This window comes from Petaurus breviceps, unplaced genomic scaffold, assembly GCF_028583685.1.
Source record: "Petaurus breviceps papuanus isolate PSGF00001 unplaced genomic scaffold, PetGlider_PUasm1.0 90804, whole genome shotgun sequence".
NCBI classification, from domain to species: Eukaryota; Metazoa; Chordata; class Mammalia; order Diprotodontia; family Petauridae; genus Petaurus; species Petaurus breviceps.
This window is the reverse complement of record NW_027187348.1, coordinates 12,556,018-12,628,106: the sequence shown is the minus strand read 5'-3', so window position 1 is coordinate 12,628,106 and position 72,089 is coordinate 12,556,018. Positions and strand designations below refer to the sequence as shown.

At 37.5% G+C, this 72,089-nt stretch overlaps 1 protein-coding gene and 1 pseudogene across 1 annotated transcript; one reads left to right on the top strand and one right to left on the bottom strand.

Moving 5' to 3' along the window:
- Positions 1-25,291: 25,291 nt before the first annotated feature.
- STK17B (serine/threonine kinase 17b) lies at positions 25,292-63,139 on the bottom strand. Its single transcript, XM_069070168.1, has 8 exons — positions 62,854-63,139; positions 48,293-48,453; positions 42,336-42,548; positions 35,233-35,377; positions 31,857-31,983; positions 30,796-30,844; positions 30,127-30,306; positions 25,292-29,088 (listed from the first exon to the last, which is right to left on the bottom strand). Exons 2-8 carry the CDS (start codon positions 48,412-48,414, stop codon positions 28,806-28,808), a joined length of 1,119 nt encoding a protein of 372 aa, XP_068926269.1. The 5' UTR covers positions 48,415-48,453; positions 62,854-63,139; the 3' UTR covers positions 25,292-28,805.
- Positions 48,988-62,566, top strand: LOC138147653 (uncharacterized; annotated as a pseudogene).
- Positions 63,140-72,089: the final 8,950 nt, after the last annotated feature.

The window sequence follows — 72,089 nt, the reverse complement described above, 5'->3', positions numbered from 1 at the left end:
ATTTGTGACTTCTGCAAGATCTCCCCCCCAAATTCCCATTTAATTTCTTACACTGACCTGCAATATATCAAAACCATGATGGGGAAAGTCATGATGTGGAAGATATAACTGTAAAATGTAAATTCTTAGGGGGTTTCATTTTGACTTTTTTTTATCACCAACATTATTTATCACCATAATGCCTGATATATATAGGTGAAGCTTAATAAATCCTTATTGATTGGTTGATGGTAAAGGATATAGGTGATGAAGAATGTCTGCCTTTATCACAGTCTTGGGATAATTAATGCTGATTCTAGTGAAGTAAATACTGACTAAATACCTGTGATGTACAAGTCATGGTGCTTAATGGGGTTTGAGTTATCCAGCATCCTCCATGCTGTCTTCCTCCTTTCTCCCCTTTCTCATATATATCAAGCCATATCCTTTGCATTCTATGAATTCTTTTTTTAGTAGTATGACACTACAGTCTTGTGCGCCAGTACACAGGCCATCCTTATAGAATTATAAGATATTTTTGACAATGCTAACCATGTTTTCATGAGACCAAAATCTTTTTAGTTGGTATGGGTAAGGTCTCTGGTTAACCATCATGCCTTCTCCACCTCTGTCTTTAAGAAAATTGTAAAAGACTCCTGAGTGAGACTTCTTCTCCAATCTATCAATCATCCTTGGCCTTGCATAATCATGGTGAATTCTTTCTGGTAGCTTAATTCTATTCCTTCAACTCTAAACCTTATCAATGTGAGATCTCCAGACCACTTTGTCTATCAGTCATTTCTATGAATCCTGACCTGGCAATTTCTTGGATAGAAGCTGCACCACCATTGTTTCCCTCTCCTAACATTTCCCTTTGCTCCATTCCAGGCATTAGATGTTTTGAGTGAAAGAAAAGTGTTTGTGTGTGTGTGTGTGTGTGTGTGTGTGTGTGTGTGTGGCTGTGCAGTATGACCCCATGTTTAGAGGCTTAGAGAAAAAAGAATGACTTTTTTGTTTTGTGTACATTGCACATGTAATAATTCAATCAAATAGACTTTTACCAAGTGCTTATTATGTGCAAGGCATTTGGTGATGTCAAAAGACTAATGTAAAAGCAAAAATGAAACAAGAGAAAATTTGAAACTCAAGGAATTGTGGAACTGAATCTTGTAAACTAAAAGTAAACAAACGAATTAATAAAGACCAAAAAATTTTAAGAAAAGCTTTAAAAGTACATTGATGACAGTATTTTAATTCAGCCCTTGGAATAATGCTTTTTATTTTATGTGCTTCCTGTAGTACTTAAAAAAATTGGATAGAATGGTATGATTCTGTTACTTGAAGGCATTTCTGCTTTTAGATCCAATATCAAAATTCCTAAACTTATCTAGGATTCATTCTCCTTGAAGTAGCTCATTAGTGGACATTTAGGAGAGTTCTAGCATACAAAATAAATTATTCAGACATTAGGCAGTCATTTTCCATCATTTCAAAGAATGGGAAAGATTTGATGGACATGTCAAATAAAAATTTTCTTGGCAGTATAATTTTCCTGGCTGCAAAGTACCATTTTTTTTTGCATCAAATTTCTTTAAACAAGTTTAAGATGATTGTATGGCCTCAGGGGATATATCTTGAGGCTTCCTGTCAGGTTCTGGATGGCTGACTCATAAATGTCTGCATCTTTAAGATCACAGTTGAGGCTAGAGTTCCTGAGGAAAAACAAAAGAAATTACCTTAGCTTATTCTTTCCAGGATAATCTATTTCACAGACTCAGTCCAAGTTACATTGTGAACTTGTCCTAATCAGGGAATCAAATAGAGGGTCTTTTATTTCAAAGCTCAGATTGTAAATTTTTTAATATCAGCATTGTATAGATTTCACTTTGTTGGACATTTTGCTTTCTAAAATTTCTAGTAATGTCTGTACCCTTTAAGCCAATTTGAAGGTAACTGGTTATTTTTAAATTTAGTCATTCACTTTAAGAGTCCCCAATTTTCATTTGATCACACCTCTTTTGCTAAGTTTCCTTAGTATAAGTCATTCATCTAAGGCCAGCCTTATACATAAGTACAGTAGGTAACCTGTTTAAGTGGCATGATTTCCAGTGTGCTGGGCTAAGGCTTCTTTGACCCACCAATACCTCTCCTGTCCTATTGAAATTCAAATTTCGCTACTACAGTTTCAATCATAGGATGGAGAGATTTGGAGTTAGAGGGGACCTTAGGAGCCAAGTCCAACTTCTTATTTAAGTGAATTGCTCAGGATCACACAGTTGGTAAGTTTCTAAGTAGGGATTTAAGTAGCTACCTAATGAAAGCTTGTTATATTGAATTTAATTGATTTTACATTCTTGTCAAGTGTTAGCCCAGCAACTATATATGTGTAACAACCCCTGGCAAGGGAGTGACTGATCACAAAATCCCTGTTATTTGCAATTTTTCCTAGTTTGAAAAGAGCAAATTAACAAGAGAGAGCACAGAGGAAGAGGGCAGGCACAGAGGTTTTTCACCTACATGGTAGCTACAGGAGAAGAGGTACTCTTCAGGAGAATGAGAAGGGAGAGCAGAACAACTGAGGCAGCAGCCAGTAAGCACCTTCCACTTCTGCAGTTCCCTTTCTCATGACTGAGAGAAGATCTCTATCTGAAAGGACAAGCTGAGAGTTCTGTGTGACTCTGTATTTTAGTATGGGGGCTTGCTCACGTGTCGAGAGACAATTGTATTTGCCCCACCTAGCTCACAGCCTTACTGCTAATTGTGCTTTTTTCTAAAATGCATTTTTGATAAAGAATACATTATCTAGATTAAACATTATTTTGCATAAACACTTGTGGGCAACCATGTCATTATGCTGCTACATATTCCTTTGTTTGCAGAATGAGGATTCAATGGGAGTCACACAGGAGAGAGGGGTCTTTCCTAGCACAAGGCTGGGAGCTCACCCCCCAGCCCATCATTATCACTGCACCAACATCTTGCACCTGAGCAGACTCCTTTTAACTGGTTTTCTGGATACCATGACTTTCTTCAATTCCCAGCTAAAATCCCACCTTCTATAAAAAGCCTTTTCTAGTGCCTTTCCTTGTTGATTATCTCTGATTTATCTTGTATGTCTGTGTATATCTTGTTTGTACCTCGTTGTTTGCATATTGTTTTCACCTTTAGATCCTGGGCAGGGGACTGCCTTTTGCCTTTCCTTTTCTATGACAAAATATTTCCTGTGCTTAGTAGAGGTCCTAGTAAATAGAAAACCCTTAATAAAAGTTGACTGACTGAACAACTCTAGAGGTCACTTAGGAACTCTTTTTTAAGAGATGCATAATAAGATATCTCCCCTTTTACTGTAAAATCATAAAGATTCTGAACAATGTAACAATAGAGAAAAAAATATTGCTTGACCACTCTCTGATTATAAATAGGAAGCATAGGATAAAATAGGAAGATGTAAGCTTGCCAGAATTGTTGGACATTGTCATGGAGGATGTTCAAGGCAGTCAAAACCCATGAAGAACTATTTATAAATATAAGAGTCCTCCAGATGCTCCCATTTAGACATGATATCATGACAATTACATCAAGCCCATGAACATTGTAGAGACTCATAAAAAGTTGCTATATCTACTGCACCATGTGTTTTAAAAGTTAGGCATGACTATTTGAACTGAAAAAAATCAGGTGGATTGTAGGGTAACTCAAAGTCAAATGGAGAATTGTCACTTGCCATATCCATCATATTTGCATAGGACACCTAGAGGCTGCTGTTGGCTAAAGGAAAATTATGTCTTAGAGTCACACAATTTTGTAGGGTTTCTTTTGGAGACCTTTTCACCTCCCAAATAGGTTTTAAAGATATAGAATCCCCATAAGGGACTTAGCAGAAATCGGAGGGAATTTCCAACTCAAAGTCATATGTTTGTCTGGGACAACAGCCTAAGTCACAGGGAGTTCAAATGACAGGATAAATGTCTGTGAGTTCTAATTAGCTTGTTAACAATTTTGTGTTCCAATGAAGTTTAGCTCCTGGAAGATAAGATTCAGAAAATGACAAATCATTCTTTTTTTTTTCTTTTTGGAAGGCAGTTGGGGTTAAGTGACTTGCCCAAAGTCACACAGCTAGTGAGTCAAGTGTCTGAGGCTGGATTTGAACTCAGGTCCTCCTGACTCCAGGGCTGGTACTCTTCCCTGCACCACCTAACCCCCCCCCCAAATCATTCTTCTTAATGGAGAGGAAAAATATCCTTCTGCAGTTTAGGGACAGGGTATTTGAAGGGCCTGCCTTCCTTTTTAAAAGAGCTGAGGGTTAATCAATGAGATCTAAGCTGAAGATGAGTGTCTACTTAAAAGAAAGAGGTAGTATCCAGCTGAAGCCCAATAAGTGACTGTAGAATACACTAAATGGGGGCAGCTAGGTGGTGCAGTGAGTAGAGTGCTGGCCCTGGAGTCAGGAGGACCTGAGTTCGGATCTGTCCTCAGATGCTTAACACACACAAACAAAAAACCTAGCCATTGTGACCTTGGGCAAGTTACTTAAACCCAATTGCCCTCCAAAAAGCAAAAACAAAATAAGAATATATTAAATGGAGAGACATATTGCAGCAGAGGTGCAGCAAAATACCCAGTAAGAAGTATTAGAGATACAATGTGACATTTAAGAGCAGTACAATAACCAGCTGATGATGTCAGTGGGCCAATAGCATTGGAAGCAAGAGTTATCCCTGAACCTGCATGCGCTAGCCACCCTCATTCCCTATGTGGTTGCTACTCACATATAATCCCTACACATCTCCACTTTTTCTACTGATGGTATGTGTGTTTGTGGGACAATGTACCCCAGGTTTATGCAGGAAATATTCTATTGTTTCTTTTCTTACTCTGATGTTTTATTAAATATCTTTGTATTAAATTAATTGTGTCTTCTGGCTGAATGAAAACAAGTAAAAACATCAGTGATGCGGCAGGTGTGGGAGGTGCTTATGAGCTGTTTTAAAGAGATGGGAATTCACAAATTACCCTAGATTTAGGAATGTTTTTCTGAGGGGCCTATATATGAGAAGAGGACCCCAGTTATTTGCTATAGGATAAAGAATGCCTATTATATGATCATGATCTATAGTTAGATGGGCAGCCATTCAGTGTCTATATTCTTATCTGTATATGTGTGCATACAATACACACATGTGTAATTATTAGTATTATGAGTATCCCAAAATTCTTAGCAGTCTTATTAGAACTTAAGTTATTAGAAGGTATTAACTTAAGTTATTGGCAGTATTAAGTTTGTTAGAACTTATTACATGGTGTCCCATAATAGCTTAAAACCAAATTAAGACTTTTGGGATACTCTATGTATTGTATGTGATTTCTACTATACATTTAAATGTGCATATGTATTTGTATTCTCCATGTATGTGTATATGTATTGTATGTGTGTATGTATGTATGTATACATTGCATATAATATAGAGAAAATGCCTGGCACATAGTAGGTACTTAAGAAATGTTTATTGATTGAATATATGTATGTGTACATATGCATGTGTGTGAATATATGTATACACATATATAGATATACACACACACAATCTAATTGCTGAATGGGAGGAGAAAAAAATGGGCTGTGTTGACTTCAGGACTTCTAATGACCCCAAATTTATCCTGAAACAAAGGACCATAAAAGAGAAAATATCCATGTTCTTCCCATGATGCTATGTAGTTTATAGGACAAGGTATACAACAATCTTTTTTTTTTTTGCTTTTTGGAGGGCAATTGTGGTTAAGAGACTTGCCCAAGGTCACACGGCTAGTTTTGTGTGTGTGTGAAGTGTCTGAGGCCACATTTGAACTCAGGTCCTCCTGACTCCAAGGCCGGTGCTCTATTCACTGTGCCACCTAGCCGCCCCTATACAACAATCTTTAAAAAATTAAAGTTACAAGTTGCCCATGGAGCAAGGGAGAGAGTGTAATTAAACTGTAATAAGTGAACAAGGAAGAATTCTGAAGGAGAAACTGTGTAGTAGATTAACCAAAAAAGGATAACTGAACAGGGAGATGAGATTTCCATGTGCTACAAATAATGGATAATTGATGGACAGACCTTGTGCTCCACTAGAATTTATCCAGTGTAAAAAGAAGAAGAAAAAGGCCCCCAGCAAGCCCTTAAGGGGTACACACACAAGAGGTGCACAGGCCATGAAGTCATGAGTTGGTTGCCATTGACACAGATGTCAGGAATATCTACATCAGTGAGATCACAAACTTATGGTCTTAGAGAAGTTGCTGACAAACTGACAGGTTAATGGCCTTATCCATGTTATTGTTGTTTTTCAGTTGTTTCTGACTCCTTGTTACCCATTTGGGGTTTTCTAGGCAAAGATGCTGGAATGTTTTACAAATAAGGAAACTGAGGCAAACAGAGTTAAGTGACTTGCCCAGGGGCAGCCAGGTAGCACAGCGAGTAAGAGCACCGGCTCCAGTGTTGGGATGACTTGGAGATGGAATCCCGGGCTCAGACACTTAGCACCCACCCAGAAACACCTGGCCGTGTAACCTTGAACAAGTTACTTAACCCCAATTGCTTAAAAAAAAAAGTGACTTGCCCAGAATCACACAACTAATAAATGTCCAAGGCCAGATTTGAACTCTGAACATAAGTCTTTCTCCCTCCAGGCCTGGTACTCACTTTGTCACCTAGCTTCCCACAGGCCTTATCTATAGATCTCTATTAAATAATAGAGTTCTGCTAAAGTAACCAAGTATGGTCACTTTAAACTTAATTCTGGAAATGGAGGGGAAATTTAGGCTCTCGGCTCATAAACTCTAGGTTTTTTATTTCTTAAAATAAAAACAAGTACCTTTTTAAACAGACGCAGGAAGGGCTGGAGAACATCAGAGTTTTTGTTGTAACCCATTGGTTTTAGCTTTAAAACTAAATGGTATGTTCATCTGGATAATAGGCAAACAATATTTCAGAGTTCTGAGGCGCAATGAGAACTAGGCTTCTTTCAATATGTTGGAGCAAACTCAGAAATTACAAACTGTTTTATCCTTGGGAAGCTGAGTATCAGTGTAAATTTGCCTGATATTTCCTAATTTGAAAGAAAAAATCATTAGTGATTATATCAGCATGGAGCACTCCCTGTAAAGAAACTCCCTTACCTGAGGCACATCAGCAACTCACCTCAGACTTAGGTCTTAGAGAACGAGTCAGGTAGCCAGCCAGCAGGCAACAAAGCAAGTCTTCCTGACTCCAGCACCAGCCCAGTATCCACTAACAGCACAATGCCTCTCAACTCCTATTGTTTCAAAGCACAGTTGTTCATAGCAGCATAGACCCAAAACTGGAAGAGACCTCAAGGTCATTTATTCGACCCCATCATTTTACAGTTAAGGAAACTGAAACCCCGAGAAGTTAAATACCTTACCCAAGACCACACAGGAAAAAAGGACCACAGTCTAAGTCTAGGTCCTCTGATTCCAAAGCCAGGCCTTTCTTTCCATTATATAAGGCCACCTCCTACTTGGAATAGCCCTTAGTCAATATGTTTTTTGGTTTAAAAATATCAGAAAACAAGGACATTTATATGAAGATTTTTAGAAAATAAATATGCCTTAATTAAAATTTTGATAAATAAGAATCATTTCTCCTAGTCTATTTAATTCCCTTATTATCACTCTATTTGGAATTTGTTTTAATGATCCTATTTAGATGTTTTATTCATATTTTGAGAGTAATTTCCATATTATTAGGGTAATCTATCCCACTAAAAGGCCTTATAAAGTAGCATTTTAATGAATAGGGTATGTTTATCCTTAGTTGACTTATCCATTACTGTTGCATTTGAAGTTGACTAGGGTTTTTTTAAGTTAAACTAAACTTTGGAAAAAGCTCTATGCTTCCTTTTGTCCATGTGAATGGAGTCAGGCCTAGCCTCCCACGCCTCTGAGATTTAGAATTAGGGTGTAGTTCTGGTCAGGGCTGGTCTTCAATGCTCACATAAGTCATGAAAAATTCCAAGATTACTCTATATGTTTCATAAAGTGATATGGAAAAGTAGAGAAAAATCTTAATTATTACAAAAGAAAACACATACTAGGACCTAATTAGACACAGTTCATAAGAGAATGCTTTGCTAAACCAATCAAAGATCCTGAGGAACAGAGACAGTCACACAGTCCTTTAATCTAAATAGAATCTGTGTGTAGCATTCCATCCACCCTGGTACACACTCACATACTAAAGGATACATGAGGCGTGTGCTCCCACTTCACTGCGACTCCATGTCTCAACCTTTTTTCCAATTTTGAGAAATAAAGCCACCCACATAATCACGGCTCAGGAAACTAGCCCTGCCTAGAACTACAACTTGATGCTGAGTATCTTAAGGAACTAGGGTTGGCTCCATTTTATACTCAACAGGACAAAAGGAGACTGGAGCTTTTTTTCCAAATAGTCTAATCTAGAGTAAACATACTCCAGGCACCTCAGAATATACCAGTAATGGCTAAGTCAGCTAAAGAAAAACACAAGGCTTAGCAGAATTCATTTGGTGTTAGGACCTTTCCTCATGGATTTATCCTTCATTTGAACTGGGAAATGAGACTGGTCTAACCTGCCCACATCAAATGTCATGGTTCTATGAATCCCTTTTCATGAGATTATTTAGGAATTTAATAATAATAAGTTCAGCTAACATTTAAATAGCTCTTTAAACTTCACAAAGTATAACCTATATTTATGTAGCATTTTTAGATTTACAAGGCTATTTTCCTCACATCCCCAAAGGGTAAATAGTTCAATTTTTGTTATTCTCAATTTTCAGATGAAGAAACTGAGGATCTGTGAGCTTATGTGACTTGCCTATTTCAAAGAAATTAGATCAGGCATTACTGCAAATTAGTGAGTCCAAGATAGGCATGCCATATATTAAATAGTGTTATTTGGTTACTTTAACTTTTTAAATGTACAATCAGGAAAAAGAAACTGTCCCTTAGGGAAACATTTTAAAATCTCTCTATTTCTCAGTCTTATTTAGTAAAATCATTACACTAGTTATGGTTGGCAAAGCTCGTAATTTTGATTAGTTAAACCTATGATAAGCTATACTCTGGGACAGTTGGGTGGCTCAATGGAGATATAGTATTGGACTTGGGGTCAGGAATACCTGATTTCAAATTCAACCTCAGATACTTTTTAGATGTGTGACCCTGGGCAAAGTCATTTTATTTCTCCCAGTCTGAGTTTCCTCCTCTGTAAAATAAAGATAATAATAAGGCTTCTCTTATAGAGTTGTTGTAAGGCTCAAATGAGATAATATATGTGAAGACTTTAAAGTGCTACACAAATGCTAACTATTGCTATTATTACTCCACTGCCACCATTCACCCAGCTGTCAAGCAGATTTATCTAAAGCCCAGATCTGACTATGTTGCCACCCTCCATCCCAAAGCCATTCAGTGACTATCACTTGTAGGATCAAATACAAAATCCTCTGCCTGGCATTTGAAGCTCTTCCTAGCCTGGCCCCTTACTACTTTTCAATTCTTCTTATACCTCACTCCCCTCCAAATATTCTTCAATCCAGTGATACTGGCCATCTTGTTGTTGCTGTTCTCCATTCAAGACACTTCTGCCTACTCCAGACAGTTTCACTATCTATCCCTTTGGAGGTTTCCTCTTTGTCTCTCTTGACTTCCCCGGTTTCCTTCAAGTCCTAGCTAAAGTCTCACCTTCTAGAAGAATTTATGACCGAACAGGAGATAGAGAACATTATGAAAGGCAATATGAATAACTTTGTTTACATTAAGTTAAAAGGTTTTAGCATAAACAAAGCCAATGCAACCAAGATTAGAAGGGAAGCAGAAAGCTAGAAAACAATTTTTACAGTGTTCCTGATAAAGATATTTCTAAAATATATAGAGAACTAAGTCAAATTTATAAGAATACAAGTCACTCCCCAGTTGATAAATGGTCAAAGGATATGAACAGGAAGTTTTCAGATGAAGAAATTAAAGTCTTCTATAAACATATGAAAAAATGCTGTAAATCACTATTGATTAGAGAAAAGAAAATTAAGACAACTCTGAGGTACCACCTCACACCTATCAGACTAGATAATATGACAAAAAAAGAAAATGATAAATGTTGGAGAAGATGTGGGGAGATAATCTTCAGTCCATGGCAGGAGCAAGAAGCATATATTTGGAAGGCCATTCAAACAGCATTCTCTTGATCCTGTCTTTCAGATTTTGTCAGGTTCTTATTATTCCTCCAAGTTCAGTGCAAGAATGGTTGAGTTTCCATGAAGTGGGGATAGTCCCTGTTTGGAAATAAGGTGGCGTTTTATAGGGAGACAAGAAATCTTCAGAAGGTTAATCTGATTGGTTTTCTACCTCTGATGTCATAGGTAGAAAGCTACCATTTAGCAAGTTGAATGAGAAGTGAAGTTTCTAGTCAGATAAGAATGATTCTAAAAAAGGGACTAGGAAAAAGGAGGAGGAGGAGGGGACACATTTAGAGAAGAGATAGCCTACTAAAAGAATGGATGTCCCAGAAAACCAGAAGTTGTTTGTTTCTTTTTTGCAATTAGCACAAATGTTTACAGTCATTTAAAATGTCAATGATCTAAACATAAAATCCTTGACCAAAGACCATTAATTAGAGATACATCTAGAGGAACTAAATTGTATAAATCTTGACTTTCATTTTCAACTCTAAGTGAAATTACATAGTAGAAAGAAGTCTAAATCTAAATGGCAAGACAACTCACAGATTTTCCTCAGAAATTTAAATAAAATATTTGGCAGGGAAGATTCTTATGAGTCCAAAGTCAACAAAGAACATCATTTTATGAGATATTTGGTCATTTCATATTGCCATGTTTGTGATAAGCATTTGTAAAACAACAAAACAAAATAAAACAAAAATCACTGTGATCTTTTTGCAATTAAAAAATGTTTACAAGTAGCAGTCTACTAGTAAGGTATATGTTGTAGAGAATGAGGTAGTAGGGAAATTTTATAAGAACTTGACAAGGTCATCCAAAGTAAGTCAACTCACACACACACACATTTTGAACATATTTTAGGCTACACATGTATAATCATATTAAACATATTTCCACATTAGCATTAAACATATTTCCACATTAGTCATGTTGTGAAAGAAGAATCAGAACTAAATGGAAAAACCATGAGAAAGAAAAAAAAACAAACAAAAGAGAAAATAGGATGCATTGATCAGCAGGCAAACTCCATAGTTCTTTCTCTGAATGTGGACAGCATTTTCCATCACGAGTCTTTTAGAATTGTCTTAGATCACTGTACTGCTGAGAATAGTTAAGTTTATCAGAGCTGGTCATTGTACAATGTTCCTGTTACTATATACAATGTTCTCCTGACTCTGCTCACTTCATTCAGCATCAGTTCATGTAAGTCTTTCCAGGTTTTTCTGAAATCCATCTGCTCATCATTTCTTATGAAATAATAGTATTTCATTACATTCATATACCATAAGTTGTTCAGTCATTCCCAATTGATGGACATCCCCTCAATTTCCAATTCTTTACTACCATAAAAAGAGTTGCTATAAATATTTTTGTACATGTGGGTCCTTTCCCCCTTTTTAATGATCTCTTTGGGATAGAGACCTAATAGTGCTATTGTTGGATCAAAGGATATGCAGTTTTTTAGCCCTTTGGGCATAGTTCCAGATTGCTCTCCAGAATAGTTGGATCAGTTCACAACTCCAGCAATAATGCATTAGTGTTCCAATTTCCCCACATCTTTTCCAGTATTTATCATTTTCCTGTTTTGTCATGTTAGTCAATCCAACATATATTTAAATACTGTGTCTGTTAGGTCATTGACTTAAAACAATCAAGAAGTGTTTATTAAGCATTAATTATGAACCACAAACTATTTTATGCACAGGGGATATAAATTTAATGAAACAATCCCTACTCCCAAGGAACTTCCATTCTAATGAGGGAGATAACATAAATCATTATATATAGAATAGATGTAAAGAGAATAAATACAAATATATATGAAGTAGTTAAATACAAGGTAGTTTGGGAAAGAGGATATTAACGCTTGGGGGGGGATAAGGAAAAGCTTAAAGTGGAAGGTAGTCAAAATCAAAGAATAAAAATGAGAAGATAGAGGTATTCAATTAAAGTAACTTCATCTTGACCTATCCAAACCAGATTTTGATGCCTCCAATGATGGGAGAAGGGAAAAAAAAAGGAATAAAAACTTGACACAAACTAATGTAATGGTTATGGGATTTGAAGGTCTCCCATGCCCCTTGAACTTGCTGATGTAGCAGGAAGGGGTGGGACAAGAGGAAGTGGGAGCCAAGCTAGAGTGTGTGTGGTGACTGGAAGCATGATGGCAGCAGCAGTGGCAGTGGCAGTGTGAACTTCTTTTTTTTTGAGCTAGCCAGAATTTCTGCTAAGGACTCCTGCTGAGATCTGCCAAGGACGGGAAATGCGGGTGGCCAGAGCTGCTGAGAACAAGCTGCGTGGGCACTGAGCAGTTTCCGTGTGTGAGGAGAGGAGGATCTTTGTTTGATGTAGCCTGTTCTGTTTTGAAGGCTTGAGAATGTGGGTGTTTACTACATTAACTACGTGTGCCAACTTCATAACTACTGTAATGGCTTTGACTTTCTGGTTTTGGGACTCCATTTTCTGATATTTGAATAAATGTTTTAGCTTTGTCCCATATGTAGAAAGCCTAGTATATTTTGTGATTAATAACCATATCAGCATATTTATAGTTACTGTAGGCATTGTGAATATTGCATTGTTGATACACTATGATGATTTCCAAAGGAGTTTTAGCTGATATAAATTACTCTGCACAAGAGGAAACCAAAAAGTCTAAAAACCACCTCAGTCAATAAACATTTATTATGTACCTACTATGTGCCAGGAACTGTGCTAATCCCTGGGGATACAAGGAAAGGCAAGGGACAATCTCTTCCCTCAAGGAGATCCTCATGGAACACATAAACAGTCAGGCACAAAGGAGCAAACGTGAGATAGATTAGAAGTAAATAAAAGAGGGAAGGCACTAGAACCAAGAGAGGCGGAGCAAGAATTTTATAGGCGGCAAGATTTTAGGCAGGAAGACCAGGTGACAGAGACGAGGAGGGAGAGTATCTCAGGCCTGCAGGACTTTATATCCTTGTTGAGCGAAGAGATAGGACAATCGGGGCAGCCAGGTGGCTCAGTGAGTAAGAGCACCGGCTCCAGGGTCGGGATGGCCTGGGATCGAATCCCGGGCTCAGACACTCAGCACCCACCCAGAAACACCTGGCCGTGTAACCTTGAGCAAGTTACTTAACCCCGATTGCTTAGGGGCAGCCAGGTGGCTCAGCGAGTAAGAGCACCAGCTCCAGTGTCGGGATGACCTGGAGATCGAATCCCAGGCTCAGACACTCAGCACCACACCCAGAAATAACTGGCCGTGTAACCTTGAGCAAGTTACTTAACCCCAATTGCTTAAAAAAAAAAAAAAAGAAGAGATAGGACAATCAAAATCAATAAATAAATGTTGATTAAATTAAATCCCTCCTATGTGCCAAGCACTTTATAAAGCATGAAATAAGCTCACAGTTCTGCTATAACATAATATGTATTTCCCAAAAAGCACCATGCCAAGCAAAATCCCAAAATAAGGGGAAAGTAGGGTTAGCAAACACAAGACCTAAAAACTTTGTTAGCTATACATTAAAAAAAAAGATAGGAACCTAATTAAAAATGGCAGCAGCACAGTTTTATGCATGTTAAATGGTTAAGAAATCTATAAATACTACAATAAACAGTGGCAGGGGCTGTGGCCTTGGGCTGCTAATTGCCTTGCCTGGGTTCCCATGGGACCCAGCTGGCAAAGTCTCATGCTTTGGGCTGTAGGCCATGAAGGAAGGGGGTGGGGCTAGAATGGAGGTGCAGCCCAACACTCCTGTGCCCTTAGCTCTTACTACTGCAGGATAAGATATACAATAAATATGGCACTTTACATTGACAAAGACCAAAAGTTTGCTTGTGGACACTGGAAGGTTTCTGCTTTTGAGCTAATGTGAAGTGGTGAAGTTTTGAGTTCTCTCACCATTTTCTGAGGAAGAAATTAGACATCAGCAAACTGAAAATTCACTTTATTTTAAACATGTTCCCTCATCAGTCTTATTGGAATAAATTTGTATTTTTGAAATACATATCATAGCAGAACTGAAGTTATATTGTGATGGGGGAAAAAGTGCATATATAAGCAGATACAGAATAAGTAAATACAATTAAAGTCAATGTTGCTTTAGAATTTAAACTCATTTGTAAAGCCTTATGGAGGAGGGAGATGGAAGACTATAAGCAATATCATCAAATAAAGCATGAGGAAGTGGTGGAGGGGAAAGCAAATGCAGAGCAGGTGGACCCCCTATGGAGGACTCATGGTAAGACATGACTGACAGAGTCCAGAGGACTATAGGGTGTGACTGGGATTGCCATCTGCACCATTGGTGGTAATATCCCATATATCAAGGAAATTAGAGATTTGTGAAAGTATGGAAACAAAAGAATCTTTCAAGGTGACTTGTGTCAAACATTTTTTATTCCCTATGTGACCTTTGGGCAAGTCACAATCTCCAGATTCCTCATGTAAAATGAGGCCTTTGAGGTCCTTTCTTCTAACTCTCAATCTATTACTGAAAACCAACTAAATGAAATTCTGCACTTCAAAAATATAAGTCACAAAACCTATTTCCCACCACCCCCAATCTGGAAAATATTAAAAGTCCTAATGAATATAACATGTTAAAGAAGCCATATAGTGTGTGTACACTGTCATTATGTTATAGTTATTTGGTATACATACATATGAACACATAGTATGGGAGCCTGGTAGGTTTTAGAATACCCATATGTCTTTCTTATTATCAGACCTTGGACCTTGGAAAACATGGCTTTCAACATTAGACATAAAACAGAGCCCAGATGCAATGTTGTAGGGTTCTGTACATATGCTGTGCTTGGAAAGGCGGGGTCTTGTCAGTTTAAATTAGCTCCCTTACAACTTGAGTCCTCTAAGAGTCTAAAACCATTGTAACAAGCCTCTATTTCCGTCTGGAAACGAGAAAGGTTTATTTCTAGTGTCTTCAAACTCTCACACTTAATGAATGAGATTCGTAGTTAAACAAAGTAGCCAACAACTTGTTTACTTGAAAAAAAAAATTCGAGACTAGACAATGTTCACTCTACACAGAGCAGTTTAAAAGGGTTTCTAGCTGAATGTCCAAGCTCTCTTTTATAACTTGAATTAAATGGTGCTTAGTGTTTGGCTATTTAAATATTCATTTGGGGGTCTCTTTTGTGCAAACCCCAATTAACAAAACCTCCACGTTTTTCTTAAAATGAGGTAGCAACCCCTTTCACAGTGAGGAAGAAAGCACATTATTTTCATCTCTGAATCCCACTCAGTGTGACAGTGCAAACAGGCAATAAATTCAATTACAAAAATAGTTGCTATTCTAATATCCATTTAGCCCAATAGCTGGGACTTAATTTAGGTAAGATCATAAGGGATTTCAAATTTAGTCATTTTAATTTCTTTAGTGGATATGGAAATGAGAGGCTGGAAAATGCCCCATATTGAAAGCAGCAAAAAGGAGAATCTGGTATATTTAATTTATTCCTTTGCCCAAGCTTTTAACTCTTTCCTTGCATAACAATTATACTCAAAGGTCTGATGTACATACTTGTAGTCAATATACACTTTCAATTATTCCTGGAACTAATTTATGGTACAAGTGGGCCTCTAAGAGCTAGCTGGAAGTATCATTTTAACTTATACATGTAGTAGATTCATCTTTAATTAATTTCTTAATGGGTTTTATGATCTCTAAATGCTGGGTGCCTATAGAGAATAGGAATAGAAAAATGCCAAATCCTTCAGTTTTGTCATTACATTTTTTAAAAAATCAATAAAATCTGTCTTTGCTTGAGCAGACTTGGCTATAACTCAGAAACAGTGAATTGACAAGGACCTAGAGTTCTGAACAGCAACTGCCAGCTAATCCTGCATCCGTTCTAATCATTCCTGATGTTCTGCTTAGTTACTCCCAGACTATGACTTTTGGGGGACAACTTTTTCTAGAATTTAAACAAAATACAAGCTTTCCTTTATTTTATTTTATTTGGCAAGGGGCGGTCTCGTTCTGTGATTTTATTAGTGTAGAGAAATTGCAGGGATTTAACCTCTATTAATGCAGACATAAACTAGGATACTTCATTCTAAATGTAAGGATTCATAATGTTATCTATGAGAGTGTCACCACCTTCCTGGTCACCCAGACTCACAACCTAGGAGTCATACTGGACTCCTCTTTATCTCACCCTCTTTTCCCCCTCCCTCCTATCCAATCTGTTGCCAAGGCCTGTTGATTTCACTTTTACTACATTTCTAGAATATTCGCCTTTCTCTCCTCTAACATTACTACCACTCTAGGGTAGAGCTTCATCACCTCAGGACTATTGAGATTAGGGTTGTGGGTCTGCCTGCCTTTAGTCTCTCCCCACTACAATCAATACTACTCTATTCAATACCCAAGTGATTTTCCTAAAGCACAGATCTAATCATGTCACTCCCCTACTCAATAAACTCCAGTGGCTCCTTATTACCTCCAGGATTAAATACAAAATTCTCTGTTTGGCATTCAAAGACTTTCATAATCTTCGGTACCCCCCTCCCCTCTAGCCTTTTTATGTCTTCCACCTCCTTTTCCTCCCTCACCCTCTCCACCAACTTCTCGTTATTCCAGTGACACTGGCCTCCTTGCTGTTCCAAGAACAAGACACTCCATCATTTGGCTCTGGGCATTTTTCTTTGTCTACCTTTTTTTGTGTGTGTGAGATGCTCTCCCTCCTCAGTTCTAATTACTAGCTTTCCCAGTTTCCTTTAAGTCCCAACTAAAACCTGACCTTCTACAGGAAACTTTTCCTAACCTCTCTCTCTTTTTTTTTTGCTTTTTGGAGGACAGTTGGGGTTAAGTAACTTGCCCGAGGTCACACGGCTAGCTTTTTTGTGTGAGCTTTCTTTGTCTGAGGCCGGATCCGAACTCTGGTCCTCCTGACTCTGGGGCTGGAGCTTTACTCACTGTGCTACCTGGCCACCCCCTAACCTCTCTTAATTCTAGTGTCTTCCGGATGTTAATTATTTCCTATTTATCCCGAATATAGCTTCTTTGTACATATGTGTTTGCTTGTTATCTCTCCCATTAGGTTGTGGGATCTTTGGGGGTAAGGACTCTTACCTTTTTTGGTATCAGTACTAGCACAGTACCTAGCACACAGTAGGTGCTTAATAAATGCTTATTGACTAATGGGAATATTTCTAACCACACAAATCACAGCGTTTCTAAGCTTTAGTAAATGGTCATATTGGTAGACATAGAGCTAGAAGGGCTATCAGAGGCCATTGGGTACAACTTTCTTATTTTTTTTACAGATGAGTAAACTGAGTCCCAGAGATGTTAAGGTAACTTGTCCATGAGTATCCTCTCCCAATTTAGCTAGACTGGTTCTTAGGTGACTGATATATAGTCTATTACAGGATCTTTACTCAAAGCTTTTCCAGCTTGGTAGGGTATGGGATAATTTGTATTCCATGATATTATTACCCACACGACTAACAAAATAGCTCACATTTATATGGTTATCACATAAAATACAATATATTATATATTATTGCTTATAAGATGGATAATACACTTGTATGATTACTTTATTATATATGACTTATAGTAACAGCATATTACATTATTATTATATAACATATATGTATCCATACAATATTATAATTATATTACATTAACAATGTAATATATTTCTACTATATCACATATAATCTGTTACATATATGATTATCCCCACAATGGATGATGATAACAGTGCTCATTTTTATAATGCTTTAAAGTTTAGAAAATATTTGGAAAAGCATATCTCCCCTTCTCCCCTTTGGCCCTCCTACCTTGCTACAGTTCTATCCTGGTGGAGAATAGGAGATCCCTCTCTTTCATTTATCCTTTTACACATTTAAAATTATTTCTATTGTACAATCTAATAATAATTGCTCCCTTCCACCTACTTAAAAAATCAATTTTCCAACCTTTAAAAACTGTATTCTTGCCATTTTAAGTTCTTCCCCTTTCTAAAGGTAAAGCTACAAAAAGATGGAGATCCAAGTCATACAGCACTTTTTTTTCATAGTTCTTGTATGGAATTGAGAGGTTGTTTAGTTGTGTTTGATCCTTCATGACTCCATTTGGGGTTTTCTTGGCACTGGAGTAGTTTGCCATTTCTTTCTCCAGCTCATTTTACAGATGAGGAAACTGAGGCAAACAGAATTAAGTGACTTGCCCAGGGTCACACAGTTAATGAGTGTCTGAGGCCAGATTTGAACTCAGGAAGATGAGTCTTCCTGGCTCCAGGCTCAGCACTCTATCCACTGTGCCACTTAGATGCCCCATTGAAAGATTACCTCATGGTTTTTATTTCACTATTTGAACATTTCAAAACCGTTATTTTGGTTTGGGTTCTTTAAACAAAACAACCAAACCAAAAATTCATAGACTGTGTTACTGATTCTTGGTTTAGCCACTGACTAACTATTACCTCTAGGTCTTTTTTAATTACACATTTATATGGTTGGCTCTTTGCCATCTTGTTTTTTCTTGGCTTGTCTTCCCCCTATAAAAATGCTGCTATGGACTTGATTTTTCTCCTTACTTTTGCCCTTTTGAGTTTGTTACTAACTTCAAGCTGTTAGCCTATTCTTTTTTTTATTTTTGCCTTTTTGGAAGGCAGTTGGGGTTAAGTAACTTGCCCAAGGTTACACGGCTAGTTTTTTTGTGTGGGTGTTAAGTGTCTGAGGCCGGAACCAAACTCGGGTCCTCCTGACTCCAGGGCCGGCACTTTACTCACTGTGCCACTTAGCTAGCTTATTTTTTTAACGTGATATAATTGTCAAAAATGCTGAGTGCAAGGGGGGAATATGGAGAAAAGGAATAAATAATAACAGTAGCAACAACAACAAAGATAGTTAGCATTTATATAGCACCTACTATGTGCAAGACACTGTGATAAACATTTTACAGTTATTATCACAATATTCATTTTACTTTACCCTGTAGTTTCTACTGTGCTTAAGATTCCTTCCACATCCATTTATTAAGTACCTGCTACCACATACAAAGCACTGCTCATTTTGAGCTATCTCATACATCTGGGAATAGATAGTGGAAGAAACTAAAGATTCTGAATTGGTTGAAAAGAAAACTCTTGGGGTGGCCAGGTAGCACAGTGAGTAAGAGCACTGGCCCCAGTGTCAGGATGACCTGGGGGATCGAATCCGGGCTCAGACACTTAGCATCCACCCAGAAACACCTGGCTGTGTAACCTTGAGCAAGTTACTTAACCCCAATTGCTTAAAAAAAAAAAAGAAAACTCTGAAAAATATTATGCACTAATCCAAGTTTGTTTTCTGGGGTTGCAATTTGTGTGTGTCTCTGACAAGAAGCCCACCTTGGAAATAAAACATACACCTACCTATTAGCTGACTTACTGGGATAGACTGTAAGGTCAATGGTGTCAAAACCAAATAGAAAAGGAGGCTATTAAACTATACATAAACATCCTTGCAGGTGACACATTGACTTAGAAAACCATATATTAATATTATCTATGTTCTATTGTATTTTTGTTTATTTTTAAATATTTTCCAATTGCATTTTAATCTAATTTAGGCATCAGGTTTGACATCTCTTTGTAAGAGGACATTTACTAAACCCCATTATATACAGAATAGCACTAGACTGGAACCTGAGGCATGGGCAAGGGAAGACATTGGAAAAGAACAAAAAAGATTTTGCGGAGTGAATGTTTCTGTCAGGAGGGTGAATTTGCCCTATGACCCCTGTCTATCCCAGATAGAACTCCAATAACAAAGCCAGAAGCTTATATTCTTTCTAAGTGGGAGAACCTCTAGAGATAAATGCTTACATGGTAGTTTGGAAAGGACACGGCTAAGGTTGGAGAGACTTCATGTGCCAATTGCAATTCAAGGCTGAGGGAGAGAGAAGCTCTGTTTGAAAAAGACAAGAAAAAGAGTACCGCCCAAGTCAGACATCTTGGGAACAGAAGGAAAGACGGGCTCTCCCAGAAACACACACTTGCAGCGCAGCTCTGTTGCTTTATCTCACTCCACATCTCCCACATTCCTGGTAATTACCCTTATAGCCGCATTTCAAATGTAGTGTCTTTCAAAGATGATGCCACAAAAACTGTGGCATTCTCTCATTTTCCTGTTCAGCTACCCAGGAAGAGTCAAAGACAGATCTGCTAGAGAAACAAAGTCCTGACAGCCAGGAGGCATTTGTAGGCAATATATAAAAGGAAAAGAATAGATGACCTTGGTCAAATCATAGATGAACAACATAATTAGTGGTTTCTCTTTCTAGTCTATTGGCAAGGCTATTTGACCCCAAGACTAGGGAAATGTTTTCTTTACTTCACTGACGCCAGTGATATCTGAAATACATCAGTATAGAAAGAAGAAAATATTGACATTACTTGTGAATTTTATAATATCTCAGTTGAGTATGAACTTTTTAACTTTAGCAACTCTATTTCCTATTCAGATATAATCAGTAATCTTAGGTTTATATTCACCAAAAGTATTCAACAAATTGTAAATGTAAACAACCTAGAACTTAATACTGAGATAATTGGTTATGATGAGGCTTACATTATATATGGCAAGTCAAACTACTACCACCTCATCAACCACTGCTTCCTCCCAGACCTTAATGGAGATAGCCTAGGACTTTAATCGCAAGAGCCTTTGGATTATCCAAAGCCCTCCAGACCACTGGGTCTGCTCCTAGACCAGTCCCCTGCAGCCATCAGTGTGGGGTGCGATCACTATGGAGAAATGACTCATCTTCCTCACCACCACCAATACCAACGGTTAAACAACTGTCAGTGACAGTCATATTAACCCCAAGAGCCCCAAGAGTGGCAGCACCTCCCAGATCAGCAATTCAGATTCCAGTTCAGCCCTTGAAGCCATGATCCTGGGAAGTAACCCCTATGGAGATATGTTCTGGCAACTCTTCCTGTGGGTACCAAAGCCAAAGCTACTGAAGATCCAAAAAAGAGAGTGCTTGCCATAGAAGTCCTTAGAACTAACATATGGCTCAGCAGCCGAAAGGGATAACATTTTATGATTGGGAATGACAGGAACAACTAGGCATTACCATCTGCTTTGTTGCTGCCCCCAAGGGCCATGGGACCTTTCCAACTGACTTGCCTCTGAAACCATCTCTCTTTTTCCAGTTTGCTCTCCCTAATAGTGGGGACTTTCCTACTTCTCTATTTGTACCCTCAGGGCTTTAGCACAATACTTTTTCTATAGTAAGCACTTAATAAATGATTTTTTTATTCATTTGTAAATAAATTTATGCACTTTATCCACATTTTAAATTAAAATTACAAAGATTTACTTAGCATCCCCTAGGTGCAAAGTGGGGCAGCTGGGTGATATAGTGGATAGAGTGTCAGGCGGGAGCCAGGAAGAACCCATCTTCCTGAGTTCAAATCTGGCTTCAGACACTTACTAGCTGTGTGACCTTGAGCAAGTCACTTTTTGATTTAATTTCCTTATCTATAAAAATGAACTGGAAGAAGAAATGGCAAACCACTCCTATATCTCTATCCAAAAAATCTCCAAATGAGATCACAAAAGGTCAGACACAACTGAAACAACTTGACAACAAAAAAGGTGCAAAGTATGATGCTAGGCACTAAGGAAGGGAATAAGCATTGTATATCACCTGTTGTGTGTCCAGCACCACGCTAAGCACTCTTTACAAACATTCTCATTTAATCCTTAAAACAACCCTACAATTTTCATTTTACAAGTGAGGACACTGAGGCAAAAAGAAATTGAGGGAGTTGCTCAGGGTCACGTAGCTAGTAAATATCTAAGTCAGTATTGGACTCCAGGCCGAGTGCTCTCTCTGCTGCAGCTGCCATGGGGATATGGAAAAACAAAACAGAACAAAATCATTCTTGCCTTCAAGGAGTTTCTGTTCTTCTTCGGGGATATAGTATTGCACAGATGAGTAAATGCAAGTTAGATCGAGGAGGGAGGAAGCATTAACAACTGAAGTTGTAGGGTGATCCGAGAAGTTTCACATGTGAAGTGGCTCCTGGGCTAGGCCTTAAAAGCTGCCCAGGGATGCTAAGAGGCAGAGCTGAGAATGCATTCCAGATCCAGGGAATAATGGTAGGGAGGCATGGAGTTGGCATAGGTGACTAAGTCTGAGACACAGTTCATCAGGTCTGGTAGAATGTAGCATGTAAAGAGGAACAATATGAAATGTCCAGAAAGGCAACTTGAAGCCTGATTGTGGAGGGCTTTATGTGTCAGCCTGGAGCTACTGAAGATCTTTGGGCAAGGATATATCAGGCCTGTGCCTTAGGAAGATTAGTTTAGCAGTGATGTGGTGCATCGATTAGAAAGGGAAGAGATTGGAAATAGGCAGCTAGGGGGTGCAGGAGATAAGAGTGCCAGGCCTGAAAATCAGGAAGACTCTGACTAGCTATGTGACCCTGGACGAGTCACTTAACCCTATTTGCCTCAGTTCCTCATCTGTAAAATGAACTAGAGAAGAAAATGACAAAGCACTTCAATATCTTTGTTAAGAAAACTCCAGACAGCTAGGTGGCACAGTGAATAGAGCACTGGCCCGGGAGTCAAGAGGACCTGAGTTCAAATACAGCCTCAGGCACTTAATACTTACTAGCTATGTTGCTTTGGGCAAGTCACTTAACCCCAATTGCCCTGCATTCCCCCTCCAAAAGGCAAAAAAAACTCCAAATGGAGTCATGAAGAGTTGGGCACGACTAAATGACAAGAAACAAAAGATTGGAAATAGGGACACCAATGGAAGGTTCTCACAGAAATCTAGGGAAAAGTGATGGAGGGGTGGCTAGGTGGCGCAGTGAGTAAAGCGCTGGCCCTAGAGTCAGGAGGACCCGAGTTTGGTTCTGGCCTTAGACACTTAACACCCACACCAAAAAAAAAAACTAGCCAAGTAACCTTGGCAAGTTACTTAACCCCAATTGTCCTCCAAAAGGCAAAAAAAAAAAAGAAAAGTGATGAAGGCTTGACTTAGGATATTAGTCACATTAGTAGGGATAGAAGGGGAGGGCTTGAAAAGGTAGAATTGACAAGACCTGGCAATGGACTGGATATGAGGGGTTGGGAAGAAGGAATCAAAGTAGACTCCAAGGAAAATCTGTGTCAAGAGACCATGTCAACAGAACTAATGAAGTTTGGAGGAAGGACAGGTTTAGGGAAAAGATAAATGAATTTTGTTCTGGATATGTTGAGTCTGAGATGCCAAGTGTCACTGAAGTGGAAACATACAGCAGATAGTTGAAAATGTGAGACTAGGAAGACTACACATTTGGGATCATCTTCCAGGAAGTGATCATTAGACCCCTGCAAATTAGTGAGATCACTAAGCCAGTGAGTGTAGGGAGAGGGCCCAAAGCAGAGATAAGAAGAGATTAGAAAGATATGATCAGAATAAGACAAGAAGGGATGGAAGCAAAGGGACTAGGAAATTGAAGTCTTCTTCCTCAGAGAAGATAATGTCAAGGGTTTCTGAAGAGGAGACAAGAGGGACCTCATAGCAGATAGTCTCAATTTTCTCCATAGTTTCAATTTCTCAAGAAGGTGACATCTTCTGCTAGGACAGAGGTGAGATCAGGTAGTGGGCTTAAGAAAGACTGGGTGATGATGAAATATAAGCTATTTGTTCTTTCAGCAATCATCTACTAAGCTGCTAAAATGTGCTAAGTGCTGGACATACAAAAGACAAAAAATTAAAGTGTCCCTTCACTCAAAGAGTTTAAAAATTGGTAAAACTTGACATGAAGGCTAGTATATTAGAGAAAAAAAGTATGAACTCATTATCAAATGGAGTAAACCTCAAAAAAAAATGTTTTCTGTGTGAAGAATGAGCAATGTTAACTATAACTGTTCTGCAGTTAAAATACTTTTGCAAGCTTACATTTAATCTTAATGCTAAATCAATTATTCCAACCTAATTTATTGTTTACCTCCTAAATTAGTCTATCATTTTGATTAGAAATAAACATAGGCTTGCAATTAAATTTCTTGAAAATAAAAACTGTTATGTAACTGAATTAATGAAGGCAAATGAAATGAATGAAAATATATTTAAGTGGGTCTAATTTTGGTAGGACAACACACTTAGTATAGTTCAACAGTATTAGCCTACATGTAGTCTACCCTTGGCCAGATCCCTCAAGCACAAAAGGGCAAAGGGCCAGTAGACCGGCCACATAGGACCTCCCATTCCCCTTTCCCCAATCCTCCTACCTGAACACTGACTTACAAGCCCTATTCCTGTAGGAGAAACAGAGGGAAACCTCACCTTGTTTTAAGGTTGATCTTCATGTGTCAATCACCAAATCCAAAGTCTGTTTAGAACTGTAATCACTCTGTCGGTCACTTTCCCTCCTTCCCAAGACTTGTGGACCTCCAGTGTCCTGGCTGCCGTGGTAGATATAACCATTCACAACACTTAACAAGCAAATAGTTACCAACTATAATTCTACCATAAGATGAACTACTAAGTCCTCCCATTGGCCCTGGTACTGAAATTTAAAGATCATTAGGCCCTTCCATTCAACATGCTGCTGAACCAATCATTAAGTCAGATGAACTTAAACACATTAAGTTGATTAAAAACTCTTTTGGAATTAGAGGCCATACTTTTATAGCTATCATTTTACTGTGTCTCTGTGTTCCTCCTCATTACTAGAGTTCCTTTTTTTTCCTTTAGTATGAAATCCCAGAACTCCTAACAGCTGTAGGTCATCCACCACTGGTCGGTTGCCTGGGATTTAATTGGCTTCATTTCCTCAGATCAAGCAAAAGTGGGAACCTGGGATGGCAGCAAGGTAGAAAACAAATTGTTTTGTATACTAAATCACTATAGACTATCAATAAACCAGGGTGTTAGATCAACAATATGAGACTTGTGTGTACACTTGTAACTAGTACACCAAAAGGTAGGTATCATTTTTCTCAAATTTAAACAATTTCTCAGGTAAGGAAGGTTTAGCTTTTTATAATTAGTTCTACTGCTTTACCAAGAAGTGGGAACTAGACCCTTCTGCAAGGGTGGGAGGAATTAAGATCATTACCCAGATGACAAAAGTACACTTTCAAAATATATTTGAGGCTGCTTTGAAATAAAGACAACGGTAGGTACAAAAAAAAGATGCCATTTAATTTACAATCAAAAGGCTCATTAAGTATATAGAATGAAGAGTGCTCTAAGAGAATAGTCTTGATCACATCTGTCATTCTATTCTTAAAAACTTAAATTATCTAACAAAAGTTACCACAGGACAGTTGGACCTATACTTGAATTATATACAATATCTTACAGTAAGTTAAAGCACTCTAAAAGATTCTTATAAAATTAGACATTTACATTAATCCAGAGAATTCAAACTTTGTTTTTATACTTTGAAATAAAAGTACATTTGTTTACACAATTCAATAAGTATCCATTACTAGGTGTTGGCTTCAAATGCAAATCCAATTGCTAAACTGTAGAGCAAGAAATGTAAACAATTTTAAGCATCAAAACAGATAAATGTTCTTTGGGGACAATACACTATTATTCCATGTGTGTCTGTCTGTATATGTTTAAAGTGCTTTCTCTTCATGTTTTATACTTGCTGTAACTCTACAGTAGGAAGTCAAGTCAAAGAGACCGTGGATAATAAAATCCTAATTTTCTGTTTTTAAGGTATTCTCCAACTCTTTGCACTCCACATTCAGAAAGCAAATTTTACTTTGCAAAATTGTTCTAATTTAGAATTAAACTTTAGAGCAGTTGAGCAATTGCTGATATTTATTCCTGTTAAGATGACCTCATTTTTAACTTGTTGAAAATGCCCTACCTTTTCCATCTTCAAAGCATAGTTATTTGACTAATAAGAGTTATAGGAGTCAATAATTATACACTTAGTTTCAATGATTCCCTAATTCAGCCTTGTTTGTTTTGGGTGAAAAAAAAATTTTTTTAATTGCTAATGTATCCTTGAGAGACATAAAAACAATGTAAAGTAATAAATGTTTTTTAACCTTTCTGCACCCTCTTCTGTATCATTTCAGTTTTCCTTTTTTAAAAGTAATTTTAACCTTTATTTTGTGAAGTTAGCAAACTAAAAATGTATCACTCTAGTCAACTAAAATAATGGGGAAAAAGCCCTGTAAATATTTGAAACATTCTTTTATGTGGTTTGATAAAATATTGTTTATACTATTTCATTATATTTTCTCTTACTTGCTTTTAAAGCAATTAAATTGGTTTAATGAAACTTTAAACACTTCAGGAAAATCAGAAATTTTTGATTATTATGCATTTCAAAATAATACCTTCATTCACAGGACTCAATTTAATCTGAAACAATAAAAGGAGCCAGAAAATCATTTAAGGTGCTGCTTGCTTTGTCCATTAGTGGAAACACTTACATTCATTTTTATAGAAACAACTGGAATTCTACATGGTGAGTGCTTCCATAATTCAAGCTTTACTGTCTTTTCACAATAAATCTTGGTTAATTTTAGGAGATGAAGTAAATAACTGAAATAGACTTTTAAAGATTTAAAATTTGATATACAATATACCTATAGCTAAGGGGGAAAGCAGAGTTGACTGAATGTAAGCTTCTTCCAGCAAAAAAAAGGAAATTGATATGAAAGGCACCAAAAATATTTAGTGCTCATAATATTATAACATTTTACATTTCTTGCTTATTTCATTTATTGATGTGGACTGAGATCTCTGGACATGTGAGCATGTATTTTATCATAGAAAATGGATACATATAACCACTTCCCAATACCCCAATGAAAGTTATTTGACACTTGAGTGCATTAACTTAATACTGATGGCAAATCAATGGAAACAATTATTGTAAAACTATAAACTTTCTCTTTTATAGGAAAGGAAGATGCCCATTTTAGCTTTTAGAATTTCTAGTCTGTTGTTTAAAAACTATTTCTTTATATGTACATGATATATGAGAAAAATTCTTTTGGCACCTGAGTTGAGTAAAATAGATTCACAGGCCTTTGAAGAACCTAGAGTTATCATGAATCAAGAGTTGTGTAAATGATTATATATTTAAAACTTACACACATATATTCAACACACAATTTCTCCTTTAAAAAGCTCTTGACAACATTAAGTAAATTCAATATTAAGGCCAAAGGACCAACCCCTCTTTGCTGTTAGTGATAATGGTGATATCTGAAAACTATTACCTAGACTTTGGGAGTTTTGAGATGTCTAGGAAGGTAACTAGAGATATCGCCTACCATTTTTAGCCAAAGTTGGCCTCTTTTTTATGGTGTAAGAAGTTCCATAGGTCATGAAATCTCCCAATTACCTTGCTTTATTGCTGTTCTAGTGGGATGACAAAACACCTGTTCATAAAGGCTACTCTTTTTGTGGACTTTAAGGATTGTCTCCTCCATCCTTGTTTGGATCTTTTTCAGAGGAACCAAGGACATCAGGTGACAATCTCTGGAGTAAGTCCAGAAAAAAGTGATGTATTGTAGTCTACTGTTACTATGTAGGCCACCATAGGACCTCATGGAATTTGTTTCATACTGAAGCTCACTACTCACTGTGAGCTGTGTGTGTACAAAACATGTGTGAAGGGGCTTGTTCCCAACACTATTTAAATACCATTGGGCTTGGCTCTGTACTGGACTCTAATCATCTGTATTTTAGTGAGACTGTGCTCTAACAGTATCTCCTCGGACCTATTTGTATTTTGAATGATTGGTTTTAGATTCTTAGTTTCGTTATTCTGCATCCTAAATTCTGTTACTTCCATAGCTAAATTTGGCCATATACTCTTCTATCCTCAATGGATATAGCTGCTTAACAATGGGGAATACTCTATTTTATATTTGACTGGGTATATTTTGGGGGTGGGGAAAGACCTATTAAGACTACAAAACCCAAGTTGCAAAATACTTTCCTGAGTGACAAACCACAGAAGAAACTTCTATTATTTCTTTTTATCAAAAAAAAATCACATTCTTTGTACGATGTATGCAGAACCAGAAAACTAAAGGCTGAATGCTCTTCTCAGTTGAAAGATGGCTCCTGGGTTTTAGGTGGAAAGTGTAGTAAATGAAACAGCTTAATTTTGATGTTGTTGTTCTAAATTAATTCAATAATAGAAGGATAACACAACATTTGCCCTAGGGGAAAACAAAAGACTAATTTTCAATTTCTTCATTCTGCTGCATTTATGTCCTACCCAAAAAATTACCAAAAGTACTTAGTTTGTACTGTATAGCAACTCTTTGGCAAACCTAGTGAAATTTAGCTTAGTTTCTCTTATTTACAGAATACACAGCTAAAAATGTTCAAAATCATTCATTTTTGAAGTAATATTTGAAATGTGCAAATATACTATTTAAATTTTCTTCTCTGGCGAGTTCTGTGGTTCCAGGACAGTGAGCAAGATCTCTGATTATGAACCAATACTTTAACACAATTACATTTCCTTCAATCCTTCCCCAAACCAAAAGTGCATGTTCAGTATAAGCACATTATACATGAAACTACAAAACATAACATCTCATAGGCAACACTGCAGTGGATTTTAAATTCAGTCCAAATGATGAAGAGAAAGTTGCTAGCACAACAAATCTGGAACAAGTTCCTGGGGATTATGCAAGGAATCATCAAAACGAAATCGTTTGGAAACTGTACTAATGTCCTCAGGAATATTCTCCTTATCTTCTCGGTCACCACAGGTTCCATTACAGGTAGATTTAATGGTTTTGTCTTCTGAATTTCTGACTGTGTGCTCTTGAGTTGGAGAAGAACAGGATGTTTCTTCAGGATGAAACAAGTCTAAAAAGTCCCGTTGCTGGAGCCAAGGATGAGAGAGACAATCTTCTGCTGTTGGTCTGTCCCTGTGAATGAAAGGAAGAAGGTTCATGGAGGTCTCCTATTACACAGAGAATGCTCTCAGTTCTCTGGACCTCTTCTTTGAAACAACAAGACATAATCTGGAAAGACAGACTGATAGAACTGGCCCTAAGTTCTCAAAAGAATGCTTGGTCCTAGTCCTGGGTCTATATTCACAACATTAGAAAGTACACAGCTTTTATTTGCCATGGCCTTCCTACGTTCAAAATGGAAATATCATCTATTGTACTTCTTTATTAAGATGGTTATCAAGATCAGAAAGGGGAAAATTTCTGAACTCTTCTGGTACAAGAGAAGCTACCTAATTATGATATTAGGCAAAGATATCATTATTAACATCATACAGCCAACCTCCAATTGTAGCTAGACAAACTGACTTTAAAGAAGTCCAGTTAAAGAGAATTTTCTTAACAATTCCACACAATTACTATACCAAACTTTAGATTTTTTTCATTCTAGTGCATTGCATCTAATTAATCTGTCATCATTTAGAAAGATTAATTTTTAGCCCGCTCTTAATTTTTTAATGCAAGATATATGTGTATGTGAGAGGCAGCATGGCTTGGTAGAGAGACTCTTGGACTTTGACTCAGAAATACTTGGATTTAAAACCTCTCTCCTAACATTTATTAGCTGTGTGAATCTGGGTGAGTTACATAACCTCTGTGAACCTCAGGCAACTGTATAAGGACCTGCATTGGTGAAGGAAGTTCTCACACTTTGAGTTCCCAAACCAATGAAACTAAAGGTCCTAGATGTACTACAGTATACAATATGTTTATTGTATATATTGTAGTATATAATACAATGTAGTATGTGTATATGCTATAATATATACAATACGTGTGCACACCTATAAAATGTCAAAAATAAAAAAATTATTTTTCAAGATGTCTGAGTTAAAAATTTTATTTCTTCAGTATCACTTTAGCAATTGATCTGAATTAATGAGATTATGCATATATATCCTCTATTGATGAAACAGCATACTTGTTGATATTCATTGATTATATATTACTTACTCTGGGTTTTTTACTAAAAGACACTGAATAAAGTCTCTGGCCAGCTGTGAGACTGATGAAAACATTTCTTCAGAATAATCCACATTGACTTGAGAAATATTGAGGTATGTTTCTTGATTGTCTTCTCCCACAAATGGAGATGTATGCATTAGTAACATGTATGCAATTATTCCAACATTCCTGAAAAAGAATCAGAAAAGAATTCCTTAGCTAAGAAAGTCAGAAGAGTAAAAAGTCTGGGAGAAGATGGGCTCAATTTTTAACATATTGAGTTTAAGGTAGAATTGAGTAGGCAGGTGAAAACTGGAGTGCCTTCTGCCTGCACATAATGTATGTTCCACATTTATGATTTAAATTTTTTATCATAAAATAATAAAATGAAAAAAATATTCTAATATTGGGAAGTGCTTTTTCAGTGCTTAATATGGCTGAGTCAAGTAATAAGTAGAATAAATGAAAAACTCTCATGTAGCAAATGACTCTCCAACATCAAGTACAGTTGATCACAATTAGTTTTGACACTTCCCAAAGACACCCAAACAATCCCCTTTCCACCCTAATTTATGTAATCCACATTAGAAAACTTGCAATTAAAAAGGTTACAATAGAAAAAAAAAATGTCAAAATGGTTAAGACAGAAAACCATGAAGATAACAAACACAAACTTACCACATGTCTGTTGCTGTGGTAATGGGATCATAATTCAACACTTCTGGAGCTGAAAAGTAAAAGTCAGATTACATACCATATTTAAATTACTTTTATTTAAGTATATTTTTAATTTTGGAAAGACTAAGAACTCATGAGATTATCTGGTTAACACATTTAGTACAATGTCAAGTATGCAATTGGACGATTATTAAAAATATTTGCCAATGAATAACTGCTCAAAGAGGTCCAAAGCACACCAACACCTTTAGAATAGATCTTGGCTGAGCAACAAAATCTCACTAGTCCAGACTAAGTGCTGGGAGGCAAATTCTATACTATTTTTCCCATTTGTTTTCACACAAATAATTTCAGCACAATATACCTTCATTCCAATAGATTCCTTTTGTCACTGTCACTTTATAGCACCCCTTTTCCATACAGGATTGTGTTCTTTTAAGCAATGGCCAAAGGAAAAAGAAGGCACTTCTGCTGAAGCTGCTAGAACAGTCGAGTGCAGCAGTGAGCTGGAGCCTTTCCCAGCTACTCCTCAGAGAGATCAGGTGGGTCTGACCAGTCTTTGAAAGACCACTTTCAAAATCTGAAGGAGCTGAAGGTAAGCCATTTACAGCTGGATTCTGCTTCTTACCTGTTTTGTTAGTCTATGCCGTTGATTTTGTCTCCACTTTCAGATCCCAGTACTTTTTGGCTGCCAATTACTTCAGACCCTGGGTTTAACACTTGGTGCTGAATTGGTCCTCTCTGTTAGACCACTCTACCCTTTGGGTCTCTTCTCCCTCAAAGACTCTCAGTGAGCTTTCTTTCCACTAGTCACCTCAATTATCAATTAAGTCCCAGATCAATTCTTGATCTGTTGCTGGCCAAGTGGCTCATGGTATTGACTCATGGTATAAAAACCTCAGTCAGCATCAAGGAAGACTCATAGATCCCACCAAAAATATGTTGAAGTAAATATATAATGGAAATAGATGTCCCAAATAATTCTCCATACACTGCTAATGATCTACTTCTTTTTTAAAAAAAATTAATTTGACTATAGAAAGTAAAAGGAAAATTCTTACCTAGGTATTCAGGAGTTCCCATTATTTCTCTCAGTTCACATGCATTCCCTATTTTCCGAGACATTCCGAAATCTACAATTTTTATGTCTCCAAGTGGTGAAATGCTGCTTAATAAGATGTTCTGAGGCTACACGAAAGAAAATACAAAGATTATAAATGTACTATGAAATAGCTTATTCCTTGCTAAAACCACAACACTAATTTCAGGCAAGAAACACATCAAATTTGAATTCATTCAGTTACAATTATTTTGGAATCAATGAAATATGAGGCAAAAATGGAAATATTGTATCTACATAATTAAATTTATAATTCATAGTTAAAGTTCAGGTTTCATTACAAATACTTTTTATAAAGGAAAATCACAACACTAAATCCTCCAGATTAAAATCATTTGTAGGTTTTGTTTTTGTTTGTGACTGGACCTGTAATTTCACAGATGTGGGGAAGTATTGTAGATGGCTCAATGGATAAGTGTGCTGGGCCTGGAACCAGGAAGACCTGACTTCAAATCTGGCCTCAGACACTTATCAGCTGTGTGACTCTGGGCAAGTCACTTAATCTCTGCTTCCTGTAAGCCAGTGGAGGAGTAGATGGCAAACCACTTCAGTAACTTTGCCAAGAAAATCCTATGGGCAGCATTGTAGTGCTATGATCCACTGGGCCATAAAGAGCTGGACGTGACTGAACAACAACACTTCCACTACCGAGGCAGGTCAATTCAGCACCTGCTCTGAAACTGTTTTTAGAGAACTGATTCCCTGGGAGACCATGAGGTTACTCAGGGTGATATAACCAGTAAGCACTAAGGATAGAATTTTTCCCCAGAGGCCTTCTGAGGCCCTCTCTCTTATGCTGCTATGCTCCTGCTTTTACATTCTCTTTTTGAAGTTCATAATTACATAATTCAGGATCTTCAATGTTTTACAGACATAAAAATATCACACTACTTAAATGTCAAAGTTGATCACAACTATTTTAATTGCAAGCTTTCTAATGTAGATTTCGAAACTCAAGGTGGAGGGAAGATTGTTTGGGTGTCTGTTGGGAAGTGTCTTGCTGAGCCAAAACAAAATGTAACACATTTTTAAACATAAAAGAACCTTGCTGTAAAAAAATAAATGTGGATTACATAGAGCCTTTTTCTGATGATTCAGGGTCATCATGAGGAATAGCAATTATTTCACTATCCTATATTTTGCCGTCCTCAGGTGCTATCAAGGCACCTAAGTCTATGTCTTTCTGTGCTAAATTGTCCAGATGCAAAGTGCTACTTTTTTTAGTGGCTGCTTTTTATAATTTTTCTATCTTCTTCCTGCCGGGTCTTCAGGACGTCTAGCTCTGTTAGCTCATCATTCCCTTCATTTGTTACATCTAATCTGTTGTGATAACCATAATCTTTCTTCAAACTGACCCTTCCAGCCTTATCTTAAAAGTAACACTTTTCACATACTCCAGTCAAGTTTGACTCCTCACTGTTTTATTCCCTGAACACTCTTAGCACATTGCTTCAGAACCTTGGCTTATAACATGTACCTCTTACCCCCAATCCCTACTTATTGAAATGTTACCTATCTTTCCAGGTCCAGCCCAAAACTATTCATTTCGGGGTGGCCAGGTAGCACAGTGAGTAGGAGCACCGGCTCCAGTGTCGGGATGACCTGGAGATCGAATCCCGGGCTCAGACACTCAGCACCCACCCAGAAACATTATTATTATTATGAACATTTTTTGTACATATGAGAAAAGCCTCACCAAAATCTCTTAGGATGCCTGATTGTGGCATGGGTCCTGGAAGCCTGTGTCAGTGGAGTTCACAATCTCACATGTCTTAGCAAGTTAGAAAAACATTGAGTAGAGGCCCCTAGGACTATTATTTTTGTCATCTAAGGAGCAGCCTATCTAAATTTAGAGAGGCTTATCAACAAGATGACTACAGACGAGAATGGATTTTCTTTTAGCTATGACCTCAACAAGATTGTCTACTAAAAAGAGTCATAATATTCATAGTAGCGCTAGACTTGGTGTTAGGAAGACCTGAATTCAAATCCTGCTATAGATGCTTAAAAGCTGTGTGACCCTGAGCTATTCACTTAACCTTTTTCAGTTGAAGATAATAGCACATATCTCAAAGGGTTGTGAGGACAAAATTACATAACATAGGTAATGTGCTATATAAATGTTAGCTATTGTTATTATCATCTTTACTAGCACATGGAATAGGCACACTGACAAAAGTCAAAGGTCCTAGGTATTATATGGTACTATGATGCATGTCCTTTTCTCAATTAGATACAAGAGCTCTTTAAAGGACACATACTGTTTCTTAATTATTTCCCTTACCACTTAGAACATATTTTTGTTGTTCAGTCATGTCAGTTGTTCTGACTCTTCATGACCCCATTTAGAATTTTCTTGGAAATGATACCACAGTGGTTTGGTTTGCCATTTCCTTCTCCAGCTCATTTGACAGATGAGGAAACTGAGGCAAATAGAGTTAAGTGAGCTGCACTGAGTCACACAGCTAGGAAGTGTCTGAGGCCACATCTGAACTCAGGTCTTCCTGACTCCAGGACCTGCACTCTATCCACTGTTGCCCCTTAGAACACATAGGATTTATTTAATTCTTTCTTGAATTTGTTCTTAGGAGATGGGCAACCACATAATCAAGTTGGTTTTATTTGTGTCTAAAGAACAATGAGATGCTGAGAGAAGATCTCTTTCTCTGAGAAAATTGCATGATTGACTTTCTGAACTTTGTAAGATCCATTTTCCATGTTTAGAAGACTTTTCTGCTCACTTCCCTGTTTTCACAATTATGTCTAGATAACTAAGGCAGAGGACTAAATGATTTCTGGAAGAGTATTACTGTACTCAAGCCTCCGTTAACTTGGAAGTTTGTAATAATGTCCCAAGGGCAGAGGTTGTACTATGAAGAAAATATTCACTTGGCAAATTAAGTTTATCAAATATTTCAGAGGAATTTTTAACCAAATTAAAATTTTTAAAGGAATTTAGACTATATGCTGAGAACTGCAGATATTTACTCATCAAATCAGGATGGAACATACCTTTTAAACACTGTTAGCAGTTAGTTAAGAAAAAATTAAAACTTTTGACCAATTCAGATCCATGAATTAACACAAATCTGTGGTACTTTAATGTTCTTACAGAAAAGAGTATAACATATAATGATATTTTGTATAATCTTATGGTCAAACTGAGGGCCTCATATGAACATAAAAACAGGCTTATGCAATATATAAGTCAAAAAGCATACTGAAATTGTAGGATGCCAACATATTCTTTGACCTTGCTAACTGAGAAATAGACAGGAAAAGAAACACTGAATATAACAAGTCACATGTAATATTACCTTCAAATCAAGGTGCACAATATTGTTTTGATGTAGATAAGAAACTCCTTCCAATATTTGTCTAATAAGTCTGATGATATCATTTTCAGAGACTATTTCAACTAGGTCAGGTAAACATAAGTTGAAAATTTCTCCACCTGCAGCACTGAAAGAAAATATGAGATTGAATATTTTTACACTAATTTATCTGAGATCATATTTCTGGAATGCAACTTTTACTGAAACAATTTCTATTTTAAGTTTAAAAAAAAAGTTGTTTAGCCAGCACGTTCATTTAATAGGATGAAAAGAAATGCATAAATTTAATGAGAAAGAACAAGAATGTATACTATGGAAATTATATAATTTTGGGGTTTAGAAGTCAACGCTATTCTAATTGCCATATTAGCCTGCCTCTTCCTTGTAAATTAAGTACCAATAGGAAAAGCTGAAGGCCAGTTTACAATCAATGTATTATTTTTGTTGTTTTTCACTAAATGACTCGAAATATACTTAAGTAATTTCCAAAATTTAAGATAACTTTTATCTACAATGTGTTAGTAGCCTCCTTACATTAAGGTGGTTATTCAGATCGTGGAAATGAAGTAGAGAGAAAGACTATTTAACTGCCCATTTAAAAAATCAAATTAAAATACCTTTATGGTCTATAGGACAAACTGCAACAGCAAATCAACCATACTGGTTACAATTATTTTTAGTTAATTTTATTGCTAGAGACAGCAGAATCAGGTAATTAAGTTTCTAAATTAAAACTGTGATTCAAAATTCATCTGTATTGATAAACATCTGGCAAATTCATATACAAAGTTCAAATAATTAGATAATATTCTGATGCACCATGAAGTCTTAAAGAAACAAAAAGTCTTAGGAAGGGTTTAAAAATAATTTTCACTTGTAATCACAATAGACGATAAACTTAAAGGTAGTGTTTACCTTTAGCAAATGAGGTAAAAAAAAATACATTCTCCAAGGCTTCACACGTGTTTATTCTATATTATCATAACTCAAATAATATGAATGTTAATTCTAGAGCTTCTCACTAACCTAGAACTTTAAGATATATACATAAATACATATATATCATATATATTGTATATGTCATGTATATATCAATATATTGTATATACCATGTATATATCAATATATACACATATACATATATATCAATAAGTTTCCCAGAATCCTTACACTTCTGAAATGGTTACTAGGGAAATAACCTCTTTTAACCAAAAGAAGTCTTAATGAAGTACAAGAGTATCAGAGCACCTAGTAACAATCATCATGACCAAAGACTTTGTGACCAACATACTGTAATAAGCTGGCAAAGCATATAAAAGTAAAAGAATATTTGTTTCCTAGTTGGTAACATCTATAAAAGGCTAAATGTTTTCAGAATAGGAAGGCAGGTTAAAAGTTCTAGGAAGCAGAAGAGACTTAGAAAACCAGAGAAAAGAGAATAAGAACAATGGTGCTTGGGTATGGCAACTAGCATATCCTTGGACAATAGAAAAGAAAAGAATCAAGAACAAAAAGAGAAGACAGAAAAGTTCTATGCCCTGTGGAGAAGGGAATCAAAGAAACGAAACACCTCTACCTCAGAAATTACTAAGGGCACCAATGTAACATGTTGATAGCATACCTACATGTAAGACTCGAATGTATTTACTATATAAAGTAGTATTGTAGCACAGTGATACAACCCTTTACAGTTACATTTACAATATAGCATAATTATTTTAAAAAGACAATGAAATATATAGTATATTTTATGAAGATTTCCAGGAAAAAAGTTAAAAAAAAAAATTTCCAGCACCCACAAGTTAAACCTCTAACAATCACAATGACTAGAATTTTCACTATAAATAAGTGAACATACTTCTTAAAAGAAAACATTAATAATCAAAAGAAAATAGTAGTTTACTCAGGTAGTTGTAAAAGCCTTAATTAAATGGAGAGAAAATAAAACAAACAAAAAAAAAACCCTTAAATCCCTTTTATTAATATGGCTGTCAGGATGGGATAGCTTTTTGTTTTGGGGTTTTTTTTTGTTTGTTTTGCATTTTTTTTTCTTTTTTGGAGGGGGGAAGGCAGGGCAATTGGGGTTAAGTGACTTGCCCAAAGTCACACAGCTAGTAAGTGTGTCCAGTGTCTGAGGCCGAATTTGAACTCAGGTCCTTTCTGACTTCAGGGCCTGTGTTCCATTCACTGCACCACCTAGCCACCCCCTAGCTTTTTGTTTTGAAATACTTTCTTGTTCTGAATTATCTTATTGAACTTAGGAAGGCATTTGAGACTTTGTAATTGAAGAGCTATAGGGGAAATGTCACAAAAGCTATTGTCCCATCTCTAAACGCCAAGAAGATAAAATGGCAATTTTCTAAAGGTGCTTAAATGTTCCACTAATTTTTTCATTATATATTCCAAGAAAAAAGGCTTGACTATTTCCATTTATACAAAGCCTGGCAAGGATTCTAGACAAAACAATCCCTTAATCATTTTGCAATGACTTTGAATAACCTTCAAGAACTGCACAATTCTGTTAAAATTCAATGACAGCACAGGTGCCAAAAAGTAATTTCACAAATCAAAACATTTTCATGATGGTTTTGCTCCACAAAGAGTGCATCTTAAAATCATGTTACCAGGGTGAACAAATATTTTATCCCCATTTTACAGATATAGAGACAGTGCCATATGGGGACATGAAGTACAAACTAAGGAGACAATAACCAGGTGCTCTATATTCACATCATATGACTTTTTAAAGTAGAGCAGCTAAAAATAAGTCACTTCTCATGATCTAGTGTTTTGTATATTAGATCACATTGACTTATTATATTAATAGTCTAAGGTCACTTTACTTCTTTCACCTGAAAATGCTGACACAGAGTTACTATAATTTGAAAAATGATTTAAAAGTAAAGGCAGCAGTTCATGAAAAAAAAAATACAGGTAAAAAGACAAAGATTAAATTGAAGATTTCTTTTCATTTGACAGGTTATGCTACTAAGAAATAGTATAATCCCTTTTAAGTTCATAATGCTTTCAGTAGGCCCTGTAAAATAAGAGATTTGTATGATCATCAATTTAGAGCTGGATACAACCTTAGACATTTTTAGCCTCAGTTCCTCATGATACAGATGGGGCCCCGGAGGCCCAAGGATGGGGGTGGGAGGTTTGAGGTGGTCAACTGACTTCTGGTGGTCACATAGGAGTTAAGTAGCAGAGTTAGGAACTGAATCCAGGTTCTCTTAATACCCAAATCCATACTTTTTCCAACATGCCACACTGCCTCTAGTATTGTTAGTCTCTTCTAAATGTAATTTTAATGAAAATTTCACAGTGGCTAGAAGCCAATTTTTAAAAAATGTTATTTTAGAAGAAGTTCCTTCTGAGCCTTGCAAGTCATGCCAACAAAACATGAACAGGCCCTACTTGGCTGCTTAGGAAAATTAGTCTTGGCAAGTCAGAAAAAGTCAGCAGGTGACCCATCTTTTGACTGCAGCAACTCATGGAACCACCAATTAAGACATGATGACACTGTGTTCTGCCTAAGTGGGCTAAGTTCCCATACTAATGAAATTATGGAACTTTAAAAAGATTTAAGGATTTAACCTAACTAGCAATTTGCAGGCTGGTCCACTACAAATTTAAATTACATAATCTCAACTGGGCCCTCACTGAAGCAAGGCAATCCTTTTATACCTTCTCAAGCAATTCATGGTGTCATTTATCACAGCAGTTTTCCCCAAGCCTTTCATGCCTGCTGGGGCTCCTCTTGTCCTCACTCTAACAGCTAAAGACCTTAACTTATACTTCACTGAAAAAACTGAGGCCATTTACCAACAGCTCCCTTTTCTCCTCTCCTCATCTCACATCACTCAGATACCTTCTGCCACCATTTCCTCCTTCACCTATGTGACATGAAGAGATGGCCTTTCTCATTGTCAAGGTAAACTCCTCTGTGTGAACTCTTCATCCCATTCCATCCCATTTCTGTAGGAGACTGACCTCTCTCTCACTCTCACTCCATTCTTCAGTTTTTCACTCTCTACTGGCTTTGTCCCTGCTGTGTATAAACACACTCATGTGTCCTCCATCCTTGAAAAAAATCTTCACTTGATCTGACCATCCCAGATAACTATTAACTTATATTTCTCCTGCCTTTCTTGGTTAAACTCCTTGAGAAAGAAGTCTACAAGTGAAGTTCCCATTTCCTCGCCCCCCCCCCACTTTCTTTCAAAGTCTGTGCAATCTGGTTTCCAACCAAATCATTCAACTGAACCGTTTCTCTCTAAAGTACCCAAGGGTTTCTTAACTGCCAAATCTAATGGCCTCTCTTCAATCCTCATGTTTGACCTTTCTTCAATCTTTGCCATTGTCAATCATCCTCTTCTTGATACACTCTCTGCTCTAGGTTTTTCATGACAGATACTCTCCTGGTTCTTCTCCTAGCTGAACAATCCTTCTCCATCTCCTTTGCTGGTTATTGGTTCTTTGTGTAGGTTATGCCCCTGATGGGATGTCTCCCAAAACATCCTCTCTATTTCATCTCTACTATTTCACTTGATGATCTCAGTAGCTCCCATGGATTGGTTTATTATCTCTATACAGATAATTCTCAGATCTGTTTACTCAGCCCTAAGCTCTCTCCTGACTTCCAGTCCCACACTTTCAACTTCCTATAGTATATCTTAAAGGGGACATTCCATAGAAATCATAAACTCAACACGTCCAAAACTGAATTCATTATCTTTCTTTCTGAGCCCTTCTCCAAGTTTTGATGACTGTCATAGGGACCACCATCCTCTTGGTCATCCAGACGAGCAATCTTGGTGTCCTTGAGTCCTCATTCACCCTCACCACTCACAGTGAATCTGCTGTTACATGCGATTGATTCTCCCTTCAGATCTCCTTGCAGACATGCTTAACAGCATCTCTTTTATACATTCCCTTCCGTCCTGTGACACAGCCAGCTTGCTAGTACAGGTCTTGGGAGTATCACAACAGTCTGCTGGATGGTTTGTTTCCCTGCCTCAAGTCTCTCTCTCACTCCAGTCTGTCCTCCACTTTGTTGCCAAACTGATTGTCCTTAAAGCACAGGACTCGTACCGTGCCATCCCCCTACTCAACAAACTTTAGCACACTGGCCTTCTTGCTGATCCTTTAATAAAATGCTCCATCTCCTTACTTCCATGGCCATCCTCCTCCATGTGGTATTTTTGTTAATAAATACTGATAACAAAATCAAAGGCCCATTCAGTTAGTAGTGTACTATAGTTAAAATTTTGAAAGAGGATGAAGTATTGTTTTTTTGTATAACTAAACTATCCGTATTTTATGGAGCAATAAGAACTAAATTCACATTTTTAGAGTCACATCAAATTTAAATTAAAAGAACACAATGGTTATTATTGTAAAAAAAAAAAAACCTTCAAAAAACCTTGGCATATATCATGGGAAGGGAAATACAATATTTTCTTTTTTTAATTAAAAAAAGACTGGATAAGGTATTTTTAGGGCAGGCAGATATCATATAGTAAATACTGGATACATTACTTTGTGTATGGACACTATCAGCTTATATTTAGTTTTAAAGATGAGCTAATGTTACCTTGCAACCCAACAATTATGCTCTGATGGCATGGCTTTCAAGAAATCAGTAGGAACTATATTAAATAGAATGTTTTATTCTATACCAAGAAATATTGTGGTATTGTTGTTTAATGCATTGCAACTCTAGCTAAATGTAAATTTTAATATTATTAAATTAATAGATTAGTAGGAAGGTGGGAAAAATCTCTTTTTCAAACCATGATTCAACCTGAACTTTGATTTTGAAATTTCAAAGCTATTGTCCTTTCACTGAGTTACTACAAATCACTGAAAAATAAGCTTCTGTAGCTTGTACTATTACTTCTGCTACTGCTTACAAGAAGTATAAAACTCTAAGATACCACTGGATCCATATCCTAACCTGTTAAAAAGATATCTGCACAGAATACTAAATGGAATTTACAATTAAACTAAAATATGCTCAAGATATATTTTTGGAGGCGGGGCCGGAAAGGTGAGAGAAAGAGAAAATAAATGCTTGTTAATTAAAAAAAACAAGTGAATATCCATAATACATGGAAGTTGACCACTGCTAAAACAAATTATGTCACAAAGATTTTTTCCCACATTGCTCAAATTCAATCATAAGAGCTGAAATGTAGAAGTACTTTAAAGTTTACAATGGGCTTTTCCAACAACCTTGTGAGGGAAATTGTCTAATTACTATTCTCATTTTACAGGTGAAACTGAGGCTTACGGAAGTTAAGGGTCTTATTTGTGGTCATCTATTCAGAAAATGTCAGAGCTGAAATATGAAGTCCAGTTTCTCATTTTCAAGTCTATCACTCTGCCCACTAAACCATTCTGGTGCCAACTTAATACTGAGTTTCTTTGACACACTTTTAGTTAGTTCTTATCACAGATTAATAAAACTAAAAAGTTATTTTCTTAAGGTAATAGCTGGTCAATGGAAGGTCTAAAACAGGGATGTTTGTTTTTAAATTGATGTTTTCAATGGGTCAGTCAGATCCAATTAAAACAACAACAATAAAAACAAAATCCTGTCTATCTCTTGTCTACAACAAGAATTAAGATTTTCTGGCTTGAGTTTGGAGATAGTTCTAATGAACTGTTTCAAATATAAATTAAATGAGTGATTTAGGCAAATACAAGTAACTTGGTAAGGTATGGAGAAGAGATGGTTCCAAAGGAAAGTAAAGTTTTGTATTTCCCAAACAACAGAAAAAGATTAAAGGAGGAAAGAGGCGAAAATTTTAGCTGGTAGTCATTAAGTAACCATGTGATTGGGTGGTTTCCTTTTTATGTAAAGAAAGTTATTCCCCAACACAAAGGACATAGTATTTGTTAATAAGATAATTAACACAGAACTCTTAGGATGGAATATAAATTAGCAACTAACTAAAATCACTACATGTATTAATATTTAGATTGTTTCTAATATTTGTTTCTTTGCTCTTGATGCATCAAAAAATAAACCTGCTGATCAGTTACTAATTTATCACAAAACAGATAAAGCGCATACTTACTACTCCAACACCAAAATGATTTCATTTGAAGTTTCATAGACTTCATGGAGATTAATCACACGAGAACTGGACTCTGTTAATTCTAGCACAGCAATTTCATGTAGGATCTCTGCTCGACAATCCTGGCCTCTTCTTCTCTTCTTCAGAAATTTAGCAGCATATTCTTGGTCAGTGGATTTTGAAATACATTGTCTGACCACAGCAAACTTCCCTCTGAAAAAGAGAGGGAAAACTCAACAATGGTTTTTAAATCAAAGAGTCATATATAGAGTAACTCCTCTGAGAAGAGCAAGCCTTTCAAATACCTGTATCACTCAGGTATTTGCCATATCTTGGTTTCCAAACTAAGACTACATTTTTATCTGTTAAATAAACTGTGCATTCTGTTACATCAGGGAAACTACAGCAATTCATCAAACCTACCTTACAAAGTGGGCAATAATAATAAAACAAAATTATTTTCTTGCCTAAGAGACTGACGTGATTCATTGCTTTAAGGTGGATATTAAAAGTCGGTCTACAAAATTGTAATAGATAAAAGTAAATTATGATTCTAAAGAAAACAATGGATGAAACAAAAGAAGACTGAAAATCAGTGGTGAATCTGTATGACAGAGAAATAAAAATGTTACTCTCTCAGGCAGATTGATTTTAAAGTTTAGTCAGGTATATTAGTGGCTCATATATATTATTATTATTACTCATTTATCCTATTACCAAGTATACATGTGGTAGAGGCCAATAACCAAAACAAACAAAGAAACAAAAACCACTCTCACAGAAAGGAGGTAAGGGTATTTTAAAGTCCTGCTTTACAGCTATTTAAAATTTTCCAAGTATTAGTATTTATAAAAGTAATTTACTGCCCACACAAATTAAGTTATTTGTATTTAGGGCTAAGGAGATAAATCTTTTGTGGCATTTTTTATTCAAATATTTTAAATGCCTTATAAACACAAAAAAGGAACATCAAGATCTATCTCCATAAACATGTAAAACTATCCGTCTCATTCTCATTTCTGTTTTAATATTCAGAAAACAATTCCTCCCATTAATATAATCCCTAAAAAAAAAGCTTAATCTTAGCAAATCTTACTTCAGTGAAAAAGCAAGAACTGTGTTTAAAGCAAAAATTACAATTAGAAGTTTAAAAAAGAAATCTAGAAAATAGGCAAAAAAAAAGATAGTCCCTGCCTTCAAGGTCTCAACAATATAATGGATGAAATAGGCTAGCAAATATGTACAATCAAATTATGTACAGGATAAATAGGAAATAATTAAGAAGACACTAGAATTAAGAGGATTTGGGAAAGGCTTCTAGTAGATGATGAGATTTTAGTTGAAACTTAAAAATGCAAGGGGAAATCAAGGTGACATATAAACAAAAGATATCAAAAAATCTATCTTAACAAAAGAATTGGGCAGCCAAGTGGAACAATGAATAGAGGGCTGGCCCTGGAGTCAGGAGGACTTGAGTTCAAATGTGGCCTCAGACACTTAACAGGCACTAGCCATGTGACCTTGGGCAAGTCTTAACCCCAATTGCCCTGCCCTCCCTCTCCAAAAAAAAGTCAAAAAAAATTTAAAAAATCACATTCTCATGCATATGATACATAATGGCTAGCCAAGGTAATAAAGATCCTAAAAACCACAAAGTATCCTCTAAAAAAAGTAATAATTTGTAACAACAATTATGACCTTAAGGCTGCATTGTAATGCCACGAATTACCAGTTTCAGGAAGGAAAAAACCCCAGGATTAATATTCTTGAAAACTAAATATTAGTAATAATAATGAGGAGGAGGATAATGATAATCGAGCTAACATTATATAGTACTTACAATGTGCCAGACACAGGACTAAGTGCTTAACAGTTAGCATCCCATTTGATCCTCACAACCCAGAAGGCAGCTGCTATGATTATTCCCATTTTACAGATTAGGACACCAAGGCAAACAGAGGTAGAGTGACTTGCCCAGTTGCACAATTACTAAGTGTTTGAGAATAGAGTTGAACTCGGGTCTTCCTGACTCCAAGCCTGTGCTCCATCTACCTTACCACATAGCTGCCTGAAGTAAATCATAATTGGGCTAAGATTTTGATACTATTCAATTAAACAAACATTTGTTAAAGACCTACTATGTGCAAGGTACCTGGGTACTGGGGTAATTTAGGATCACTAACCAAAAATAAGACCTTCCCTGAAACTTTCCAATTTTTTATCTGTAGATATTTATAGTTTCATTTTACGATAAATATTTTTTAGAAGACAGTATGATGAAACAGTTATGGAGCCTTGTCTTGGAATCAGGAAGACTTGGGTAGAAGTCCCTTCTCTGACAAATAGGGCTATTTGACCTTGGGCAAGTTACTTAAACTTTCCTTCAATCTATCTCAAAGACTACATAAACTGCCAAGCTGCATTGGCATAAGGAGTCAGTTTCCTTACTGGGAGTGTCCCAAACCATGAAATCACAGGTCTAGTCCCATCTCTATTTTATAAATCAGAAGCCTGGCACCAAAATTTTCATTTACATGCTATTAAATTATGTTATTTAAATTGCTTTTGTCAAAATGCCAGGTAATCTATTGCCAGGTAATTCATTTTCCTTCAACTCTGAAATGCTAGTCACATTTTAAAAGTGGTAAATGGCACCCTGCTCCTATATTTAATTGCAAAATGGTGGAATAAGTAAATGAATTACACATCTTAACTTGGCATCTAGAAGTCTTTTCTTAACGATAATTCTCAACTCAGGTACTCAGCAGCTTAAATTGCCTTGCAGTTAGTCTACTGCATTTTACAATACACAATAACATTTGAAAGAAAAAAAAAACCCACAAAGGAAGTTGACATTTATTTCTGAATCTGCCTCGCCCTTCCAACCACAAGTTCTATGAAAACTTGCTTCACTTAACAAAAAAAAAAAACCCAAAAAACTTAAAACTTTACCCAACATATTCTAAAAAACAGGAACAACTCAAGTTTCTTGAGAATACTCAAAACTTTACTAGTAACTTCTGTATGTTTTCCTTCTGTTTACTTAAGTTATGGGTTTTCTTTTTTTCTCAAATACTCCATGGGAATGAAAAACAGCTGAATGGGAAGCTTTATCATGCATCACCCATTAAATCTGTATGTGTCTGCACTTTAAAATGTGCAAAATTACTAACTGAAACAAGATCCTAATTTCTATTTCCCAGGCCTATATGCCAATTGAAATTGGTAAACAAATTCAAAGACATTTTAAAAGTTCATGAAAGAAGTGTCAGCAGTTTCAATTCATCAGTTTAAAAAAAATCAGTATTCATTTCATAAATTATTATTACCCTATCCTAACTAAATGATAAGGTTTTTCTTTTTGTGGGAGGGGAGAATGAGTTAATACAATGGAGAGGTTAATCACTTTCCATCTCTTTGTTAAACTGGTACCTCAAATAAATAAATATATTTAAACTACACATTTATCTTAAACCAATGATTTTTCATTTATTATGGTGTCTCATTTGTGAAAACAAAAACCAAACAAAAACACCTTTAACTGATGCTTCCATTATACATTATCAAAGATTAAGTGCTCTAAATCTCTCAAACTTCTATTTGCCAAAATGTTCCTTCCCCCTGTGCCTTGATACTATCCCTTTATTCCAACATCGACCCTCCACTTTTTCATACAGGTCTCCCCAGTCCTGAAAAACAAAACTGTCCCTCAAACCTTCTACCCTTTCACACCAGCAGTCCATTCATGACATATTGATCCCAAGACTACTCTTAATCCAAAACAGAAATATCCTCACCATCCATTAGCTCATCAACTCCTGGAAATCTGATTTCTAAACCACCAGCTCTACTGAAACTGTTCTCTGATAAGAGTCCTAATCTCATCTCCAAATCTCGTGACCTTTCCTTAATCTGAGAACCACCCATCTTCTTCTGTAGTATTTGCCACTGCTAACTAGGCTCTCCTTGATGTCATCTTCTCTCATCTTCCCTGATGTATCTATCCTTCCTAGCTTCTTTCCTATCATTGTCTCATTGAAAGAGATCGTTAGAGATGAAGGAATTTGAGAGATCACCGAGTTTAACCTTGATATTTTACAGATGAGGGAAACTCATCTACAAGGTCTCTAAGGACCTGAGCATTAAGTGCTCTGCCCAAAGTCATGTAATCGGAGGCTGAGCCAAGATCAGAATCCAGGCAGCCAAGCTTAATCAATGACCTTTTCCTTCTAGGTATACTTTACTGGCTCCTCTTCTCAAACCATTAAGATTTATTTCCCTGAGCATTTATCCTCTTGTCTTTATCTAAGCTCTCTCTCCCTACTAAACTTCATTCACACCAGTAGCTTCAATGTTTACTTTTATATGAAGGATTCTCAAATTTCTTCTTCAGCTCTGAATTCTCTCCTGAGCTCCAGACCCATCTACCTGCTGGGTATCTCCACCAGCACATCAAATTCAAAATGTCCCAAAACTGAACTATCAGTTGTTAAACATTTATGGACATACTCTTGACGTTATTTTTTCTAGCCTCATTTTTATGTTCAATTAGTTGTCAAAAGATCCATTGACTCTACCTTGCAATATTATTCTCCTCCTTCCTATTTTTACAGATGACAATAAATCACTCAAATCACATCTGTCAATATTTTCTGTACTCTATGATCACGAACAGTTAGCTGCTTTCTTACCTAACTCTTCCTTCTTATTTTGGGTTCAACTTCTTATAAGTTATTTTATTCAACTATTTTCAGGCCAAAAATAATTTTCCTTAATGAGCAAACAGAAGCAAAGAAGAGTTAAGCAGTTCTGTTTTCTATTTATCATTCGCAATCTTCATTGTCCTTACCATAAGCTGAAGTCTCCTTTCTTTCTGTGATCCTCTTTCTTTATTCATTATAGTTAACAAAATAAATAAATAAACCCTCACACACTACTAAAGGTGAATCGATATTTGTTAATATATTTAGGAAAAGTAAACTAGAAAAACATCATTCTTTCTGTAACTTTTTTCTTTCCTTTTTTTTGGAGTGGGAAGGCAAGGCTAGTAAGTGTTGTCTTTGGCTACATTTGAACTCAGGTCCTCCTGACTCCAGAGCCAGTGCTCTATTCACTGTTCTACCTAACTGCCCCCTCTGTTCCTTTTTTCAACTAAATACAAAGAACTAGATCTATTTCTTGGGATATCAGGTAAACAGTCTCCCTTCTATGCTGTTGTCTGCACATTTTTATGACTGAAAGATGTATAGTTTTGTTTTGGGAAAGATGTATAGTTTTGTTTTGGGATTCATAACCTAGGTTCCTATAGGACTCCCTCCAGAGGCATTATTACATAGGTAGACAAACAGTTAAGGCCATGACTTTAATAATTAAGAATACAGTTATCCTTTCCACATTGTGGAGGTTAGGGGGCAGTGGCCACTGAGATCCAGTAAATCTGCATAAAATTTTTTGGCCCTCCCTTCGTACCAGAAGTCTGAGTTATCAAGATATTAAAAGATAGAACATGTCAATATTATACAATGTTAAACATATATTTTATGTATTTCTAAATTTCTAAACTTTTTCCGTGTCATTTGCAGGCCTCTGAGTCTCATCTACTGCTTCTGCAAAACTCCCCCAAAATTCCCATTTAATTTCTTATGTCAATCTGCAATATATTGAAACTGTGATAGGGAAAGTTGTGATGTAGAAGGGATAACTTTGTCATATTTGTCATAGCATGTCAGAAAAAAAATCTGTAATTTACCATTACAATTAATGTCCACAAGTGTTCTTGTAGAATTCCTTTTAAAAAGGAAGGAAAAAAAATGAAAAATGAAATGGAAAAAATGAAAAAAAAAATGAAAAAGGGCATAACTATAGAAATAATAGTTTAAAAAAAAAACAATCGCATGCCATCATTTTATTTAATTGCATGATACTAATCTCTGGCTCCCATTAAGCAATTTCCTTACCTGCCTAGCTCTTTAGATGTGAGCATGTAAAAATTGTGAAAGTTTTCTGTCTTTATTGGAGTTTGGAGAGATGTAGACAGTAGGCCTGAGAGGCTCCGGCAATCAAATCTTCTTCTGGACATACCGAGTAAAGGTATTCTTCTCTAGTTGCTTATTTTCACCTGTTAAAAAAAATACAGGACATACCAACTTAAATGTAATTACAAAATACGATGCTATCTCACAGAGACAGGATATGAGTTACATTGTATAGTTCCAAATATAGCCATAAGATATGACTAACAACAACAACAAAAAAAAAATCTAGCACCTTTTCAATTCACAGGGGATTTAAAAAAAATAAAAAGCATGCCTATAAACTCAATTAGCTTTATTCATTTTCAGTACATAGCTGGAAAAAAAAAAAGCAACACTTTAAAACACCCTTTATGCCCTAAAAAGTCATTCTATCCTATCTAGCAGTTAACCCAAGCCTCTTGTTTTACATATGAGAAAATTGAAGTTCAGTTAAGATGAAGCAAATTATCCAAGGTCTCAAAAGCAGTAACTGAGCTGGCATATGAACCCAGGTCTCCTGAATCCAGACTTAGCACTTTCTGCTATGCCACTAAATGTTCCTCTTTCAAAGCAGCATAATGTTTGAGCTCTAATTTAAACAAAATAACACTGAGCTTCATGCTTCAACCTGAGGGAAGATGGAAGTGGAAATCAAATGGTATGAAGTCATTTTTTTTTTTTTTGTATATTCAACCATATGCTGTATGCGTTGTTTTTACTTGTAGATCACACTACTTTTAAACCAGGGAATTAACTTATGTGAGGAAAGGCGGTAATATCCAGAAACCCCTGGTATACTTCTCCCATCTAACCCCCTTCTCTCTACTCTTAGTTCAGGCAGGCTCATCAATACCTAGATCACTACAACAGATTCTTAGTAGCCTACCGGCCTCAAGCCTTTCCCACCCTCCTCTGTATCCTCTAAGCAGCTGCCGTCATTTTCCTAGAGTTCAGATCTGACCCTCCCACTCCTCTAGTCAATAAATTCCGGTGGATCCCTATAGCCTCCAGGATAAAATATACACATTCCTTTATTTGTCTTTTTAAGTTGTAAAACATGGCTTCAATACATCTTTCCATTCTCATGGATCCACTAGTACTTCCTCCCCAAACATCAATCGACCTTTGCTCTCTTCCTCACGAGTCCTTCCATTTCTTCTCTTTACTACTGTGGGGGCCATCTCCGGTTGTTCTCATCTATATTTGGCCACTGGACCCAGATGGCTCAGGAGGAGAGAGTGAGGCTGGTGACTTTGCACAGCTCTCCCTCACTTAACTACTCCAATCCACCTGGAAGTCATGGCATCACCTTCCCTTCCTGATGTCAAAGTCCTCTTCGAGAATCAAGGACAAACAACAGCAGCACTGGCTGCTGTCCTTCATCTCTTGGAATGCAGTGTCTTCACTTCTACCTCATGGAGTGCCACACATAATTCAAGACGCACTTCAGGAACTATCTTCTACAGAAAGTCTTCAAATGCCAATGTTTCCCCTTCCTAACTAGCAACTATGTATATGGTATGTATTTCTTCTTTAGGTACTTATAAATGTGCATGTTTTTCCTTAGAGAATGCAAGTTCCTTAAAAGCAAGAACTATTTAATTTCTGGTCTTTCTATTCCCAGTATCTATAGGGCACAGTACCTGACATAATAAATGGTGCTTAATAAATGCTTATTGATAGACTGATTATAGCATAATTGTTATGTGTTAAATTTACAAAGTTTTTGTCATTTCCCAGAAATTACCACAACTCCTCAAACTCCTCCTCCTCCTTTAGGGGGTCAGGGCTAAATATATCTGGGCTCTCAAAATGTCTGTTGTATGATAACAAATTATCTGGCAACTGCTATATCAGAAATGTATCTATGAAAGTATATGAATGGTGTCAGCTCAGACTTATCTGTAGCAGAATGCTATATTCATTACCACTGGGGACAGTATCAACTCCTACCACAACACACAATAAGCCAGAACACAGCACATGTTGGGGTGCTTTCCTAGTTGGTCTGAGTACTAGGAGAGAAATAAAACACACTCATTCCTTCCAGCGTAGGAAGGCCTGCACCTGATTCTCAATCTGCAAACAACCAAATCTGTCTTGAGGGCAAGATTGTGGTCAGTCTATTACCTACAGATGGCAGTCACAGTCCTTTCTTCTCTTTGAATATCTTAGCCAAATACTAACCTCATAGCTAGTAAAGGTGATACAAAGACACTGTAATCCGTGCTGATCCATTACCACCCTTGTTATTTTGGCCAGCTATTTTGCTAATAGGATTCTGTTCCTATACAACTATAAAGGTACGAGGTCCAGAGAGGCAAAGTGTCTTGCCCACCAAAGTCATATTGTAGAAAATGAGAAGGCTGCTTTGATCCAGAGTTCTTTCCCCTTCACATTTTAGTTTGTGTTTTTTTAAATTTCCATTATTCTTTCCACCACATCATGCTGCCTATCCTAGCCTCAGGCATAACAACAAGCATCATATGCCCAGTCTGGCCACCAATAGTGCTGAAAATTTTAATTTTGGGCTCTTACCTCTCTCTCATGTCTACCTAATAGTATGTCACCATGGGCCTGCAAGACCTTTACTTTTTTTAAATTTTATTTTATTTTCAAGTCCTCATTCTCTCCTCCACCACTGAGAAAGAAAAACAAAATGTTCCAAACACAAACAGTTAAACAAAACAAATTCTTACATTTGTCATCTCCAAAAAAAAAAAAAATGCTTTAATCTGTACATTGCCTCTGTGTCAGGAGGTGGGCAGCATGTTTCATCATGAATTCTCTTGCATTGGTCAATGTGTTGATCAAAGTTCCTAAGACTTTCTTAATTATTTCTTAACAATATTGTTATTACTGTACTAATAGCACTCCTGATTCTGCTCACTTTGCATCAGTTCAAACAACTGCAAGACCTTTTCTTAATAGTGATAGCACTAAGAAGTAATTCTGGAAGGACCACAGCTGAGGGGCCACCCACACTTCCTTACTGGTGTTGCCTATACCAGGAGGAGGGTAGGTCTGGGCCTCCTTTTACTCATTTTAAGACAGGATGTCTGCTAAGGTTTTTCTCACTCTAGGCAAATCAATCATTTGAAGGGTGGAAAAAAATTAAAAACGGTTAACTGACACTGGGCATTATATCTAGATAAGATCTGGATCTCCTGGAAGCAGATAAATGATTTGTGGTCCAATAGGAAAGAGGCTTAGTGCTTAACTTCCTTAAAGGTAGCCTTTATAGCTAGCAGTTCCCAGTCAATCTCAATGTAAATGCAGCCAAGAGGCAACAGTCAGAACGAAACACAGAACAACTGATTGGTTTAAGGCTGGGAAAGGAGAACAAGTCTGTATATTGTCACCTTATTTATTTAATTTATATGCAGAGTAAATCATGTGAAATGCTAGGCTGGATGAATCAAAAGCCAGAATTAAGGTTGTCTGGAGAAACATGAACAATCTCAGAAATGCAGATGGTATTACCCTGATGGTAGAAACTGAAGAAGAATTAAGAACCCACTTGATGAGGGTGAAAGAGGAGAGTGTAAATGCTGGCTTGAAGCTTAACATCAAAAAAACTAAAGTCCTGGCAACTGGTCCCATCACTTCCTGGCAAAGAGAGGGAGAAGAAATGGAAGCAGTGTCAGATTTTATATTCTTCGCCTCAAAGGTCACTGCTGATGGTTACTGTGATCATGAAATTAAAAGATGATTGCTCCTTGGAAGGAAAACTAGCAAATATGGATGGCATGCTAAAAAAGCAGAGATATCACCCTGATGGCAAAGGTCTGCACAGCCAAAGCTATGGTTCTTCCAATATCACTATATGGCTGTGAGAGCTGGACAATTAAGGAAAGCAGAGCACCACACAATTTATACTTTCAAATTGTGGTGCTGGGGACTTTTTGTTTGTTTTATTTTTATCACTCAAAAAGCATTTACTAGGTGCCAAGCACTGTGCTAAGTGCAGACAAGGCAAAAGACAGTCCCTGCCCTGGAGGAGTTTACAATCTAATGGGAGAGACAACATGCAAACAAACCTTAATGGGCAGAGAAGAGGAGCCAGTAAGAGTCCTAGAAGGAAAAGGTCATTGATTAAGCTTGGCTGCCTGGATTCTGGTCCTGGTTCAGCCTCCAGTTATCAAACCTTGGGCAGAGCACTTAATGCTCAGGTCCTTACAGACCTTATAGATGAGTTTCCCTCATTTGTAAAATGTCAAGGTTAAACACAATGATCTCTAAAGTTCCTTCAACTCTAATGATGTCTGATCGTGAATGAGACTGATGATAGGAAAGAAGCTAGGACCCATATATCAGGGAAGATGAGAAGAATTATATCAAGGAGAGCCTACTTAGCAGTGACAAATGCTACAGAGATACAGTATAAGGTCTGAAGTTAGGAAGACTCATCTTCCTGAATTCAAATGTGGCCTCAGACACTTACTAGCTGTGTGACCCTGGGCATGTCACTTAATGCTGTCTGCCTCAGTTTCCTCATCTGTAAAAAATGAGTTGGAGAATGGCAAACCACTACAGTATCTCTGCCAAAAAAAACCCTAAATGGGGTCACAGAGTCGGACATGACTCAACAACAAGAACATTCATTCTCACAGTGCCTGTGTTTCCTGCTCACTTAACACTAAATTCTAGCAGAGGGGATGAACTAGACTAAAGGTCTAAGGGACAATTATAAGCATGGTACAGAGGAACTGGCCCATGTATTCCCATAAAAGATGCTTAACAAGCCTTGTCTTTTTCATCAGTGAGAATTCCTTCTATCCTCCACTTAAGAGATGCCACCATTGCTGAAGTAAAAGCCTTTATGTAAAGTCAGTTCTTGTTTGAAAAAAAAATCACAATAGTTTGTATTCCAGTCAATGTTGGGATCATCTTAGCCACCAGAACCCATATATCACTTTGAATACTGTTATGTTTATATCCCTCAAAACAATGTGTCCCATATGACCTTCTGCCTTCCATGACAATGAGAGTCTCATACCATGCCAACCTTACTTTTGAGATATTCTCTATTTTCTCTGGTCTGGATTTATGCTGAGGAAGTAGTCCCTATTTCTTGATCTGAATGCCCAAAAGCAACACTTATATTCATTCATCCCAAGGGCTTCTCTATTTCTCCGGGTGGAGGGCTCTGGCCATCCAATCCATAAGTATCTTCCCCCTCTGTTCCTGTCCTACTTCTAGTCAGGCTCGGCTGCTTCAATCACAAAGTCCCACTTAATTTCCCATTGTTAAGTAGGCAATTAATAAATATTAGTAAAATTCCCAGAACTTTCTCTAAATGGAAAGTTCTTATCTTCTCTTTTTGGTCCAGTGGTCAGGGGTACCAAAGTTGAAGTAAAAGTTTATGATGAACCAGGAATCCCCATTCACTTCTGGCTGTATAGATTCAGGCCTCTTTTCCCCCTAATCACTTTTCTATATTTCCAAGCACAAGCCCATACCTTGCTCTTGTTCAACCAAATGTTGAGCTAAAATTAAGACATATTTACTCAGACAGGTCCACATGAACCTGTGTTATTAAATTAAAGAATTCTTTAATTCTTAACTTAACCCCTCCCTATATACCCCAATCCAAATACATTTTTGTGGCCCCAAACACCTCATGGACCACCGGCAATGAGCTTCTGTGTCATTTTCTTAACATGATTCCAGTTTGAGTATTCAAAGTTGGCTAAGAATCTGCTTTTTAAGCAGCTATATCTATTAACTGTGGACTTCCTTATTCCATTGGGGAATTGCTTAATCAAGCACAGCTCTTCCTAATTTCCTCCCTGCAAAATTACTTGATGTACTGGGAAGGCGAAGTTCTGAGTCTTCAAAAAGTCTTCAGTACTTCACACTGGCCAAGTAAAATCAGTGTTTACTACAGCTGCTCTTTAAAACAGGTACAGCACTGACAGTAGTTTAGGGGTAGAAATGGGGCCTGGCATAGTTTTCAGCACTAGAAGAGCCATCAAAACTATTTGACTAGGCCAAGCCTTGTTGATCTAAGCTGTTACTGCTTAAAATTTATGTAGCTAATTTCCCCTTTTTAAGAACCCCCATACTAGGTGGATTTACTTGTGTCCACATTGAAAGTCCAAACCAGGTAAGCCTTAGGGAAAGTCATACATAGCTGCATTGACTAAGCTTTCTGCTAAGTTTTCCTGATGGTGATGCATCTGTGTCTTGTCTCAGTGAACACATCAAGAGTGAGACTGTATACTATCTATGTCTTACCTTCTTTGGGCTTCTGATAAAGTTGAATTTGTGGTGATTCTTTATGTAAAGTCATAAAGAATCTCTCTCTCTCTCGGAGAGAGAGAAAGTTTTGGCTATATTTTGGATAAGATAATTTTATTCCAAGAATTCCCTTAGTCTACAGGTATTCGGAGCCCACATTTACTGATTCTGTGAGAAGTATAGATGTTCTCTGCCTAGTGAAAATGGTTCATAGGCTTGGGGAAAATAGCTCCATGAATTTTAAGAGTTCTGCTAACTTGTTTTTAAAAAATATTTTGATAACTCTATTTCAAGATAAGTTGGTTTCCTTTGTAATAGTATTTTATTCATTTAAAAACATTATTCTAAGGAGACCAGAGACTTTAGAAATTAGCCAAAGTGTTGCATGACACACAAAAAGATTAAGAACCCCTGAACTTGCTTATGGCCAGTCTAATTATCCAACAAAGGTAGTCATCATTCTTCTTTGTCCAAAAATATCTCAAGTACCTACATATCACCCCACCCCCTGCTCCCCCCACACTACCCCCCACACTACCCCCACACTACCATGCTATGCTGACAAGGTAATACAAATACCATTGCATTTGTCATCTTCCACTGCCAATGTGCTAAATGACACTAAGAAGCAATACCCTCTTCTAAACCAGGAAAGACCAAATGAAACCACCTCTGCACACACAAGAAAAGAGTCTTTTAGCAATAGTCTAAGAGTAGCACAGAGCAGAAGGCTTTGTTCAGGCTGAGCTTGTCCAACACCACCACCCTGGGGAATAAAATTTAAGAAAGAATCCTTCTTAAACTGTAGCATTGGGACCATGCCCTGTTCCCTATCATTGGGAATACTCCCTGTATAATGGCTCTTCTGTCACATCATATTTGCCCAGGTATGAAAACCAGTGCAATGTGAGGAATCTTACAGTATACTTTATATACAGGTTGGCCGATTATAAGCATAAATTTAGATATGGCAATGTTGAACTTGGAGTCCGAATATAAGTGAAAAATCCTAGTTCTGTCATTTACTACTAGTGTGATTTTAGCAAGTCACTCAAATTTCCAGGTCTCAGTTTCCTCATTTGTAAACTGAACTATGGATGTGCTGGAGTAATTTTTAGTGTAAGTATGTATGTCTTAGAAATCAGCAAATACTACAAAACAAGGCTTGGCTTATTGTTTTGTTGACTGTTTAGACTTAAGAAAGTGTTAGAGAAAATGTGAATAATACAGATTAAGTTTAAAAGTGTGTAAAGCATATATTCTGTTCCCCCTCCTCAAATTGGGTGTCAAACATTTACCAGCATGCCCTCCCTTCTAGATCTAGAATTATGATGCTAAGGACAGCATACGGTACAGTTATAGAGTAGTATTTGGGAAATAAATGTATTCTCTTAGTTCTAGAACATGTAGGGGTATACCTTGGACATATATATTTGAGTTACTAGCCATATAGGCCTAAAACGCCATACCATATTTAGAGCCCAGATTTACCTTTCCCAAATATGACAAAAAAACTGCTGCCTCGACTGCCTTCCTCACTATACTAAAGTCTGGCTATACAGCAGTTCCCTTGCATGGACCCAGGTAACCTTCTAAAAGTAAAACAGCAGTGTCTTAATTGGTAAATATTTTGAAAAGCTATGGTAAATAAAAATCTATCAACAAATTTATCTGAACTTAATTGTAGTACTATGCTAGAGACTGTAAAGATAATGTTGAGGGCCATAGAATTATTTCTATCAGGGCCTTTATGTGGAAAGCGGCCCATTTGTAGAAATAAACTAGCTCCTGTTTGTCCTGAGCACATGAAGTTAGAGCTAACAGTCCTAAGGGTTTTTTTTAATTAATTGTACTACTGCAGTAGACTCCTAATTGGTCTCCCTGCTAATGTCTCTTCCTTCTTCAATCCAGCTTTCACAAAGATATTAAATTAAATTTCCTTAAACAAAACAAGCCTGATCATGTCACTGCTCTGCTTTGAGCAGTGGCTCCCTAGTACCTCTAGGATAAAAAACATTCTATTTGAGATTACAAGCCCTCCATTCTATCTTTTCAGACTTACTTAATTCACATTACTTCCCCCATTACACACTCTACCTTACAGGCAAACTGTTCTACTTTCTGTTCCCTGAATACCAAATTCCCTCTCCCACCTTTATCTCTTTTCAGAAGCTGTTCCCTGTCCCTATTTCCCCTCCCATGCCTGAAATGTGTTCCTCTCCTCTACTTTTGCTTCTTGGTATTCTTCCTCCATTCAAGCAGGCCTCTCCTGATTCCCATAGGGCTGTTCCCCACCACACACATAAATATGTAAATAAATAAAATGTAAGCTCTTTTAGAATAGGGTCTGTTTTCATGTTTACCTTTTCAAACTCAGGGTCTGGTAGGTGCTTAATGAATGCTTAATAAAAATGCTTTTTGAATTGACTTCTCTGGATTTGTGTTGGGGTAAGAAGTATGCCTAACAAGTATAGGCTATAACTTATATTTTGTGGTTAAATATTAAAAAGGACCAATATGTAGAGTAGGGAGCAACAATCAGGAAATCAACAAATCGGTTTTCCTCTTACTTTACTGTATCATTCTTTATTCTCTCTTTATAACCAATTCTCCATATTATCCCTCCATTAAAAAAGAATAAAAGGCAGGATAAGATTTCTATGTCTGAGACTTCCAGAATGACAATAATATGGACTGGTTCTTATCTGAACTACTGTTTATACATTCTAAGGTTGAAGTTAGGTGGTCAGGAACTGAAATGTGTATCAAGTATGACAAGCAGCTATTATATACTGTAGTTTTAACCCAACCCCAATACACTTCTAAGAGTCCAACCAAGAAGTTAAAGTAGTATTATACTAGGTAAGGTATTATATGATAATGGGAGATTCGGTTAAATTAAGTAAGAACTATTTTACAATCTTATTGGAGACCTCCATTTCTCTACAAAGCACTACGAATATAATGCCTACCCAGGTTAGATCATCAATAATGACAGTTTACCATTTATCAAAAGCCCTTTAAGGTTTACCAAGTATTTCCCCTATACTGTGAGGAAAGCAGTTTTAAGTATTATTATCCTCCTTTTACAGTTGGAGAAACCAAGGCTCAGAGTTAAAGCATCCTATCTGTGGTCATACCACCAGTAGTGGTGCAGCTAAATCCCCAAACTTCTGACTCTAAAGTCCAATGCTCTTTCTGCAATGGGATTATTCATTCTATTGAGGAGCTGCTGTGTACTTTTATTTTGCTAGTCTCAATGAGAAGAGTATAAAAAGCAAGGAAGACCTATACCTAGAGTCATAGCAACACATAGGAATAGCCTTTGAATACCGCTGCCTTTAAAAAAAATAGATATAAATAGGAATGAGGGATCCCCTGAAAGATCTAGTTTTGGGGAACAGTGTAGACTGGACAGCTGCTGACACTTGACAAAAGGTAAGGACCTCTTTCTGAAATCTGTGCCCAATTACACAGGGGAGATGGAGAACATACCCATAGGTGTGGGGAGAGGAGAAGGAAGGGGTTATTAGAAAGAGAGCTAATGAATGGCACTGAACTAGGAAGTAAGAGATGAAAATACAAGTTCAGGTGATTTTTTTCCTTGTAGGTTCTCAAAAAGGAAAGGTTGTATCCCAATCCCTCTTAAGCATTTTTGACGTCCTAGTTTTTTAAAATGCCTGCACTAAGAAAAGCATAAACAGGTCTAGGTCCATTGACAAATACAGGAGCACTCCAGTTAACTAACTCCAGCTTAACCATTTTGGTAGTGAACTGCCCCAGGGCTGAAGTCCCCAGAACCAGCCCCAGCCTTAAATTCTGTGCCAAGAAAGTGAGCCACTCTGCTTTCTTTTTCCTGTACTCTGAGAACAAGAAACAGGCACCATAATTGTCAAGGATAGACAGAAGCTGAGGAGCGCATAAAGGCCAAGAAATACACCATATTATGAAAAATCAGGTTTCACTGTAAACAATAATTTATTCTTACTAAAAGCTACAAGCAGAAGACTATACATTATAAAGTCAAGTCCATTAATTTCTGCATTAAAGAAGATAATACCATATGACTGTTAAGTTTGAAAAAATATTGTCATATTACATTATTATACGTGGGTGGGGGGAGGGAGTTATACCGTGTTTCCCTGATAATAAGACCTATCCTGAAAATAAGCCCTCCCCTTACTGTGTAAGATTCCTCTAAAATAAGCCCTCCCCCGAAAATAAGCCCTATTGAGATTGCTACTGTAGTGAAGGTGATCCCCTGAGCTACACGCTCCATTATGGTACCCTCTGTATGCACCGTGCCCCCCTCCCCCCCCCACCGTGAAACACACGCCATGCTCCGAGCAGCATCCAATCAGAGCTGCAGCAGTGAGCACGTCATCCTGTTCTTTATTGAATTCATTATTGAATAAAGGTACATTTTTTTGTTCACATTTACCTGTTTATTAAAATTGCTGTCAATGTTCATTAAAATAAGCCCTCCTCTGAAAATAAACCCTCTGGTGTTTTTCTGTCCAAAAAATTTAATAAGACAGTGTCTTATTATCGGGGAAACATGGTAGGAAGGAGGAATTAGACAGCAATGAAATAAACAAAAAATCTATATTACATTAAAAATAAGAAAATTTCTAGCCTACTTATTAAACTGGTATTGTGACTGAAGAACAACCAGGAGAGATACTTGGCCAAAGATGGAAAGAAATCTTCAATATTTATTGAAATATATATTAACTGAGAGACAAGTATGTAAGTGCTGCACCTGACAGTGTATAATCTCCTTGGGGTCGGGATGTTTTATTATTATCTCCAATGTCAGTGAAGTACATCTTAGTTCAATGAAGCCTACCCTAAACCCTCTTAATTCCAATGCTTTCACTATTTTAATTATTTCTTATTTATCCTGTATATAGCTTGCTTTATACATATATTTATTTGAAAGTTGTCTCCCCCTTAGACTGTAACCTCCCTGAAGGTAGGGACTATCTTTTGTCTCTTTTTGTATCTCTAGTACTTAGTATGCTTGTTGATTGACTGACACATATTGTGTGGCTTTGAGCAAATCATGTAATTTCTTCAAGTGTTTGAACAACTTTCTAAGACTAAAATGAATTACAGATCTCTATCAGTAGATGGAATTGGCATACTGGGGAGTTTATTAAAAAAAAAAAACAACCTGACAAAATCATTGATCTGTACAATTCCTACTCCACATTAACAGTTGCTCACTTATTAACAAATATATTTTAGCTAACAGATAAAAAATAATTAAATGCATAAATTACTCAAGTAACATTTTTAAACTTCTGGGTAGTAAAAATCATCTTCTTGACAATATCATTTAACCATAGTACATTACTAAATAATAAGCTAGGTGAAATTAAAGTTATCAATTTATCAAGGTAAATGTAAACCACTTTTGTTGAAAACTCAAGCAACAGGAAAATTTCACACATACTGCCCAAAAAGCAGTAACAACACCCTGTCAACAATGTTGACCTAAGACATCCCTGAATGCACTAAAATACTTTTTAAATGTCCTTGAATGTGAAGAGCCTGTCAAGTTATAAGACACTCATCCTACCAAAAATATGCTAAATTTTCAGTAAGCAGCAGCTCAGCTAAAACTAAGGAAATCTTAGTCACTGATTTTCTTGCTTGTACTGTTTGAAGGAGGACTAGAAGGAATTGGGTAAGGAAATCCCCAGTATTGGAAGAATACAGTTCTATATCTTTAACCTTTTAAGAATTATTAGCTTCATGTAACAGTGGTAAAAGATTGATGGTATAAGATTAAGTATAAACTCTCTGAGTGTAAAATGTCCATTGCCAAAGAGTATCAGACTTACAACTTTTATATTATCCAGCATACTCATCAATGAGTCAAGTCTACAGTTTCCTTCAAAACTGATGCTGTCTTAACGGAACCATTTTAATTCACTCTTTAGTCATCACACAAAAATAAAAGCCAGATCTTTGTTCCCCAAAATTAATATTTCTAAGTTAAAAAAAACAGCCCTCCTTTAATAAAGTTACGCATAACATTTGAGGATTTCTTTTTCCAATTATTTCATAAGTTGTCTTCAATTTTTTAGACCCATATTTTCCAAAATGTTAAAGTATCATTTGAGAGATGGTAGAAATAAATAAAAGATAAGCATGTAAAGTAAGTGTGCCATAATTGAGATATATTAGCACATGAAAGATACAATCATTTGTTGGTAAAAGGCCCATTAAAGTTTGCGAACTACTAACTACCTACCAGCAGCACAGAGTAAACTGGAGTATTATTTCCTAAAGAAAAAGGCAATTCCACACATATGTTTTTAAACACTTCAAAAAAGCCACAGAGTGTTTTAAAATTTGCAAAATTAAAAAACAAACCCTAAATGCTATACCTGACAAAAGGCTATAAAAACTATTGAAAAATCCTTTCTCATAGCTTATGAGAAAGTAAATTTACTGACCTTAACTTAAATAATGCTCCTGGAAGAAGTTTAATGACAAATTTCAGAAGGGTTTTAAATGTATTTATGAAATGTCCATTCACATATTTTCCACCTTGTCCAGTATTTCCTTTAAAACAACAGGGTGTTACAGTGAAAATATACATTTATAAAAAATATGACCGCTTAAAACAGTCAACCAATAGCAATCAAAGGATCACAGTTTCAGAGCTGGAAAGGGACGTTCAAAGTCACCTAGGTTCAAGTCCTTCATTTTACAGATGAGGAAACTAAGGCCCAGAGACTTAAAGGTCACCTAAGTAGCAGGTGACAGAGTTTTCAACACATGTCCTCAGATTCCAACAGAAGGACTCTTTCCACCATACCAGGAAGTCTCATTACAAACTCTAAAATCTCATTAGCACTAAGTACATCTCATTACTAGATAAACAAAACAGTAAATGTGTCATATATCCCTCTGGGGACCGTTTTGGGAGTCGTCTTTTTTTTTTTTTTTTGCTATTTTTTTTTTTACTGAAATTTACTTAAAACATTTTGCATTTAGGTATAAGTGGAAGAAGCTGATCCTTATTGAAGCCCAATATACAAAATACTGCCTCTCTGTCACCATTTGTGAAAATAATAAAAACTAAAACTACCACTGCTGCCAACACTAACATATTAAATTTCTCCCCCTATTTTCCAGCTTGGGACGACTCAAATATGAGCTATCTGCCTAAAATGAGTGACAAAGAAAAAACTTCATTGGGCAAGTCAAAACCTTACTAAAAGTAATTTCTGTATATCCCTACTTACAAAGGTCACTTTTTTTTTAAAGGCCGGTGATGGGAAGTTTAAGGAAAGCAAAGGCAAAGCTCCTGACTAAACAAGAACGACAGAAAACAAAACGCAATTAACTGAGGTCTGACAAGCTGAACCCATCAGGGTAAGCTACTCTCACTAAATGAAAAGCAGGTCCCCCCTCACCTTGTCTGCCCCAATCTGCACATTCACAAAGTGGAGCAAAACACTGCATTCTAAGTAAACAGACATGAAAACACAGACGCTAATAAACATATGACAAGCAGAAGTTTGCTCCTCTCCTAACTTTACTCGAATACTTTAACCTAATCTGAGAACTTCAGGAGTGGAAGGATGACACACTGGACAAACACTTTCCTTCCCACTTTAACAACTCTACCCTTCTCTCCCCCCACGACCCAAGGCTGGATAACTAGGTTAGGAGGCTAGACTGGGAGCTCAGGTTTGGGGGAAAGAAATAAGGGGAATGGACGAGGCAAAAAGTAAAAAATAGATAGAAAGGTCCCAACTGTCAAGTCCTTTTCTAGTGGTGTGCTGGTAAAAGTTTTAACAACCTGCTCTGGGTTGGGGGTGCGAGAGAATTCAGGAAAAACTTTTAAATTTAATCTGCATTAAAATTTTCGCAGTCACTTTGCTAAGCCTAGACAATCAACAAAACAATAAACCAAGCCCCGACTTGCAGCGTTTGCCCTTTTCTGAGGTGTAAAGGCTCACGCACGCTTGCCCACCGGGTTCCCCCTTCCAAGGCGCCGAGGACTTGAACTTGACCCCAGGTAGCCTCAGCCTACACCACCTGCGTTCAGCCCCAAGACCCTCCGCACTCTTCCAGGAAGCTGCCTCAGTCCCGGCCCAGCCAGGAGGGGGGATGGAAGGGAAACCTTCCAGCCAGGAGAGGGGATGGAGGCGAAGCGCCCCCAGCCCGTGGGATCCCCTCGCCCTGGGGGGAAGGGGCGGGGACAGAGCGGAGGGACCCTCCCTTCCTCCCACACTCACCGCGGCTCCCCGCACACGCTGTCCCCTCGGCGGGGGAAATCCCTAGGTCCCGGGCCAAAAAAAGGGAGCGTTGAGGAGACCCCGAGTCCTCAAGCTCTGGACGAGGCCAGGATGCGGGACTTGTCCACTCCTTCCCTCCGGGCTGCGACGACCTCGTCTCTGGAGGTTACGGCCACAGTAGCAGCGGCAGCAGCGACGGCGGCGACACTAACCAGGTCTTACAGTTGAGGTTTGAAAACTTGCAGCCCGGTCGTCCGGCAGCCCAACCCCGGGGATTCCGCCCCCTCCATCCCAGCGAACCAATTAGAGTCAAGTTCAGGGGCGGAGCTGACACGTGACGGTCTGGGGAGGGCTGGCTGGTGGAAACTGAGGGTGCAGCCCTGTCCCAAGCTGGCCCGGGGTGTCTCGTGGCGGGCGGTGACTTGGGAGTCTGCAGAGACCACAGGCTGGGTGGGGGTGGGGCAGAGCTAATTACAAGGAGAGAAGGGGAGGGGGAAGGGAGGGGGAGAGAAAGACGTGGGGAAAGGGGGAGAGAGAGGGGAAGGGAGAGAGAATGAAGCGGGGAGAGGGGAAGAGAGAGAAAAAGAGAAGGGGAGAGGTAGAGGGGGAAGAGAAAAAAAGAGGGAGAGGGGGACAAGGGGAAAAGGAGGAGAGAGAAGGGCAAGGGGAGAAGGTGGCAGGAGAGGGTAAAAGGAGAGGGAGAGGGGGAGACAGACAGAGACACCTAAAGCCGCACAATGATCCTTGTGACCAGCAGAGAGGTCAGACCCAGGGCCGGGGGATGCTTAATTTTGTAGTGCTGGCCTCCCAGAGCAGGAGTAAAACGACAAAAGGGACTGGAGATTTTGGGAGGGCCTGTGAGAACTTTTTGCAGTTGTGGAACAGGGTTCTTTGCTACTCCAACAGCAGTGGAATGATCTGAACTCTTGGGACTGGAGAGAGGCAAAGGGCTGTGACATAAAAATGTTTTGGTAGCATGGAGTTTGTGCAGTAAGATTTGTAGCAGTATCCCCATCCCCGGTGCCCACTCATGTAAATAGCACATTGAGCCTTTTTTTTTCTTAACGGTGAAGGGGAGTGCAGATTACCAGGAATCATTGATTATTCAGATTTCCTCAATGAATGAAAATTAAAATAGTAAGTAAAGAAAGATGGTTTGTTACTTGAAAGAGATGTTCTAAATAGAGTATAATTATGTATGTATATTTAATGTTCTGTTTGTAACAGGGTACATCAATAATAAATTATAGAACTATTAGAAAAGCCCTTTTGATATAGAGAGGTTGTGAAAAGACAGCCCCAGGACAGGTAAGATATGCAGCAGGTTAGAACAGTGGTGTCAGATAGTGGCCACTAATCCATATATAAGGATCCCTGGGGGCCACATATTGATTTAGTTTTAAAATATGTTATCTGTCTTATTGTGTTTTTATTGATTTTGTGTAATATTTCTCAATTATATTTTTATATGGTTCAGGCTGCACATAAAGTTTGACACCTCTGGGTTAGAGTATAAAGTACAGGGGCTGAAACAAATAAGACTCTTAAAGATTTAGGAGATAAGGATTGAATCTGTGGTTTTATTGGTATAGGGAACTTCCAGGTGGAAAAACTCCATCATCATCTTTTAGTCTCCTGGAGTTGCCTGAGATGCTGAGATGTGAATTGTCCAATGTTTAATAGCCATAATGGCATCAGACATAGGACTGGAACCCTCATCATCCTGGTTTCAAGATCCAGTCTCTGTTCACTATATTGTGCTACCCCCATTCTGTGTGTGTATATGTGTGTTTAAATGAATTACTTTCCTTCCCCTTTCCTGTCTTTACAAAGGTTGAGATGGCTGTAGAACATTGTGTAAACTGTTTAATTCAATTGTATACATATTTTTATATGTATATATACATTCAATGTGGTAAAATTCTATAATCTATAAGAGATTATGACAATTTGTTATAATCTATAAATCTATGAATTATTCATGAGGAGATAAAGTGTAGAGGAAGAAGCATAGGGCAGGCAGGCAGAAGACATGGCTTTGAATCTTGACTACTATTTACTCTGTATGTAGTCTTGAGCTTAAACTGTCCTGGGCCTCAAGTACCACATCTGCAAAATGAAGATTTGACCTACATAATTGCTTAAGTGTCTTCTATTTCCAGATCTGATCCTATGTCCTATTCTGCTATCTTCAAAAAGATCTCATTTGGTAAATATTTCTTGGATGTCAGTAGCCACAATGGCCTCTTAATTGGTCTCCCTGCCTCCAGTCTCTCCCTACCCCAGTTTCTCCTCCACAAAGCTCGGAGCTCATCATCAGTAAACTGCCACTTGGCAATGCATTCTTTTGGCCATAGCAACCCATGAAAAAAAATAGAGAATTCAGTCCTGAGTATATTCCCCCTTCTCCTTTAGCAGTGATAGTGGCAAAGCGATTATAAGAATCACCTAATTTTTAGGCCACCTATAAACATCAATTTAGTTGTTAATGTGCTAAGTGTGAGATCCTTGTCCAGTGAACAATAATTTGAAAAACTAAGGGAGGAACTGAATCATAGCGATTTTGACATTCTCACTATAAAGGAAACCAAGAGACAAAAGGAAATGCAGCTAAATGGAAGGAAGCTTCACAAGTTTTCCTTGGATAAGCAAATAAAGGAGTTAAGGAAGTTGGTTTTTATTGTATATTCAAAGACAATAGAAAACATCATTTCATTACCGTGGCTTTCTCACCCTGGAGATGCCTCTGCCTTACAGTCCTCTCTGCTGAGTCTCCTCATTCCCCAGATTTTTCCACCTTACCAACTTTGACTCAGAGCAGGTATTTTATATGTTGTCTTCCTTCATTAGAATGAGGATAGGGACTGCCTTTTTTCCCTGTGTTTGTATCCATAGCATTTAGCACTATGCATAGCACATAGTTTCTATGTGTAGCACCTAACTTTCTCTCTCTCTCTCTCTCTCTCTCTCTCTCTCTCTCTCTCTCTCTCTCTCTCTCTCTCTCTCTCTCTCTCTCTGTCTCTCTCTTTCTCTCTCCCCCCTCTCTCCCTCTCTCTCTCCATCTCTCTCCCTCTCTCTCTTTCTCAACACACAGACACACACACATCTATCACTGTATTCCTAGTCATCTCAGTGCTCTTGATGAAACATTTGTAAAAAAAAATCACGCTGACTATAATTGAGGCTTTTGTACTAATATCTGTAGCAAGAAATTAGGATGTGGAGAAATGTTATAAGAACCCAATAAGACCTTCCAAATTTAACTAGTCTATACTTTTACACTTGGTAAATTCAGTGCAAAAATAGGCAGAGAAGTATATCTTATAAAATACACTGAATACACAGAAACTGTAGGTCTATTTATCACAAATACCTTCTTAAGAAAAGAGTCTAGGGATGCTGCCCGTGACAAGGACCAAAAAACAAAACCAAAGCAAGAAATTGATTAAATCTTAACAGAGGGGAAACAACTGGTTAGTGACGGGGAAGGAATTATTTCTGAATTATTTGTCCATGTTTAATCAAACCATTGACATGAAAGCTCAAAATCAATACCAAAGTGGAAAAAAAAAGAAAGAAGATATGGCTTTGATTGAAACAACCCCAGTCTAACCTATTTAAATAAGAGTGAATCATGGAAGATGGATAAAAAAAAAGAGCATCAACATTTACTAAGGAAATTTAACAGATGTCAATTAAACATCACAATGAAATGATTATTTTTAAGTATCTCCAATCAAACATCTAATCAGTTGTCAGTTCTTAGTAATTTTCTACCCTCTCTTTCCATTTCTGATAGTTCATTGTTTCATTTCAATCTCTCTAGTCTCTTGCTGCTTAACTGCATCCTGCAGTTGTATCTTCTTAAATGGCATTTATGTTACTTTTTCCACTGCCTAAGACCTTAGAGTAGCTCACTATTTCTATTTAGAACCTAGCATATAACCTTATGTAGTAATTACTTCTAATCTTCCTATCTTCCCCTTAGCCACACTGCATACCACTCTACTTATCTTGTTACGCCTCTCCACAGATCTTCCACCATCACCATTTGTCTCTAAGAAGGGTAACCTTCTTACCGTTGCCTTTACATGTTTTACACACACCTAATGTATTTGCTCACAGGCTTTCCTCATCCGTGATGGTTTCCCACCTTTCCTATGTTATCACTTTCCATCTATCTATGGACCTATCCCCTCCCAAAATTTTCCTGCCTTATCTTTCTCTCACCTATGAGCATTATTTTGCTCTAAATTCTTTCAGTATGCTGAACTACTGTGCACTGCCTTATCTTGTAATTGTTCTTTAACCTTTTCATGTTTGTCTTATGCTACCAAATAAACTGTAAACTAGTAAAAGAGAAGAACTCTTCGTTTTAATGATTTCAAATTCAATTAGTCAGTCAACAAGCATTTGTTAGGCATTTACTTTGATAAGTGCTGGGAATACCAGCGGTCAAGGGTGCTGTGTGTGTGTGTGTGTGTGTGTAGTACCTATGTAGGTGATGTGCATCCATATGTGTGTGTCTGGATATGGGTAAAAGGGAGGCATAGACAGATAGTTCTATAGAATCCTCCACCCCTCCTTCTCCAACAGAAACTTTGATTCCTTCAAAGAGGGGAAGCAGAAGGTTGGGGCCAGGGACTCGCCACTCTATTCTCCACCTGGAGAATGGTTGGCTAGAATTATATTTGTCTTTTTCCTTAAATGTTTAGTGTAAAGAAAATAAATTTTAGACTCAAACTGAGCTCCTGATTGCTATCCCTTAATGGAGGCTTTCCCCAAGCTATATATCTAAGGTTTGACTCCCTTCTCATCAAGTCCCAGTTCCACAAAGAACACAAAATGACAAATAGCAGAAAAACCAATTTATCCAAGTTAATAGTAAACAGAAATCAGAGATGTATAGATGAGATTTTACCAGACAATGCACAGAGTAAATGAGCTCTCCTCCTGGGATCAAGATATCGTAACTCAACTAAGAGAGGCCCCGATCTTACCCAAGGAGAAATTATCCAGAACCTAGAGGTATAGTAGCCTGAGTTTAGAGACATGATAGATAGCTTGCTCTTCTACATTTCAGCTTCTTCCCAGAATCTTTCCTTCATTTCTGGGGCCTGAAGAGAGCTTGGAGCCATACTATTCTCTCAAAGATAGAAGCTTGAAGACCAGGATCTCTTTTCTCCCAAGCTCTTACCAACTCAGACCTTCATTCAGGCATGCAACATTGAATAATCATTTTCTACCAATAAAGACTCCTGAACAAATGAGCTTAGGGTGGGGGTGGAGGGGGAAATACAAAAGAAAATCAAGATAAATCTCTGCCTTCAAGGAGCTCACATTTTATTGAATTATGGACATTATATGTGTATATGTATATATATAGAGAGACAGACAGACAGTAGATGGAAGATAATCTTAAGGGAAGGCACTGGCAGAGGGGAGATAGGATGAGGAAGAGACCTGGAAAGGCCTCCTGTAAAAGGTGGGATTTGAGCTGTCCTAAAGGAAGCTTCAGAACCAAGAGGTAAGGGGCTAAGCATTATAAGCATGGGTCAGGTGAGAAATAACAAACCTCCATGTCAGATGGATCATAGAATATATAGAGGGGAGTAAAGCATGAGAAGCCTAGAAAGATAGGAAGAAGCTAGGTTGTAAAATGTCACCAGTGTTTGGTGGGGGTGGGGAGTGACCTGGTCAAACCTGCACTTTAGGAAAATTGCTTTGGCAGCTGAGTGGAGGATGGATTGCTGTGAGAAAAAGTCCCAAGCAGAGTGCTAGATATGCCAGGAGGATCTCAAATCATATCATTTTGGTCCAACCATTTGTTATATGAATAAGAAAAGAGAAGTTCCAAAAGCTTAAGGGACTTGACCAAAGCCATACAGCTTCTTAGTAACAGAACTAAGATGGGAACCCAGAGCTCTAGAGCTTCATCCTTGTGATCTTTTCCCTGTACCAAATTTCATGGAATCAGATTAAAAGTTGGAAGAGATTCAAAAAGTTGTCTGGTCTTATTCTACTTGTCCAGTTGTTTTCAGTCGTTTCTGACTCTTCATGATCCTATTTGGAGTGTTTGTGGGAGATACTGGAGTGGTTTGCTATTTCCTTCTCTAGCTCATTTTACAGATGAATAAACTGGAGTAAACAGGGTTAAGTGACTTGCCCAGGGTCACACAGTGACTAGGTGTCTGGAGCTAGATTTGAACTCAGGTCTTCCTGATTCTAGGCCTGGTGCTCTAGCTACCACCTAGTTGTAGTACCTAGTAGCTAGTACTACCTAGCTGCCCTCTAACTCTATTATTTGGCAGGAAAAAATTGAAACCCAAAGAGGTTAAACGATTTGGCCAAGGCATAGGATTAATTAGTGGCATAACTAAGACTAGAATACAGATCTCCTGATCCTTAGTCCCATAATCTTGCTGGTACATGATATGACTTGAATGAATTGCTTTTCGGATTTATTCAAAGAAGATTTCACTAACTGGGGAGAGGAAACCGTACATATGAATATGCTACAAGTGCATTCACATGTGCCCCGGTTTTTAAAGAAATGGATATCAGCCATTTCAGGGCTCTCAGTTATCAGCACTGATGGTGGCTATAGGGATAGGGTTTGGCACTGTAATTTTATTGATATAGGAATCTTCCAGAGAAAAAATTTTCTTTACTAATTCTTCTAGCCTTGGCTTGATGAATGGTGAGAATTTAAGTGACTTGCTCACACAACCAGGATGTGGCAGAGATACAACTTAAACCCAAGTCTTCCTTGCTCTAAGGTCAGTTCTCTGTCTACTGTATTCTCTCTGTGCTATAGGAATGGTAACCTAGGGATGAGGGTATGTGGGTGGCAGTGGGTGGTGGGATGCTGCAAGAGAAAATCTAACATGACAATAGTAACCCTTGCTTCTACAGTTATTGATTTAGTCTCTATCTTGGAGTCTGCTCAGTTATACACATTGCTTCAGCTCAAAATTGACCCTCAGTTTCTTTATTGTAGCAGCATAGCAATTTCTCTCTGAAATGGTTTCCTTCCAGCTATCTATGGCAATCTATTTCTGGTTGTGCTACAGAGAATATTTTATATTTGCAAACCAAATAATTAGCAGAAGCTGTTGCAAAGCATCATTGAACCTGCTATTTCCCCTTCCACCCCAACTCTAAGGAACACTATTATAGGCTCAAGTCACTGAAGACACTGGTTTGCAAGAAGCAACTATTAATGTGCACATTATGTCAAGTGCCTACTATGTGCCAGGCACTGTTATGCACTGGGAATGCGAAAAGAGGCAAAAGACAGCCCCTGTTCTCGGGGAGCTCACAGTACAATGAGAGAAAGAACATGCAAACAATTATGTACGAATAAGCTATATACAGGATAAATTGGCAGTAATCACCCAAGAGAAGGCAATAGAATTAAAGGGGATTGGGAAAAGCTTTCTGTGAAAAGTGGGATTTTAGTTGAGACTTGAATGAAGCCAGGAGGGAAAGATGAGGAGGGAGAGTATTGCAGACATGAGGAAATGCCTGAATTGGGAGTGCCATCGAAAATGCCTGAATTGGGGAGATTGAGCACTTTGTGTGAGGAACATAAAAGAGACCAATGTCACTGGATCACAGAATATGTGGAGAGGTATAAGAAGACAGGAAAGGAGGTGGGCTGGTTATAAAGAGCTCTGACCACCAAGTAGAGGATTTTATATTTTATGCTAGAAGTGATAGGGAAAGACTTTTTACTGAGAACAGAGCCTTGTGGGACATCCTCAGTTAGCAGGTGTGTCCTAGATGGAGATGCAGCAAAGGAGTATAAAAGAAACTGTCAAAAGGATAGAAGGAGAACCAAGAAAAAATAGTGGCATGAAAACCTAGACTACTAGATATTCTTCTGCATATCAAGGAGGAGAGGAAGATTAAACATGTCAAAGGCTACAGAGAAGTCAGGAAGAATGAGGATTGAGAAAAAGGCCATTTGATTTGCAAACTAAGAGATTGTTAGTAACTTTGGAGAGGGTGTTTTGGTTGAATGATGAGGTAGGAAACCAGGCTTTAGAGACTTGAGAAGAAAATGAGAGGCGAGGAAGTGGAGGTATGTATTGCAGACAGACTTCTCAAAGGGTTTATCCACAAAAGGGAGAAGATATATGTGACAACAGCTAGCAGGGATAAATGGATCAAGTGAGAATGAGGAGACATGGGCATGGTTGTAGGCAGTGGGGTAGCAGCCGGTAGACAAGGGAAAGATTGAATATAAGTGAGAGAATGGTGATGATAGAGGGGGTGATGTGCTAGGGAAATGGGATGGAATGGGATCACTTTTGCATGTAGAGATTTTTGCCTTGGCAAAGAGAAGAGCTACTTTATTATTTGATATAGGGATGAAAGACAAGATAGTGAAAGACAGCATTTGGGTGTTGGGAAATTAGGAGAGGCAAAAAGAGAACTCTTGGCAAACAGCCTTGATTTTTTGAGTTAAGGTTCTCAGCTGAGAGGGCAGAGGGGAGGGAGAGGTTTGAGAAAAGATTCAAAGGTTTGGAATCACTGCTGTGATGAGTGTGATAATGAGTCGATTTGGGAAGTATAAAAGGATTGCCTTGTAGCAGGGAGAGCCCAATTGAGGCTATGTAATATAAATTTGTAGTGGATACAATCAGAATGGTTTAATGATTTTCTGTACCTTCATTCAGTAGCACATGTGAAGGAATGAAGGCAGCATATGATAGGAGAGACTCAAGGCTGAGGCTAGACAGGGCAAGATGCATGATAGGACAAGGGGGTAAAGGACTCGAGAGAAAAAGACACTGTAGAATTGAACTGGTTCCCCAAGGGAGGTGAGTATAGTTAGTGCAGGGATGATTGCCTGGGGAAAAACTAAAAGTAAATGGATTGGAAGTCTCAGTGTGGATGAAGAACAGGGTTTGGGATTGCAAGGCAGAGGGAGAGGTGGAATGACAATAGCTTGTGAGCTCGTGAACATGGAAGTGGTGCATTTGTGGGTGATGGCAAGATCAAGGGTATTTTGTATAGGGTAGGAGTGCCCAACCTTTCCCAGATGAGCTACTTTTTCACTTCCTCTGAAATCTTATGTTCCACACCAGGGATTAACAGTGCAGTCATTGACAATGGAGGCAGAGTGGCTGCTGACCATACTTCTTGCTTGGCTGGAAATTAGGTTGAACTGCAGTGAAGAGGTCCTGGGAGCAGATGGTTGATATTGATGGGTGAGAAAGGCCATAGAG

What these genes read in the sequence shown, in the direction of transcription:
- STK17B (XM_069070168.1), bottom strand. Translation starts at nt 48,414, where the DNA reads ATGTCCAGAAGAAGATTTGATTGCCGGAGCCTCTCAGGCCTACTGTCT. An exon ending in ACATCTAAAGAGCTAGGCAG is followed by an intron (nt 42,549 to 48,292) that starts GTAAGGAAATTG and finishes TCTCTTTTTCAG; the next exon opens with AGGGAAGTTTGCTGTGGTCA. An exon ending in ACCACAGCAACAGACATGTG is followed by an intron (nt 30,307 to 30,795) that starts GTAAGTTTGTGT and finishes ATTCTTTTTCAG; the next exon opens with GAATGTTGGAATAATTGCAT.